This window comes from Malus domestica, chromosome 03, assembly GCF_042453785.1.
Source record: "Malus domestica chromosome 03, GDT2T_hap1".
NCBI classification, from domain to species: Eukaryota; Viridiplantae; Streptophyta; class Magnoliopsida; order Rosales; family Rosaceae; genus Malus; species Malus domestica.
Genome location: NC_091663.1, coordinates 11,020,657 through 11,092,745, shown reverse-complemented (window position 1 = coordinate 11,092,745; position 72,089 = coordinate 11,020,657). Strand labels below are relative to the sequence as shown.

At 37.5% G+C, this 72,089-nt stretch overlaps 4 protein-coding genes and 1 pseudogene across 4 annotated transcripts; 2 read left to right on the top strand and 3 right to left on the bottom strand.

Annotated features, from left to right (window-relative positions):
- Positions 1 to 7,013: 7,013 nt before the first annotated feature.
- Positions 7,014 to 9,289, bottom strand: LOC139194650 (glycine-rich cell wall structural protein 1.0-like). The gene is made up of 3 exons (XM_070819545.1): positions 9,206 to 9,289; positions 8,867 to 9,162; positions 7,014 to 7,056 (listed from the first exon to the last, which is right to left on the bottom strand). Exons 1-3 carry the CDS (start codon positions 9,287 to 9,289, stop codon positions 7,014 to 7,016), a joined length of 423 nt encoding a protein of 140 aa, XP_070675646.1.
- A 2,980-nt stretch (positions 9,290 to 12,269) lies between these two features.
- LOC103423157 (alpha carbonic anhydrase 7-like) lies at positions 12,270 to 15,526 on the top strand. Its single transcript, XM_008361230.4, has 6 exons — positions 12,270 to 12,428; positions 13,187 to 13,404; positions 13,601 to 13,810; positions 13,995 to 14,162; positions 15,009 to 15,062; positions 15,180 to 15,526. Exons 1-6 carry the CDS (start codon positions 12,338 to 12,340, stop codon positions 15,264 to 15,266), a joined length of 828 nt encoding a protein of 275 aa, XP_008359452.3. The 5' UTR covers positions 12,270 to 12,337; the 3' UTR covers positions 15,267 to 15,526.
- Positions 15,527 to 16,475: 949 nt separating this feature from the next.
- On the bottom strand, positions 16,476 to 17,335 carry LOC139194649 (chitin elicitor receptor kinase 1-like). The gene is made up of 2 exons (XM_070819544.1): positions 16,750 to 17,335; positions 16,476 to 16,528 (listed from the first exon to the last, which is right to left on the bottom strand). The coding sequence occupies exons 1-2, from the start codon at positions 17,333 to 17,335 to the stop codon at positions 16,476 to 16,478; spliced, it is 639 nt and encodes a 212-aa protein (XP_070675645.1).
- Positions 17,336 to 35,395: 18,060 nt separating this feature from the next.
- Positions 35,396 to 60,568, top strand: LOC103423147 (helicase protein MOM1-like). Its single transcript, XM_029099823.2, has 20 exons — positions 35,396 to 35,620; positions 37,567 to 38,103; positions 38,240 to 38,834; positions 44,501 to 44,585; positions 46,488 to 46,639; positions 47,358 to 47,551; positions 47,687 to 47,817; positions 48,101 to 48,379; positions 48,970 to 49,119; positions 49,734 to 49,982; positions 50,118 to 50,258; positions 50,365 to 50,715; positions 51,385 to 51,558; positions 52,886 to 53,792; positions 53,930 to 54,159; positions 54,308 to 54,412; positions 55,686 to 57,581; positions 57,934 to 58,485; positions 58,568 to 58,793; positions 59,552 to 60,568. The coding sequence occupies exons 2-20, from the start codon at positions 37,575 to 37,577 to the stop codon at positions 60,220 to 60,222; spliced, it is 7,617 nt and encodes a 2,538-aa protein (XP_028955656.2). The 5' UTR covers positions 35,396 to 35,620; positions 37,567 to 37,574; the 3' UTR covers positions 60,223 to 60,568.
- Positions 60,569 to 61,115: 547 nt separating this feature from the next.
- Positions 61,116 to 71,523, bottom strand: LOC103423137 (phenylalanine ammonia-lyase 1-like; annotated as a pseudogene).
- Between the last annotated feature and the right edge of the window lie 566 nt (positions 71,524 to 72,089).

Sequence of the window (72,089 nt, the reverse complement as noted above, 5' to 3'; positions counted from 1 at the left end):
TCATTATCCTCCTTAAGCAGACAAACAACCTCTCTTCAATCTCAACCCCACCATCTTCTTTTCCAACCTTGTTCCTCCATTCTCAACCCCGACGTTGTTCTCCAACCTTGTTCGCCATTCTCAACCCCGATCCGATCTCAACTTTGTCGTCTGTTGTAGTCAATGTTCTAAAAAGCCCCGTCCTAGCCCAGGCACTAGACAGTTCGCCACTACCACGACTAATCCTAGGTGTTTTAAAAATAAGAAAGGTTTCCTATACCTACTTACGCACCAACCTAGGCTGCGACTTTCACAGAGATAGAGAAAGACAACTTCCATTTTACATTTTATTTTTTCAATAAATTTTTAGAGACTTGTTGGATAATTGGATAAACACTAATTATATGTTTGTTCCCAATGTTTTCAATATGTTCTAATACTTTATAATTTATATGTCATTCTACTTTGCAATTTATATAGCCCAATATCATTATGTAATTTTTAAGTATAAGTAGACATTTATTTATGTTATATAATAAATTCAATTAATTTAAAAAAAAATACCGTCTAGGCTCAATCTAGATGCCTAGGCCCAAATTCTCTGACCGTATCCTGACTAACACCTAACCCCGTTTAGAACATTGGCTTCAGTGCTGCTCACCTCATCAGATCCACTTCAGTCAAACTCGTTGCCACTCCAATCATAATGGTAGTCGATCTTTTCAATCTCTTCAAGTTTTTTGCGTTTTTTTCTCTCTCAATTTATGGTCTTTCTCTTCAATTGCTTTGTTTGTCTTGTTTTCGAACCTTAGAAATTGGGCATTCGACAAACTTTAATATATACACAAGTTGATCGAGGAATTTAGCCCAGAATTTGGCTTGTGAATGGCTTCTGTGGTTTATAAAATTGGGTAGTGTGTGATTTATAAAATTGGGAATTTTTATGCAATTAGGATTTTTATACTGTTAATGATTTATAAAATTGCCTAATAACTTTTTGCTTTCTTCTGTGAATGATGTTGATGCACAAAACCGGAGGTCTTGGAACAACGTAAATCCGACTGTGAATCTGCAGGAAAGTAAATAACACAAGATGTATCGTGGTTCACCCCAATGTTTGAGGTACGTCCACACTTATATTGTATTTCTCTGAGAGGCTTGTGAGGGAGAGAACCTCTGTAATGTGAGAGGGGATGTGAGAGGGTGAGAGGGCTTCAGGCCTAAGAGTTGGCCTCCCTTAATGAGGAGAGTGAGGGGTCCTTTTATAGAATAAGGGCTCCTCACTTATTACATATTTGCCCCTTCCTTTATTGCATAATTACATTTAAGTCCCCCGAGTATTTATACGAGATCTAAATATGGAGGCCCTAAGTATGGTATAAACAATAGTCCCCCAAGTCTTCAGTCAAGAGAGTCTTTTGGCTGGAAACTTGAAATTCAGTCCATATGTGGGCTGAAGTAACTAGATGTCGTCTAGAACTAATACTCTATATGAGGCCGTGCCCAATATGAAATGATGCTCAACTATAAGTAGCTCATGTTGCGAGGCTGCTCTGCTTGTGGCTTATCTTGCCTTGGTTGGCTCGGCTTATGGCGTTGAAGGTGAGGGAGTCCCTTTTATAGAATAAGGGCTCGCTCCTCATTACAAAAAATGATGGGCTAGAGTTGATGCTCGCGGCGAGGCGGTTGCTCGGCAGGCGGCGATGCTTTCTAATGATGGTGAGGGGGTCCCTTTTATAGAACAAGGGTTCGTTCCTCAATACATGAATAATGGGTGCTCTCTAATGAAAGTGAAGGAGTCCCTTTAATAAAATAAGGGCTCGCTCATCAATACATGAATAATGGGCTAAGTCCCCTAAGTATTTTTCATGAGGCCCAGTTGAGGCCCAATATATGGTACATAATGTAGTCCCCCAAGTCTTCGGTCAATAGAGTCTGTTAGCTGGAGACTTCAAATTGAATCCATGTATGGGCCGAAATGGCGGTTATTCGGAGGCGGTATTTGTATACCCTACATTGAAGCTTTGTAGGTGAAGCTTTGCAAGTTGAAGCTTTAAAGCTGAAGCTCTGTAAATGAAGCTTTTGAAGCTAGAGCTTTTGTAAATGAAGCTTTTGAAGCTGGAGCTCTGTAAATGAAGCTTTTGAAGCTAGAGCTCTGTAAATGAAGCTTTTGAAGCTGATTGACATGAGTGATGCTCATGAATGTTTATGTTGATTGACATGAGTGATGCTCATGGATGTTGACATGAGTGATGCTCATGAATGTTGACATGAGTGATGCTCATGAATGTTTATGTATGATTGATATGAATAATGCTCATGAATGTTTATGTATGATTGACATGAGTAATGCTCATGTATAATTTGAAGTACTGGGCGTACTTTTGATCACCTGGTTGGTGATAATAGCAGCAGGCTGCCAAATAATTTGGAGTACTGGGCATACTTTTGATGACCTGGTTGGCGATAATAGCGGTAGGGTGCCGAATAATTTTCTGTAGTTGAGTGTACTTTTGGTCACCTGGTTGGCGATAATAGCGTCGAGGTACCGAATAATTTTTTATAGTACTGGGCGTACTTTTGGTCACCTGGTTGGTGCTATTTTGGGCTCATAGGCCTTCACCCTCCACACAACATTCCAGCCCATTTATTCTGGGCTTTGCCTTTTTTTTTTTTTAAGTACCCTCTGATAGGGTTATATAGATGTCTCTGAAAGATAAGAAAAATAAATTACATCATTCTGGTGGGGTGTTTATTCCTTGCTTTTGCAGTGTCCCCATGTGCCTCCCTTTTGCTTTCTCTTTATTTTTCTTTCTTTTGGCAGATGTCAGACAAGGGAATAATAATGGAATTATTGTAAGACAGCTTATCTTCTGCCTAATTTTCCACTAGTGCTCGTGGTATTCGCAGGAGATGATATCTGGGTCGACGACTGCCCCGACCGTGAGAACCTTCGTATCAGTGGTGATGAGTATATTCACTGTTTTTTTACCATACTTCCTCCATCATCAAGTATCTCTGCTTTCTTATTCTCTCTCTCATCTTCTTTCCTTTTTCTTTTTCTGAAATATTCTCTCAACAACTAGTACAGCTCACGTTTAGCCCATCCTTTGGTGAAAAGCACGCCTTTATTTGCAAGACCCACGTTGAGCCCATCCTCCAGCCAAAAGTGAAGACGATGTGCAGAGAGCATTTTCGACAGAATTCGAGCAAGTAGCATATGTCATGGTGAAGTCGTCGGTCCTAAGACGAAGTCGTTGGGGACTCTTCGGGCCTGTCGGAAAAATTATGGCTCTGCACATTTTGTTGCGGCGGAGACAACAAACCTGGGCTGTCAGATGTTTTCTCATTGAAGGCTCCACCGTAGCCAACCACCTTGCTGGGGTTCATCAGAACCATATACAGGTTTAGAAAATGTGTCATGGGCATCACGAGGAGGAAGGGACCACCAGAGATCTTCCCTTATGTCCTAGATGGAGGAAATGTCTGAAGGCTTGAATCTTGGAATTTGACGATGAGGTGGCCTGGATCTGGAACCGCAGCAGGAACAGATCCCGATACGTTCTGGTTGTCATCTGCCATCTCCAACTCCACCTCCTCCAGTTGAATTGAAAGCGGAAACCGGCCTGAGAGACGAATCCAATATCTGGGGAGTTACAAAAACAGCAGGTCTAGCCCCAATTCCATCCAAGTAGAAAAATTTCTTGGCCTTACTGATCACGAAACTGTCGTCTCTGCTGACTCTGGCTGAAGAACTTTTAGCAACACCTTCTCGGTAAGTGTTGAACATATACACAGCAGGAGCACCAGAACCCAAAGAAGACGAATGAAAGGGCCAGTGAGAAAGGACTTCAAAAATGAAATTCGAACTCGAACTCAAATTCGACGTCGCAGAAGAGGAAGAAGTGGAATCGAGAGAGGAGACGCAAGTGGAAGCTCTCTGAATCAAATCGTTGAACAGATTATGGATGTTCTTGAGATCGAGCAACTTACGGGCCTCTCGTACCTCCTCTTGCTGTTGACGTAGACCAAATTCCTCTGCATCTCCTGCAGCACCGTGAACAGCTCTTCCAAAACTTGCAAGCTCTTGGTCTGCATGGCAATGGCGTCGAGCTTGGCCTGTTCCACCATTTCCACATTTCGAAATAACGTCGTCGCCGCTTCCGCCTCGTCGACGGCCGGCCTCGGTGGCAAAGATTTGTGAATTCTCATGATCTCTTACACCACTTGGTCCACTGTTTCAAACGCCGTCGTTTCCATTTTCCTTCGCTTCAGAGAAAAAAAAATCAAAATTTGATTTTTGGGTGTGGATAGCAGAGAGGTGTGGGTGGTTATGAAATTTGGAGGCAAGAAATCAAGACACCCTGCCGTCGTCGTCTCACAAATCTAACCATTTCCATTCTCTCTCTCTCTCTCTTCCAAAGTGAAGTTCAGTCCTCCGCTGGCCAATTGAGTGAACAAATTAGGCAAGAAAACTGGAAGGAGAAGCAGCAGAAGAGGACCAAGTGCTCATCATCTGGGAGAAAACTGAAGCTCGACCACCACTGTTCCAAAGCTTGGATCCGAAAACTAAAAATCTGGGTTTTGCTCTGCAACGGAAATTACAAAGACCCAGAAATAAGAAAGGGGGTGAATAACGCAGCTATAAATGCAGCGGCTTACAGAGAGAATCTTAGGATTTTTAGAGAGAGAGTGGTGTTCTTGGTTTTTTTTTTTTTTTTTTTTTTTTTTTTTTTTTTTTTTTTTTTTGTAAAAGGATAGCAGGGTGAGAGATGGAGTATTTGGTTTCCTGGGATTTTGCAGATTTTACAGATTTTGCAGATTCACGGTGGAGGTGAAAAAATGAAAAAGAACCGACATAGTTTTTTGTGTCGATTCCCACAGACGGCACCAAATGTTGATGCACCAAACCAAAGGTCTTGGAACAAAGTAAATCCGACCGTGAACTGCAAGAAAGTAAACAATACAAGATGTATCGTGGTTCACCCCAATGTTTGGGTTACGTCCACACTGATATTGTATTTCTCTGAGAGGGTTGTGAGGGAGAGAACCTCTGTAATGTGAGAAGGGATGTGAGAGGGTGAGGGGGTTTCAGGCCTAAGAGTTGGCATCCCTTAATGAGGAGACTGAGGGGTCTTTTATAGAATAAGAGCTCATCACTTATTACATATTTGCCCCTTCCTTTATTGCATAATTACATTTAAGTTCCCCGAGTATTTATACGAGATCTAAATACGGAGGCCCTAAGTATGGTATAAACAAATGATTTTGTAATGGCTGATTGGATTAGGATTTTATGCAATTTGGGCAGTTTGTGAGTGGTTTTATAAAATTGAGCAGTACGTGATTCAATAAGAATTGTGGTTTCAATTTGGAGACTACATGGGCAGTGAGTATTTTCAGTATGCAGATTATTTGCTTGTGTGGCACTGGTTGCCAACTTGTCGTCTACTGTGTGTGGTGGATTTGGTTGCAATGGAAAAAGAACAAAAATTCACGGTTACTTGAACTTTGCTTTTTCATTTGGGTTTTTACTAATGCGGATCCCATAAGACATTTCATTTGACAATGCTTGGCCCTATTTTAATCATTAGCAAAATGGGATTTGGGTTCAATCAAAACCTGTTTAACCCAAAATCGAAAAGGACCTATTTTTATCGCACAAAAAAACATATAAAGGGGGATTATAACTGAAGCCCAAAACTGAAATAGTACCCTTTAATACCGAACAAAACTAACCCATAAGGGACCTTATAAATTGGGATGTGATATCCACACACCCCATTTTACTTCTCACACACCCTTCTAATTTTCGACCGTCGGATCGGATGAATTGAAGAAGATCAACGGACATAAATTAACAAGGGGTGTGTGGGAAGTAATTTGAGGTGTGTGGATAGCACATCCCTATAAATTTTGTACACCCCATGATACCGAATTGAACCGTACCGAATTTTGTTTTGATTTCGATTTTGATTCCAGTTTCATAAAGTACCAAACCAAACTGTATCGAAGGCTAGCTAAAAATGGTTCTTATCTCTCAGCCTTCGTTAGCACTAAATCTCGGAAAGCGCTTTCTAGTCGAATTCCATGCTCTCCAGAGCTACGCGAAGTAGCAAATCCAGATCTTCCGCTGGAATAAGCAAAAGGGGGTCCTCCCGCTTGAAAAAAAAAGGGTTTTGAATAGAGAAATCACCATTTTTCGGGTGGATATGGAGAATTCTAGTCGCATATACGACTGGGAAGTGGAATCCTGCTTAGTATGTGGACTATAGCAGCATGGCATTGATACATTTGGGATCTTGGTACGAAAGATTCAAATAAAAATTATGATGGTACTAGCAGAATAAGGGTGCACTTACTCAAGCTCGTCAATATGTCAAACAAATTGAAGCTTTGGATATTGACATCACAGACCAATTTCTTGTTCACATGACTCTTTATTTCCTCTCTAGTGACTATGAGCATGTGAAAGCCAAATATAAATGTAGACATCGAAATTTCGAAGAAATAAATGTTGACCAATAATTAAAATTTCAACATTCATGTGTCACATAAATTTTACACGTAGCATGTGACTCAACGAAAAATCAAAATAAATCGGAAAAGTCATCAAATAGGACACGTGTCAACACCTGGCATAAATGATTTATTTCATCTGATTATATAAATCCAAAAAATCAAGTTTTGGAATTCTATAAATAGGAAGTCAAGGCATTCATTTTGAGAGGTGACTAATTCACATCACACCAAAACCTTGAAACTTTGAAACTCTAAAGCTCCCAAGCAAATCCCGAATGATCAAGAAATCTCTCTTCGTTCTTCATCAAATCCTCCTTCAAGATCAAGCCCCAACGGCCCTTGAAGAACTTCCTCCTTCAAGATCAACCCCAACGGCCCTTGAAGAACTTCCACCAAATCCTCCTTCAAGATCAAGCCCCAACGGCCCTTGAAAAACTTCCACCAATTCAATATCAAGCCCTGACGGCCGCTTGAAGAAAGTTTTCATCGTTCATCACTCGTTCATCCTAAGATCAAGCCTCGAAGACCCTTGGATCAACAGCAGAATCCACAAATCTACACATTATGAAGATCGAATCAGAGGCTAAATTTGTAGAAGAGATTGTAACCCCCAAATTATTAATACAAAATATTATTTTGTACACGTGTTCTTGTTTCATTTGCTTCAAGAATTTTCATGTTTACAATAACACACAAAATGAGACATGAAACGTGTGTGAACTCATTGCCATTTGCTGTCAAAACTCAAAAGGAGGAGAGGATGAAGAACACCGAAATTGAAACTACAAAAGTTCCAACTGCAAGGGCTCTAAGTCAAAAACCCAATAGACAAACAATAGACAAAATTGAAAACGTAGCTATTGTTGGGGTACCAAAATTGAAAACGCATCGCTTTTGTGGGTCAATGGTCAGCCGGCTATGACGTTTGTAAACCAACTAAGTTGTGTTGAAGGAATTGGATCCTTTCCTGAGTAGGAGATCAGGATCCTCCTGACTCACTAACACACGCCGTTGGATTTTGATCAAACGGCTACAATTATTATAAATTTTAGAGGGACCCCGTGTTTATAACCATCGGATCAAAATCCAACAGCCCGTGTTATTGGGTCAGGAGGATCCTGATCTCTTGCTCAGGAGAGGATCCAATTCCTATGTTGAAACCGTCTGATTAATTAGAGCACAATTTCAGTAAAGGGAAAACAAATTTATTTTTTACCAATGGAATGTTGGGGCATTTCAAACTTTGGACTTCTTGTTAACATGAGGAAGAAAAGTATTACCAATATCTATTTGCTAGTAAGGAAAATTATACGAAATAAATATGACAAGCTTATTAATTTCAGAGTCCTAAAAAACATGAAATTATTTCAAGCGTGTTAAAGGGTTAAAACACAAGCTTGCATATATCTTCCCACAACTCAAAGTATCGCACCTAGCTCGTGCAGTTCAAGCGGTGAGATAATGAATTGAGATTAAGTAGATGTAAGTGTTCAAGGTAGCACAAAAAAAATTAGTTACATGTGATGAGTCCATTTTATATTGTATATTTTACCTTATTTTTAACATATTTTGGTGAGATTTTGATATTTTGATTTATATTTTCAATGTAGGATTTGTGGCTTCCTCTTGAGCAAAAAGTGATCAAATAGATGAATTTTAGAATGATTCCAATTGAAGGGTGTTTGCGAGTCTTTCAACTTGTTTGTGTCAAAGTTTTAGATTTTTATGACAAGCTGTTGATTTATGGAAAATAAATAAGGGACCAGCGTGGTGCTGGTAGATTGAGGCCTTGTGTGGTATTGCTTCACTTTGAGATTAAGTAGATGTAAGTGTCTGATTTCCTATCAAGGTAGCACAAAAAAAAATTAGTTACATGTGATGAGTCCATTTTATATTGTATATTTTACCCTATTTTTAGCATATTTTGGTGAGATTTTGATACTTTGATTTATATTTCCAATGTAGGATTTGTGGCTTCCTCTTGAGCAAAAAGTGATCAAACGGATGAATTTTAGAATGATTCCAATTTGAGGGTGTTTGCAAGTCTTTCAACTTGTGCTGGTAGATTGAGGCCATGTGTGGTATTGCTTCACTTTAAAGTTAAGCAATAAAAAAATGTTTGGTAAAAGTAAAATCTCCTGCTTATTTTAAAAGCAATGGGCTCTAGACAGCAGCTTTTAAAAACAGCTTGTAGGTTGCTTTTAAAAGTTGCTTTAATAAAACGTAGAGTTGGGTCTTTAATAAATATTTTCAATTATTATAATACCTTCATTAATTTTTTTTAAATGACATTATTTAACCTTCCACATATTTTATCCCTTAGAGAATAAGGTAAACGCTACAACCTATCACTACCAATACTAACCTTACACCATCACCGCCAACACAACCACCATATTTGCTACCACCACCATCGTAACCACAACCTCCACCACTGTCACCACTACCACTTTTGTCACCATCATCATTACTGCCACCACCACCACCACCACTACCACCATTGTTACCTCCATCAATGCCGCCACCACCACCACCATTACCGCAACCACCACCACCACCACCACCATCACCACAACCACAACTACCACTGCCACCATCATTGCTGCCACCGCCACCATTGTCATCGCAACCACAACTGCCACTGTCGATGCTACCACTCCTCTACCACCATTATTACCTCTCCACCCCAATCAACACATCTCACTATTAGCACCACCACCACACCTCCACCACCATTAGCACCACTAATCTCATCGCCCTCACTCCTACTACTATGTCCATTTGTCATTGTATACAAATATGTCACTTTTATATTAAATTTTACCAAACGATTCTACGCTGCTTTTCATACTCACAGCACTTTTAAAATTCAATTAACCAAATGCTCGCCAGCTTTATATTACAGCTGATTATTCTAAAAGCACAGTCAAAGCAGTTTTAAAAAAAAACACATCAATCCCAAACTGGCCCTAAGTTGCATGGCTTAGTTGCAGTTTTTTTTGGGCTAGAATATGATGGTTTTGGAGTTGGGATCTTCTACAAACTTGGTGATGACATCTTAAGCTTTAATTCAAGTCATTTTGGGCCTGATTTGGAGGCCTAAAGGTCCATAAACGTGTTTAATTGTTAGCTGGGCAGATTTCCCAATTAGATTTGGATTGTAATTTTAAATTATCCTTTTGTTATTTTGTTTCCTAGTTTTTATAAGATTTTTTTTTTCGGAAGAATTTTATTTATTAGTAGTATAAATAATGTTTTGCCTGCTCATAATATTTTTTTTTTCCTAAATGAAACATTAGCCTTCTCTGGCATTAAGTTCCTCTTAATCATCTTTGATATTCCTTTCTGGAATTTAGTTTCAACATACACTACACATGTAGTGGCGGAACAAGACTTTTATTAACATACTTAATATACATCATGAGTTTAATTTTTTTATCCCCAAATTTGACATTTTCTTTCCCTTTCAAATGTCTTGGACAGTAGTACTATTATCTCAACCATTCCATTAAGGATTTTTTTTTCAATGCAACAGAAAACATTGGCGAGTTGGAGTTGAAGTTCTCTTTGACCTTTTGGGGCGGGAGTACATTTTTGCTCACCACCATTTAATGTGGTGTATGTTCACCACCTTATTTATCACCGTTAGATGAATTTTAATTTTGAGATTTGTTCATGTCCACTACACGAATCTTGAAATTGAAACTCATCTAATGGTGATAAATATGATGGTAAGTATACACCACACTAAATAGTGGTGAGCAAAAAAGCTCCCTTTGGGCGGCCTGCGTATATAGTTCAAAACTGACGCTATGATTCAACTAGGTAATTTAGAAACCAGTCCACATGGCTATTAATTTAAAAGTCTTAATCAAAATTGTTAGTTTAACACGAACACAGTTTATAGGCACAAGATCATATATACACAAAATATACTTCACAAACAACCACACAAATTACGTATAGATCTACAATAATGATTTTACGTTCGTTAGACATATTTTTTCGTAGGATAAATCAACAGAAAATGTAGTTTTTTATTAATAGGAGTCGGGGAACAAAAATTCCGACCTCTTTGAGCATTAGAAAGAGAAATATGTGGTTGAGAAGTTCTTTTTTTCTTCTTTGAAGCAACAACGACATTCATTAAAAAAATCAACAATACGTAAAAACGAGTGAAATACACAAATCTTACATAAACAACTCATAAGAACTAAATTTAATGGATGAAATCTGCACAATCAGCTAAAAAAACTCATAACACCAAAATCTAGCATTACCTGTATTTGAGCCCTCATAGGCCAAAATCACCAAAACCCTAAAATGAACCATAACTCTAAATTATAATTACTACCACAAATTGAAGTTTCGCTGCCATAGAACCGTTCACTTATGGCCAAGAAGAGACTAACAATGGATTTGGAGAAGAATCAGTTTCCATTGATCTATATACGTATAATGACGTATAATAGTCACATATTAGCGATTAAAAGTTGTCATCTGAAAAAGAAGGCTAAAAGAAAATGAGAAAATCACAACAAAATTCTTCAAATCGGGGGTTCAATTAAATTTAGAGAAAGTGTTTGAAGGAAGAATTGGAATGAGGAATGCCAGGCGAAACAAGCGAATGGGTACGAATCCGGATCCTCTTTGTGAGGATCTCAGGGATCCGTGAATCGTGTCCGTTCATCGTACATTGTACGGTTAGAAATTATTTTAAATATTTTTATTCAAAATTAAACACAAACAGTACCTGATAAAAATTGACCGTACGATGTACGATGAACGGACGCGATTCACGAATCCTCATAATCCTCACTAAAAGGATCTGGAGAGGATCTTGTTGGATTGGGTACTACCACAAAAGACTTGCAATCAAGACTTGTTATTCGCTAATATGAAAATTAAAAATGATGAGAGAGAAAGAAAAAACTTTATGCGGGTTGCGACTATGATTTTTATTTAAATTATCGTTTAATTCTTCTTGATACATATTTTTTTTCTCAAGGAAAATGCTAAACACTAACTTTTTTAGTCTCTCATGCACCCGTGTCTAATCTTGTCCATTGTTTTTGCTTGATTTATTTAATTTAATGACCACAAATAAAAAAAGGAGAAGTGAAAAATGGTGTGTGAAAATCAACTCATTTTTTTAAAGGAAAATTTTATTATTATTATTATGAGAAGGGAGAAGAGTTCAAAACTATTACATAATATAAAAGAGAAGTTTCGAACACAGAACGTATAAATGGAAACTCAAAACTCTACTAAAATATTAGACCACATGTAAAATCAACCTTTCCCCAACCGCAAGTTTTGCAAAAGTGATTTAGGCCCTTTCGGGAGACCCAAAAACAAAAATAAAACAAAATTTGATAGAACCTCCAAAATAGCCTTCAAAACCACCAACTACCACACAAATATTAAACGAACTCATCATTATTAACCCAACATCCAGGAAACGTTAAGTGTTCAACTTCATGAATCGTCACCAACGACGTAAATCAAATAGCCTACTTTGTAGAAAATTTTGGAAATGAAGCATTAAAAACAGCACCATTATTTACGGTCTTCTTCTAAATTATATTTTAATGTAGTGAATCAGGGATTCTCTATTGACTGGCAAACCCCATTGCGTTCTGGATGCTTCCTTTCAAACTGCAACATATATAACTACCTGAGAAACTTTTTCCCCAGAAGGAATTTTATTTGAAAATCTTGATAGCGGAAGACTTGTTTTTCTGTATTCATACTACAGGCTGCTGCCTATAAATATGGAAGCAACTGGACCTATTCACCATGCTCCCAGACTCCCAGTGCAGCTCGAAGCTAAAAAATGGAGAAGTTTCCCACCCTAATCTTATTTTGCAGTTTCCTCATTGTCCTGGTATTGCTGAATTCATGCCAAGCATCATCTGATGAAGTTGGTATAAATTATTTGTAATAACTTTACTATGCTCAATATTTTCACTATTAGAATCAAAATAGAGAATATTGCTCTCATTAGAGTTTCATTAAACTCTCTTTAAATTGGGTGGTTAAAGTAATGCATATTCTAAATCAAAATATTTGCTTTCAGCCATTTTTATAAAGTAGTTTATGTATATCAACATGCATGCTAGGCATGGTTAAGGATGACAATGGTTCCAATTGAATTTTTGGTTTCCTTGTAAATTTGCTGTATATGGTAGTCCATGCTCATCAATGTTATGCACTCTTATTCTTTTTAGATGGACTTTTTAGTCAAAATAGTTCATGAGATTAACATAACTCCTTATTTTGGTTCTTAAGATTTAAAATTGATAAAAGTAGTCCCTCATATTGTTCATTGTCAATCATTTTGATCATTCCGTGAAAAATCTCCGTTAAATTGAGAATATTTTTAGTCAAATCAATCCCTCCACTTGAACTAGTGGCTTTTTTTTATTTAACGGAATTTTTTACAGAATGATCAAAATGATTGACGATGAACAATCTCAGGACCACTTCTATTGATTTTAAATCTCAGAGATCAAAATAAAGAGTTATGACAATCTCAGATACCATTTTGGTTAAAAGGCCTTTTAGATAATATCATACGTCCCTCCCGCAATTTTAGTCTAGTTTCCGGCCATGGGTAGTGCCGTTATGGGATTTTGTTAGTAGTGCTTACTTATCATTTTTGCTAATATTCTTGATGGCGCAGAAGATGAGAGGGAGTTTAATTACGAGGAAGACAGTGAGAAGGGGCCGGCTCGATGGGGCGAGATACGCCAAGAATGGAGCATGTGCAGCAAGGGATCGATGCAGTCACCGATCGATCTGTTAGATGACAGGGTTGAAGTAGTGTCAAATTTTGGGATACTTCAGGGTAGCTACAGGCCTTGCAATGCCACTCTTAAGAATAGGGGCCATGATATGATGGTAAGATAAAGAAGGAAAAAACTAGAGATCAAATTTGAAAAATTCTCCCAACACAATTAGTGTTACTTACACTTTAAAATACCAAGAAGGGTGCATGTAAAGTTGGGGTTGTTGAGGTTTAATTTTCCATTAACCCTAGGAGGAAAAAGTATTTTTACGAAATATTAATAGCTTGTTTGGTTATTTGTCAATGCAGTTGAAGTGGGAAGCTGACGCAGGATTTATACAATTAAACGGAACTTTGTATAAACTGAAACAATGCCACTGGCACTCGTCTTCTGAACACACCATCAATGGCAAGAGGTTTGATTTAGAGGCGCATTTGGTTCATGAGAGCTCAACTGGAAAGATCGCTGTAACGGGAATCCTTTATAAGATTGGAGCTCCTGATCCATTTTTGTCATCAGTAAAATACTTAAAACCGTAACTTGGAGCAACACTACATTTACTGACTACTTTTCCGACCGCATCTCTCACATAAATAAAACTCAGTTGCATATAAGTAAGGTCTCAAGCGGATCCACCTATGTGAGGGATATGGTCGGTAAAAATATAGTCGAAATTATGCTGACTATGTCTTTTGTGCTTAGATGATGGATTCTTTGGCAGAAGTTTCTGGTACCAGTGAAGAGGAAGAGGCGGTTGGTACGGTTGATCCAAAGAAAATAAAAACAAGGAGCACAAAGTATTACAGATATATTGGCTCACTTACAATTCCTCCATGCACACAAAATGTTACCTGGACCATTGTTCAAGAGGTTATTTTTCTCTTATTTCATAAACCCTAAAATTTGATAATATGTTCTGGTGTCTACATAGTTTTCTGTTCTTTTTACAGAAAATTCTATTTTAATCCTTGTCTAAGATTACTTTTTGAATAAAACCCTGTCTAAGATTAAAAACTAATTCTAATCCTTGGCATTTAATTGTAATTTTTTAATATTAAATAGGTTGTGATAATTATTGAGTTTTTTTTTTTTTTTGTAGGTTATACATTGATTTCCCATAAATAATAAAAATGTTATTTATCATATATTTTTCATTGTGCTTAAATTTCTCCATATTTATGTATATGCATATTATGTACATATGTATTTTTAGATACTATAGTTACGCATCGATACATTTGTACCGTCACATTCATACCAAAAGTTATGTACTAATACATTTGTACCGAAACTTACATACCAATATTTCTATACCTATGAGTAAAATAAGATGCCTAAAATTATTTACTGATACATTCGTACTGAAACTTATATACTGATACCTATGAATAAAATAAGGTATCGAAAGTTATGTATAAATTGTTTTTGTTTTGTTGTTGAATTTTTTTAATAATAAGAGTTTGAATTTTTATTAAATTTGTATCTATTAATATGATTGGAGCACAAAAAAATACATTTATTATGGAAGGGTAAAGAATTTCAAATGGTAACATAAATAATAGATGTGCTATAATTACTTATATGGTAAATTTTAAAATAGGGACTTATATTAAATTTTGAAAATCTTTCAAGTTAGAATTTAAAAACAATTTTATTGAAACCCTAAAATCTAAAAGCCCCTTCTGTTTATATCTCACTTAATTTCTAACTCGTCAGGTGAGGACTGTCTCAGAAGAACAAGTGGAATTCCTCCGCGTAGCTGTTCATGATGTAAGTTCAATCACGAAACTATTTCGAAATAAATTATTTCTTGTAAAACATTTATGCATAAACATCGAAAAAATTAATATTGTTTTGATAAGACGACTTGTGTTGAAAATCTTGCAGGACTCAAAAACTAATGCAAGACCAGTACAACCGAGAAACGGGCGGGTAGTGCAAGTTTATAGACCCAAAGAAGAGGAAGAGGACTGAACCTAGCTAGAATATTATGGCTCTAAAGTATCACCATCTATCACTTAGTGCAGGTCTTGAAGCCCGGAAAAGGTCTGCAGGGTCTGGTCTAAATAAAGGAAGGGTCCATAAAGGAATTGTGATCGCTAGGATTCCTATCTTATTATATGTGTTTATTTTGTACACCATTTTCCCATTGGTTTATTATATTAGCATTTCATAAATTGTTAAATAAACCCTACGTACTTAATACATCCCACATTTACTTTTTCAATTAAAAATTATCTTAATACACCCACTTTCTTTCCTATAATACTCTCACACCCCCACATTCTTAATATACATCTTACATTTTCTATACACACCCCACATTTTTTATACATCCCACATTTCTCAAATCTTATGACACTCATTTGAACATTTTTCAATAACAATAATAATGATTTCAAAGCTTTCGAAACACCGATTTCGTGTTTCATTTGTCAAAAATAATTTTTCTTAATCAACATGTTTATAATTTCATTGTTTAGGATTTTATTCAACAATGGAGAATGAGATGAACTTTGATAGTTGAAATAAATAAATAATACGTTAAAAGAGATTTGTAGTGTATTTATAAATTTTTTATTATTTTTTAAACCTAATAAGATCAAAATTATCATTACATAGTAGAGTAAATAAGTCATTAATATTAAATTTTAATATGGGATACATTCAACATTTTGTGGGGTGCTAATATAAAAAGCCTTTCCCATTTCCTCTCTAAATAAAGGGTTTCCCCGCATTTGTCTAGTTGGGGGCTCGGACCATGTTAGATTAATGTTTTTTACATAAAGATTTCATATTAATTTTAGAGCATAATTACGTAAAGTACTATATTTTATTTCTTTCATGGAACGAAAGAAATTACATATACATACTTAGTATCAACATCTTTAATTTGTAATCAAACCTACAATAGCCTTCATGAAAACAAATTGAGTAATGTGAAAACAAGTGTCAACTTTAGCTTATTAACACATCCGCAACTGATGTTGAGTAATGTGAAAATAAGTATCAAAATTTTATATAGTCTTACATAAGACTTTAGTTCCTCATTCATATACTGTCTCACATATATATAAACTATTCATTTTTAAAACAATATCCCCTAAACAGAAAGAACATGTGAAGCTGAAAAGCTTCTAGTAGTCCAGTTGGTCCAGGAAACATTTAGAATTAAGTAGAGTATCAAACAAGTGAAAGCAACAAATTATTAGCGTCACCAGAAACTGATAATGCATCTAAAATATATTAAATAATAAGTTTCTTCAGACAATAAGTAAATATGTGATGTGAGCTGAGACCAAATGGAATCGAACCGGTCATGTCCTCCAATTACATAGCCTTCTATACTTGTTAATTAATTTGTCTCCTTTCTAGAACTGATGGAATAAACTAAAACATGAACAGAAAATGATGCAGAAAATTAACTTCCATAAACTCGATGAAGTTCCAATCATACCGACTTTCATGATGTCATCGATGGATGGCCGATGGAGAGGATCGTGCTCCACGCAAGCTTTCTCTAAAACAGCTAAGCATAAGGCCTCTGCAAGAGGATAATCCTCCAACTGTGGATCTATGAAGCTCCTAAGTTGATCGAGGAAACCACCTTCGCTAGCACCCCCTCCCAAAAACTTGATAGACTCTTTAAACAACTTTCCATCAATGTCCTCTCTTGCCGAGATGAGCTCAAGCAAAACAACTCCAAATGCAAAAATATCCACCTTCTCAGAAGCTGATCCGTGCAGAAGGTACTCTGGTGTAACCCATCCTTTGTCATTTCCTTCTGAAGATCCCAAATCAGAGATGCTTCCAATGTTCAAAAGCGTTGCCCTCCAATTTGCTGTCACAAAAATGTTTCTAGTGTTTATGTCTAGGTGAGCACAAGAAGGGAAAGTACAACGGTGTATGAGGTGAAGTCCTGTTGCAATATCGAAAGTTATTTGCGTTCGTTGATACCACTTGAGAGGACTAGATGGACTAGACAAGCAGCCCCTCAAGCAGCCATTGCTCGGAAATTTGAAAACTAGATAAGACCATGACATGTGATTTTCGCCTTAAGAAACTGCCTCTAAGTTCACGATGTTGATGTGGTTGATCATCGAATGCACGTCGATAACATGGCTCGTGCCCTCGAATCTCATCTGCTTGATCATCACTTCAACATTATTTATCATTCCCCTATACACTGGAGAGCCAATCTTGTTTTCTTCATTGAAATCCCTTTTTGCTCTCCGCAGCTCTTCTATGCTATAATTGAACAACGAGTACTTCAATCCTGCAAGAATACCCGGTGATAAACATGATGAAATTGGAGAGCTTCTGCCCGTCTGACCAGATTTATTCGGGCTTCTGACAGTTGAACATGAAATTGGAGAGCTTAAAGCAGTAAAGCCCATGATCTTCTCTCTCTTCCATTTCCTCAAAGCCCTTCTATACAAAATTACAAATGCAGTTAAAGCTGCCAGTAGCAAAGAAAACCCAACGATAGAGCCGGCTATATACAATTTCTTGATCAGTTTCACGTTTCTATTTGTTGCGAGTTATATATTAGTTAAAGTGTAAATAGTAGTCTATTATCTTACATTGGTGAAGTACATATGTAATACCAATTATAACTCATATATATACTCCATTTTGGAGATTAATGAATATATAAGAAATTCCCAAATATTGTCACATATATTTTTTGTATTTACCATGTTTAGTTTAATATTGGTATTTACCATGTTTAGTTTGATATGGCATCAGAGCAGTTCGTTCTTAGTGACATGTGTGCTTTAATTTTGTGCCTGCATTTTTTGTGATTTTCTTTGTGAGGAAAAAAAGAAGAAGTGAATAGTGTCGCGCTACAGTACATCGCTTTGCTACAATGCCGTAAACAGTGATTGCTACAATGTTCTGGTAAATTGTTTTCGTTCCGCTGTGTCTTTTTTATGTCTTTATTGTTCGTGATTTTGTTCAATGACTCAATATAATCATAGTGTTGTTATGCATCTTAGTGGAACAAATAAATGGATAATTGATACTGAGGCCACTGATCATGTGACTAGTGACCCTAGAGTGTTTGATGAGTTATGTGACTATGTTCGTGATCTGTATATTACTAGTGCAAATGGAACACTTTCCCCTGTGAAGGGTGAAGGCACTATCTCTCTGACTCCAACCTTATCACTGGTCCGTGCTTTACTTGTTCCTGATGTTAAGTGCAATATTTTGTCGGTAGGAAAACTTCTTGATACCTTATATTGTTCTGCTCACTTCTACCCTACGTATTGTTATTTTCAAGACATTCAAACTCAGAAGATAATTGGTCATGGTAAAAGAATAGGGGTTTGTATATCTTGACTATGGAGGATACTGTTGTTTCCGGTTCAAATAATCATTAAGTTTTAAGTGCTAAAATGAATGACAGACATCAAATTTGGTTGTGGCATCGATGATTGGGATATTCATCATTCAGTTATATGAAGCATCTATTTCCTTCTTTGTTTCGCACTTGTAGTGATTCAGAGTTCAAGTGTGAAACATGTGTCATGGCTAAGAGTCATCGTGCTTCCTTTCCCGTAAGTGATTCTAAAGCTATTTTGCCATTTGATTTGATGTATGTGCATGTCTACTCTTATCAGCGAAGTAAACTTGATGCATGTGCTCTCCGGTGTGTTTTTATTGGGTATGCTAACAATAAAAAAGGCTATAAGTGTTATCATCCTCCGACTCAAAAAACTTATATTACCATGGATGTCACATTCTATGAGGAAGTTTCGTATTTTGTGAACCCCTCTTCCGACTCTCCACTTCAGGGGGAGAGGGGGAGTGAAGTGCAGATTTAAAGAGATGATATGGATGATGTGTTATAAGCAGAATTGGGAATATAACCTATTATGTTGCATGATACTAATCAGTCGGCTACAGATAATGATTGGTCACCTGTCATTTCCGAAACTATTTCTACTAACGACAGATCAGATGTGCCCAGCGAATTGTCTGTTAGTATGTCTGACGAATTACCTTCTATTGATCGGTTGCCTGCTGCTGATATGTCTAATGAGTTGCCTGATGATGGTTCGTTCAGTGATGATTCTTCTAACCGTTTGGTACAAGATGGTGGCATACATGAGGTAAATTCTGACGATTCTTCTACTTATCACTTTCCTCCACGAGCTAATCATGGAAAACCTAAAGTACAATATGAGCCTGATATGCATGCCAAAGCCAAATATCCTATCAACAATTATGTGTCTACTTATCGTTTGTCCAAACCATATGCATCTTACATATGTCAGCTATCTAGTGTATCAATTCCAACAAAATTGCAAGATGCTTTGTCTGACCCTAAGTGGGTTAATGCCATGAAAGTTGAGATGGAAGCTTTGGAAAAGAATTCTACTTGGGATTTGGTTCCTTTACCAAACGGGAAGAAAACCGTTGGATGTAGATGGGTATTTACTATTAAGCACAAAGCAGATGGTTCCATTAACCGGTATAAAGCCAGATTAGTTGCTAATGGTTATACTCAAACCTATGGGGTAGACTATCAGGAGACATTTGCTCATGTTGCCAAACTTAATAATGTGCGTGTTCTTCCGTCCTTAGCAGCAAACCAGGATTGGCCTCTATTGCAGTTTGATGTTAAAAATGTTTTCCTTCATGGTGATCTTAAAGAGGAAGTGTCTATGGATCTCCCACCTGGTATTGGAACACCTCCTGAAAAAGGTGTTGTATGCAGGTTACGAAAGGCCTTGTATGGTTTGAAACAATCTCCTAAAGCATGGTTTGAGAGGTTTACAAGTTCAATGAAGAAGTTTGGGTATATCCAGAGTCATTCAGATCATACTTTGTTTCTAAAGCGACAAAATGGTAAGCTAACTGCATTGATTATTTATGTTGATGACATGATAGTGACTGGTGATGATTAGAAGGAGATACAACGCCTTCAAAAGTACTTAGCTACTAAGTTTGAGATGAAAGAATTGGGTGAATTGAAGTATTTTCTTAGATCGGGGTTGTAAGATCCAAGCATGGTATTTTTTTTGTCTTAACGGAAGTATGTTCTTGATTTGTTAGCTGAAACAAGTATGTTAGATTGCAAACCTATTGATACTCTGATTGAGTAGAGTCATCGTCTAGGCTTATTTCCAAATCAAGGTCCTACTCATAAGGAACGGTATCAGAAGCTTGTGGGGAGATTAATTTATTTGTCTCACACTCGCCTTGACATTGCTTATGCGGTTAGTGTGGTAAGTCAGTTTATGCACTCACCTAGTGAATCTCATATGGATGCAGTAACCCGTATATTGAGGTACTTGAAGATGGCTCATGGCAGAGGCCTGGTTTTCTCCAAGAATGGTCATTTGAATGTTGAAGGGTATATAAATGCAGATTGGGCACGCTTGATCACTGATCGGCGATCTACATATGGATACTTTACGTTTGTGGGTGGTAATTTAGTTACTTGGAGAAGCAAGAAACAAAAAGTGGTGGCTAGGTCAAGTGCAGAAGCTGAGTTTCGTGGTAGGTCTCACGGTGTATGTGAGTTGTTATGGTTGAAAAAATTGTTGAGAGATCTTGGGTTTAAACCCAAAGATACTATGGAACTTCATTGTGATAACAAGGCTGCTATTGAGATTGCTTATAATCCAGTGTAACATGATCGAACAAAACATGTGGAGATTGATTGACATTTCATTAAGGAAAAATTAGATGCTGGAATTATTATGTTTCCGTTTGTGGGATCTGAAGATCAACTTGTTAATGCTCTTACTAAAGCTATGTCTAATAGTGTGTTTTCCAACTTGCTTGATAAGTTGGGCATGCGTGACATCTTTACACCAACTTGAGGGGGGAGTGTTGCGAGTTATATATTAGTTAAAGTGTAAATAGTAGTTTATTGTCCCACATTGGTGAAGTACATATGTAATACCAATTGTAACTCCTATATATACTCCACTTTGGAGATTAATGAATATATAAGAAATTCCCAAATATTGTCATATATATTTTTGGTATTTACCATGTTTAGTTTAATATTGGTATTTACCATGTTTAGTTTGATACTATTCGAATTTTCCACAGAAATTGTGGGAAGAAAAGCAGGAGCTAGAGGTGGAGAATATTGAAAGTTCAAGTTCAAGTGCGGTTCTGCTCTAAAAGGAACTAAAACAATTGTATTTGGAAACACAGTTTCGCTCGGCGCTAAGCGATTCACTGACAATAAATCTTCAATAGAGATACTAAACTTCTGGCTCAAGGTAACTGGCCCATCGCCTTCTATGAAAGGGTAAGTTACAAGGTACTTCACACCACTAATGTTAGCTAACTTCTCTGGAGAAGCACATCTTAGAGGCACATGAAGCTCGGTGCCAACCATAAGCTTGTTTTCTTGGGACATATTCTCCTCCTTAAGTGTAAAGGACTTAAGCAAGCCTTCAAAAACCCCACAAGCTACCTCGGAGTATGACGTGTTTTGCAAAACTGTGTAGCTGAAATTTGCCTGAAAATATTGATCTGAGCAAGAACAAGTTATGGGAATAACAACTTCCCTACCTGGTTTGAGTTCCTCATACGTAGATGTTAGTTTGTTGAGTCCAAGCAGTTGATCAGTGTCCATTCGGAACAAGTCTGAGACATTCGCAACAGTTCAAAAATTCAGGTTGGCTCTGTAGACCAAGAATGTTTGGCCAGAATTTTGGAACATATTGCAAGTGTATCTTGAGCCTAAATAGCTAGCATCAGCAGCACATTTAGACTGGTCATAGTACTGTTGACCATAGCTTGAACTTAGGCATAGCAAGATTAGAAGGCAAAGGTAAATCATGGTTTTCTGATATCAGAAATTGTACATTTAATTCTGTTAGGTGGTTTAGGAAAAGGAGAGGAAGAATTGATTTAGTTCAGATGAGATTAGTAAATTAATTAGTTGATTATTACTGATGAGAGAAAGCAGTAATGAAAGATGGGTGTTGCAAAATGCCACAAATGGCATACTATAACAGTAATAGCCAAATAGGAACAGATTATGATATAATATAGTCACACTTTTGACTTGTTTCTATGTGTTTTTGGCAATCAAAGATTCGCTAAAGACTTGTCGTTGCATTTTGCAATTCAGTTTTCTTCATTTTTAATTTAGAAGTAGTGTGTGAGTTTTTATTTATTTTTATTTTGTTGAATTTGACCAATTTAAGTCAAGATACAGGCAAGGAAAGAAAAGGCATTCTCAGTCGTCATAGGCTCGTAGCTGATAAAACAATCCTAAGGGTGTTGTAGAACAGTGGATGTCCACTCAAAGAATTAAATAATGGATCCTTCCACTGTATGCTGAAGCTTCCTTCATACGACACATATTTTCTATATAAATATAAACCCCACACAAATCCAAATGAGTGAGAAGTTCACGGAAGAGGAAGAGAGAAAAAAGAGGAAGGCGAGAGGAGATAATAGAGAGAGTTATCTTTGTACTCTTATTATTTCAGATTATAATGAAAGCACCACTGCTGCCCCAAGGACGTACTCCAGTCATACTGACCGTTGAGGAACCTCGTAAATTTTGTGTCTTGTTTCTTTTATTCCACTGCATAAACTGTCGATTTTACAACATGTTATTAGCATGAAAAGCTCTCGTGTCAGTGAAAAACACTTGTTCTTTCAAGTCTCACCCATCTCTCTCTCTCCATGATTTCCGAGTCGGGCTTGGGTGCTTCACAGAACCTACGGTGAAGTCCAGGTGTACAGGCGACAAGGCTATCAAATTGGAGGAGCAGCCAACACAGCCATTGCAAGGAACCTAAGCAGCATTGCTGCTAGTGTCAATAGTCTTGGAAGCCCAAACCACCACAGTTCTGCCACTGCTCACGATGACGTATACAGTGTCATCATTGACCTGCAATTTGACAGCCGATGGTTCCCACCAACCATGTTAAAGTTGACAACGTGGCTCTCATTGTAAATGATCTCCAACTTCCCATGTTGTTGTTCGTAGCAGTGCAGCAGCCAGCTTTATGGGTGGAAAGCTTTTTCTGCCAAGGGGAAGGGGCACAAAAAGATTCACAGCAAGGAGGATGAAGTTGCAGATACATGAAGACGATATCATAGAGCTGTTATAGCAGAACGACCAAGTTATGAGGTAGAGCCAAAACCAGAGGCCTTCAATCAATAATAAAATATGGGTGTTTTGAATAAGGTTGAGACAAAAGTATGATGTTGACATGCACTAAAAGTTTATGAAATATGCATGGCACCATAACGACAATAATAATAAAATAAAATAAAATAAAGGAGATGGTGCATCTACACCATTCTGAAAAGGAAAACGAAAAAAAAAAAAAAGGTAAAAAGCAAAGGAATTGTTCAACATGTGAGAAAAGGTTTTGAAGCTTGGTGCCAACAGAAAAAAAAATTAATTAACAAATAAAAATGGACAAAAAGGAAGTGGCAAAAAATAAAAAGTTATGATACTTTTTATGTGAATGGTATTGGCTTAAAACACTTTCACAAGTTCTATTTACTTTAAAGCAATTTATTTACCATAGACGGCTTTCCCGCCTACTGCTTTAAGTTTTGATTTATGTGAATGGTGTTGGCTTAAAATGATTTCACAAGTTCTATTTATTTAAAGCAATTTATTTACAGTGGGTAGAATTATTACCCTTTGCTTTAAAGCTTTGATATTTATGTGAATGGTGTTGAATCAAAGCCCTTGTCACAAGCTTTATTTACTTTAAAGCAATTTATTTACCATTGATGGTTTTACTGCCTATTGCTTTAAGTTTTGATTTATGTGAATAGTGTTGAATTAAAGTCCTTGTCACAAGCTTTATTTACTTAAATGCAATTTATTCATTATGGCCGGAATTACCGCCTATTGCTTTAATTTATTTATTGTACTTATCTTGTGTTACAATGAGTATATATAGGACCTGAAGTTCATTGATCAGATCAGAACCTGCAGTTTCTTGATCCTTATCATATAAAATGATTGGACCCGAAGTTCCATCACGCAAAAAGATCAAGTATGAAGTCCCTTGATCCTGAAGATTAGGACATGAAATTCATTGATGAGTATCGTAAGTTTGAAATGCTGCAGTGCCTCAACTTACTTGTAATAAAAGTCATAAGAGTCTCAGTCTACAAACTATTAAATAAAGACCAGAAGTTCCTTATGTCCATACTCAAAATAGTTTAGCAGAAACATTTATTAAGCAGATGAAATTGATTACCCGTGCTCTACTTATGAAAACGAATTTGCAAGTTTTCTACATGTGGACATGCCATTTTACATAATTCATTATTAAGTTTGGTTGAGACCAGTTGCCAACCATCAATATTTCTTAGTACAACTCGTGTTTGGGCATCAGCCAAACATTAACATTTACGAATTTTTGGTTGTGTTATCTATGTGCCTGTAAGACTGCCACAACGTACTAAAATAAGGCATCAATACAAACTGGGAATTTATGTTGAATTTGATCCACCATCTATCATTCAACATTTGGAACCCTTGACTGGGGATATATTTACCGCATGATTTGCGGACTATGATTTTGATAAGACAGTTTTCCTGCCATTAGGGGGAGAAAATAACATTGTTCCAGAAGAACGATAAGAAAATATAATTCTAGAAGAATGATAAGAAAAGACCGTTCCATAAGAACGAAGAGAATTTGTCTTATTTTGATTCACGAAGCAATCAATGAGAAAATGAAGTAAGAATAATTTAATGATGCAATGAAAGTGATAAAATCACATATACTTGCTGCAAATGTGCCTACAAGAATTGATGTCCATGTTGGACAAAATTATGATGTAGTAAATGATTTATTTGTTACACGCCTGAAGCGTGGCAGACCCTTAGACTCAAAAGGTTCATTCACTCGAAAAAAAAGAAGAATATGGCACTACTGAACTATTGCATTCTCGAATCATAACTGTTGCATGCCAGAAGCATGACAGTCGCCGCACGGATATACGTACCAAAAAGGACAATCTGCATAAATGGGCATTTTGATGTCTCATGCATGAAGCATGATAGACGTATAAGTTCCAATGACTCAAATCCCAAAAATGGAGATTAAAATCCAAGCTCTATAACGCTCAAGAGGAGGTTATGATCCACATTCTCTAAATTATGACTATCTTGGAAGAGATAGTGTCATGCCCTTGAAGAGACAATGGATATCCAAAGAAATGAAAAGCTTTTATGCATGCACATGCACATGAGAATATGGGATTACAGATTGATGATAACCAATGGTAATTTTGGTTTTTACAAGTAGTACTAAATTCATCAATGAGCTGTGTTAATATTGAGTTACGTTCTTTTGTTCGTCGACAAAAGGAAAATTATTGGCCAAAAATGGAGAAAGGCAATTCCATTACAATTTTGTAAGAACGTGGAAAAATAGACCTATATATTTGAATATAATACAAATAGCCAAAGGATGTTGAACCAAGGAGGTTATATTGGGCATTTGTAATACAGTGAAATACACTCACATGATATGACACAAGGTTGTAAACAAGTTAATATGAATGGAGAATTATATAAGAAGGGTTGTGAGTCGCCCACATCATATTTCCACAAGTAAATCCCTCAAGTATACATGGGAGCAAATTGCTTTGTATAAATTCCAAAGGAAAATGTGTCATTAAGTGTAGAAAATCCCTGAAGGATTCAAATGGCTTGAAGTAAACCCGGAAGGGTAAAGCATAAAATATGTGCTCAAGACCAATGGATGGTATAAATTGCCTTAGTGAGTACTATCATTATGATATTGTTGCAACATACTAAAATCTCTTGCAAGAGTCAATGACATTAAATTAGAATTCCTGAAGAGTTGATGATATTAAATCAAGACTCCTGAAGAGTCAAGAAAGATTATAAAGTGTTGAGAGAAATATTATCTCGAGCTGCAGATCGAACAATATGCCAACACGAATCTCATCCATAATGTTTATGATATTAAAGAATCATATGGATTGAAGATTATGAGTTAAATACTCAAATGATGAATGATCATTTATCTTCGTGAGAGTAAAGATAAATTAATATTTGGTCCAGAAGTACCACATCTTAGTGAAGTATATGCTTTATTGTATTTAGCACAATACACTAAATGAAATAAAGCTTATCTATTAACATCTCTGAGAAATTACAGATATGTGCATACACATGAGTTAAAACAAACAAACATGATGGAGCCATCACAAAGGTTACTCATGTGAAGCCTCAGTACTCGGTAGTACCCTAGAAGGGAGAGGCATTGGAGATTGATCATGTGGCACCCCAGTACTTAGCAAAACACCAGAACGGGAAGGCTTCAGTTGCTTTAGCAACGAACCTTTGGTGATCATTTTAAGTCCGACTTTCGGATTCCTGCAGCTGGTCGAGCTTTCTTTTCATGCTCGTAGAGTAATTATTTGCAAGCACGTGTAACACTTTATTCTCGTGCTTGAGCCGTCTGATCTCTTGTTTAAGATTTCCACCTCAGCCATCAATGATTCAACTTAGTGAGTTTGAGCAAGTAGGCGTTGCACCATATTGGAAATAGAGCCAGCACACTGAACACTGAGAGCCAAGGAGTCTTGAACGACCAACTCGTCAGACCGTTTTGAAAGGATTATGTTATCCTTTGGAGTGAAAAGATTCCTAGCTACCACAATAGTGGTTATGTTATTCTTCATCACATAGTCCCCAACTGTAAGATGACCATTAGAAGATAAGAAGGACGGGCGCAATATATTATCCTAAAGCTGCTCGTCCGTATCACTCATAAGACTCAAATCTAAGCAAATGTTAGATGGGCAAGCTATTCTCAGAAATGATGAAGAAAAAATGAGGTCAAATAAAATCTCAGAAGTGCAAGTAGGAGAAATTTCTACATGCATCAACTTTTTGAGCATACTCTTGAACACAATTGATGTCTCTATAAAAGAAGAGGCAACATAGCCACTTGCTCAAAGATCGAAGAGGCACCGCTATCCGAATTTCAAAAGCCAAATTTTCCTAAAGAAAGTTCGTTGGCATTTTTCAAACGCAATCTCAGCTTTTTCGGATATTGCGTGTAACTTTGTCAAAGATCTTTGACGAAGTTGAAAACGCGTAAATCTTACTGTTCTAATTACATCACAATTGCTGACAAGAGTAAAGACACAGCACCACCGTTTACTATTGGGAAATCTCTATATATGTCGACCTCTGTTTTCCATAACAAGGCAGACCTGTAAGAATGCCTAACTCTTCCTTATCTCCGAGAATACATCTTCAACAAAGCATCTCGAAATACTCAGTTTTCTTCCTCTCCGAGAATACCTCTTCAAAACAAGTCACACCAGAGCAAAAGTATCTCATATCTTCAGGGACCAGAGCAAGAGTATCTCATATCATGCAATCTCCCTGTCATTTCCTTTGTCCTTGTTCTTACCTGCAAAGACAAGGATAAAGAAAGCAATATGTCGGAACCTCCACTCAAACTCTTGGTAAGGAACCGACTGCCTGGAACCTTTCCTGATTGCTTACCTAGTATTGTTGTCGAGTAGTCATCTTCAACAGTTGTTGGAGCTGGGTCTCCAGTCACCAAGAAATGATGAACCATCCAAATGCAAGGGTTGCATTCCACTCCTGCATCAGATGACAAATACTGTAGGAGAATATGCCACACATGTATGAGGGAAAACCAGAGAAAATACTACTTAAGTAAAAGGAGCAAGTAAGGCAAGTGAAATTGATACATTGAAGCATGTGGAGACCAGCGCAACAAACACGTGTTGATTCATCCCCGACAAAACCAAAGATCACTTGCCACGTGAAGCTCTTCATGGTCCAATTTCATTCAAGATCAAGCCTCGAAGGTCCTTGAAGAAATCACAAGTCCGATTCAAGATCAAGTGTCCACCACTCTTGAATCAAATTCCGCTCTAGATAAAAGGAGTAAATCAGACTTTTGATACAAGTCTAGCAGAAAGCCCCCAGCCCAGTTCAAGAAATAGCCTGTGGAAAGTTAACAACAAGTAAATCACCACTTTCGGCAACTCTTCTTACTAAGAGACTGAAGCAGAATGATCAACGATCAACCCAAATGATTTGAAATCAGATGGAGATACTCATCAGGGAGAGCATTCAAAACAGATCAAGATTTTAAAGAGTCAATTGAAGACCTGTGATCATCCAAGGAGGAGTGTTGTAGAACAGTGGATGTCCACTCAAAGAATTAAATAATGGATCATTCCACTGTATGCTGAAGCTTCCTTCATACGACACATATTTTCTATATAAATACAAACCCCACACAAATCCAAAGGAATGAGAAGTTCACGGAAGAGGAAGAGAGAAAAGAGAGGAAGGCGATAGGAGATAATAGAGAGAGTTATCTTTGTACTCTTATTATTTCAGATTATAATGAAAGCACCACTGCTGCCCCGATGACGTACTCTAGTCACACTAACTGTAGAGGAATCTCGTAAATTTTGTGTCTTGTTTCTTTTATTACACTGCATAAACTGTCGATTTTACAACAAAGGGGACTATAATTTGAGATGACATGAGAATAATTTGCAAAAAGGGTAAAGTAATGTTGAAAAATTGGGAACATGAAGATTAACTTTTTAGGCGAAGCATGGTCCACCACCATATCATCGATATTGTTTCAATTTAATCACTTATAGCTAGGTGTGGATTTTATCACAAAAGATTTCGTGATGTAAGGTATGTAATTCCCACTTATAAAATGTATAGTACTTTGTTATATTTTTTATGTGCAACTCTATTCTCCAACATGTCTCTTCATGAGTGGCCCCACACGGGTCACACAGGAAACCAATTCCTACATCAGGAACTGGTCAATTCATTATGTCGAAGCTAACACATCTTTTCGAGAGCCTGATCATCATTCATTCACTAGAGCCAATGCAATTTGTTGAAGACTCAATCATTTATTCAACACCCTTAGTTGGAGTTAGCCCAACTTTTCGAAAGCCAACTTAAGGAAGCAAATTCAAACATAGTAAATTGGGCCCAGAACATGTTGAAAAAAATAATCTACTATGTATATTATTTTGTTATATTTATGAAGTGGGACTCTATTCTCCAACTTGTTGTATAATATAAAATTAAACCCTCAATAATCATGTGGTATAATTTGTCCACATGTGTATAAATTGGTGAATGTTTATTGATATTATAACCTAAAATTGGGAAACACAATGATGTTGTTTACGAAAGAACAATTTTATTCAAACCCATGTTTTGTATCTTTGCAATCAATTTGAAATATTAATATGAATTGGTCTATCCTACTATACAATTACCATTGAGTAGACACAATTAAAATTAAAAATTTTAAAATTCAACAAACCCTACTTCAGTAATGCATCTCAAAACGTTCTCAGATCTTCAAAGTCTTAAGCAGCTCCAAAATAACAAATCAGCATTCCAACCCGATATTTCTACCGAGTGACTTCATATTTATACTACTTATTAACAAAATTCTCATTGTCAACCAAAGAGAGTAAAAATACAATTCAGTCCTTTATTTATAATTCAATAAGAGAATCAGAGACTAAAATCGGGGACACTAAAGTAGTTTCGCATATATAAGTTTTTTTTTTCTTCCCTCACTTACATATCAACCAAAGCATCCCACCTCAAATCTCTTTTTAAATCCCACATTTTTTTTCTCTCTTCTCTCCCACATTACTCTCCTCATTTGCTCCCATAACTTTCAAAAAAATTCACACAATGTATGTGGGCATTTTCTATATAATTGACGCATGCAATATCGAGTGGACCATAACTTGATCAAATGAGTACAATCGAGAAACACTTGTTAATTTGTGCTCTTACTTTGCAGATTACAAATGGATTATGTTGGCCTTAATGACACGTCCCGACCTGGAATGTTCACTTAGACTCCAAATTGAACTGTGATGGCCGACACCAGAAAGGTAACGAAGCCATATAATGTAGTAATATGAAAAATATGAATAAATTTAAACCTAAAAGTGCCTAAATGTAAAAGTACTCATGTTGGCGGGATTGAACCCAATTCACAAGTGATGTCAAAGCATAAGTAAAGTACAGTAAAAGTAGAATAAGAATTATACCATCAAAGGTACTCTCCTATACCAACATTTACCAATAATCCTTGTCGACACAGAAGCTTTGCCACTAAAACTTAGAGGGGTGAAAAACAAGGGTGAGTAGGTTTGAAAATAAAATTTTTTAAAAACCTTTTCGAAAACGTAATAACCCTTCGTTGTAAAACAAGTATAGTTTTCAAACATAATATACTACATATAGTAAGAAAACACTTACCATAAACGGTAATATCTTGAAAATGCAACATTTCCCAACATTTCCACATATATAACATGTAGCATTCGGTAATCACAATATCTCACATAACGAACATATCATATCGAGTGCTCATCGACATATACTGACACATGAGTTCATGTAGAGATATTCTGACATGAACAAGACTGGGTATAATAATGATTTATGCTCTAGTACACATTCACGTGAAGATTGGTGCTATGTGCATCACATATGAGTCCTAATTGTCTATAGCAATCTAGGACATGACTGACACCTATAATGGATCCAAAGTGAGTGTACGGTGCGATGTGAACATACATGTGAAGACTGGCCTTGGCTTGGGCGAGTACAAACACCAGTGTAGCACATGATGAGCAAATAACGTAAATATGGTCATGCCATAGAAATTCAATAATTCTAGTCAACATAATACTATTCATAGTCGTAAGTCTATCCCTTTATAGTATGCTTACCTGTGCATCCCGTAAGATTATTTCATGATTTCCCAACATTACAACATTTCTTATAAACGTTAATTTAATTATGGCCTCACATAGAAAATGCATTATTAATATGTATGGAAACTAAATAAATATATATACTATATAAAATAAAAGACTCACTCACATATACTTGCGAAGTCGTAGTCGTTTGAACTAGTAAATACTAATCGCCGATGCTAATCGTACCTAAGCATAATAGAGACCCATTAGTAAAACTCAATTTAAACGTTTCAATTTGGAAAAATGGAAGGCGGATTCGGATTCAGCGCTTCGAAATACCCTAAGAAGGGTCCTAGGCCAATTTCCGTAAAAAGTCAATGGTCAACCAAAAAGTCAACCGAGCCGCCGAGGCGGTCAACTACGTTAAAACATTAAAATTTCACTAAATGGACGCTAAAAATGGCTTGGGGCATCAACATTAGCCTAGGAGGGTTTCTGAGAAAATTTTGAAAAAGTCAACTAACAATCTACAATTAACTTTAACGGAATATTCTATCCTCAAATGAAATATTCTGTTAAAGTTAACTAGAAGTTAACAGAATATTACTGCCAGATTCCTAAATGGGTTTGGGTCGGCCGGTTCAGATCCAGGTTTTTTTTGGGTATTGGGTCGGGTCGACCCATTTGGATTCGTGGGATGCATCGGCTGGGCCAACAAAGAAGAAGGCCAGAAATTCACGGAGAAGACCGGAAAACTTCAAAGGTCTATAACAGGTTCAAAACTCAACAATTTTCATGAAAAAAAAGAAGTCAAAATGAAGCTAGAGAGATAGAGATTCAAAATATACTCATTTGGGCTCTAGCTATGGCCGGAGTTAGTTGAAAAAAGCTTGCAAAAATCACGGTTCTCTCCAAAAAACTAGAGAAGTCTCCCCTCGCCCTTTTTGTAATACTTCATCGTCCAAAACACACAAACATACTCATAATGGAATCACGAGGACAAAAGGATAAGGTTTATAGTATTTCCAAGGCTTACCTAGGTCGGCATTAGCAAAAGTTCACTGGAGAAGACAATGAATAGTGGCAATGGCCACTGCGCAGTTTGAATCCATCAACCTAGTGTCCTGAGCATGTTAGGTGAAGTGATGGTGGTGACCAACTTCGAGGCTAGTGGTTGAGACTAGCTGGAGTGGGTGAGGTGATGGTTATTGGGCTTAATCTTGGCATGCATCTGAGATGGAAAAATAGCTAACAGAGGGAGAGAGACGAGAGGGAAAAGAGATGAGGGAGAGTTTGAGAGAGAAGGGATTAAGGTGACGTGGCAGAAAATGAGTGGGAATCCAAAGAAATTGGGACACGAGAGGAATAGGCGTGGGCCCCATTGGCTCACAAAACAACACACAATATCTTTCCAAATGAAATTACCTATTTGCCCTCGATATTCAATGCTTTGTAAAATTTTAACTGTAACTTTGATTTCGCTTTTGCTTGCACCCACGCGTTCGTAGAAACGAGGACTATACAAATATGGTAAAATAGTAGCTCATAAGCATCATGAAATGACTGTCAACAAAAGTCAACAATCTCACCTCTAGTGGCATTTTCATCAATTCACTCTTTTAAAATTAATAAAGCCGTAAAATAAGGGATGAGTTTTTACACTTAAGGCTTAAACTGAAATCTTTTGGCAAAAATTGATTAAGTTATATATCGAACTTGCTAAAATACCATCTCAAAAGTTTAAGTTGAGGGTGGAGCTATATACTGTTGGACACACTGACGTAGTTTGTTTATCGGACAATGACTAACCAGTTACAAAATACGAGTTATGGGATCTAACTAATGTAGTTTCACCATGTGTTCTTGTTGCTATGGGTTATGGAGCGAGGGTGTGACATGGTATTAGCATAGGTAGTTCTAATGTTGACGTAGATGCTAGGAGTTTGTATATGCGTATTATTATCAAATGTCTTTCGATCTAATGAATGTAGGGTAAAATATAAATTATGTAATTTGTACTCTTTTATAATTTTGCCAAAGCTTCGACGCATTAGAATCTTAAGTGTAAAATGGTGTCGAGGCTAACTTAGTGGTGGCTTTCAATGTTAAAGGGTTCTGGTTGGTTTGTCAAATTTCTATTTGGTGACCAATTGAACATCTTGATAGCTAAAACGTAAAGCTCATACGTGGCACAATCCGAGCCATTAAATTTTTGTCAATGCCTGTAAACAAAGCTCTTTGTATAGTCTTGTACTAGAGAAAACATGTTGAGGATTCTCTTCTCTTATTAGAAAGAGGAGAGGAAAGGGAATCGTATCAACTAGTTGATTTATTTTTTTATCACGTGTTAGTAAATATAGAGAAAGAAAGTTAAGAAGTGAAATGATTCATTTACTCATATTTTAGTAAACATGAGAAAGTTAAGCAATGAAATAATTTTCATACCCATATTTTAAGGAACATTAAAACTGAAGAATCAAAATAATTCTAATTTATATTCCTTGTAACTAAATTTGAAACCTTTCAAATTTCCAAGAAGTTTAATATTCACTTGAAAACTACTGCTCGAACACTACAAAGTTCCAGGAAGCTAAGTTTCATGAAAATTTGAAAATCCTAATCCAAACATAACAATTCATGAAACTTTTTTTTTTTCTTTTTAATATCATAAAATTTCAAATTTATTTGTAAGGTCAAAATTTTTTATAAAAACAAATAAAAATTACTTGTACACGAACACTCACAAATGAATTTTAAGATGTGTTTCACACAAAGTTCATACATTGCTTACCATGCATACAAGAATCTTTTCAAACTTCAGCTACTCTAGGAATCAGATAAACTATCAGTTAATCATATGAGTGAGTTAGCTGTTAGATTTGATTTTCACAACCGTCTAAATTTTCTTTTATTAATCTCAATTATTCATTTTTTATAAGGAAAACTAACGAAAAGTTAAATAAAACTTCTCTTTTAACAAAAAGCCCTTTTTAAAGGTATAGTGAATAATGCCAATTAAAGGTTAAAATGTGATTTTTCGTTAAAAATGAACAGTGCTGTGAGTGTTTTATTAAAACTCCATTTTTATATCATTTAATTATACGTAATATTGAAGAAAAATGTGTATAATAATACCAAACTTTTAATTTGTTTTAATTTTCTTTATTTATTTTAAAAAATTGCAACCTTTGTACTAAAACAAATTGAACCCTTGTAATTAAAAGGCTTTTTAGCCAAAATGGTCCTTAAAATTTGCATAACTCCTCACTTCGGTCTATGAGATTTCAAATTAATAGAAGTGATCCCTAAGATTCTCCACCATCCATCATTTTGGTCATTCCGTTAAAAACTCCGTTAAGTGTCCCGGAACTCTTAGCCGGAAATTTGGGCAATTTTCAAAGCTTCGTAACTCAATCGTTTCTTAACCAAATTCGACCCATAATATATCAAAATGAAGATAGGAAAGTGTAGAATAAGATTATACCTATTTGGAAGCCCAATGATTGTCAGAGATGGTTGGAAAATAGCCTCAAAGTTGACTGGTCCAAGGGAAAACTGGAAACTGGAAAACTGGAAAACTAGTCTGAAACTGGGTAAATTTTAAACATTCATAACTTCTTCAATACTCAACGAAATCAAGTGATTCAAAATAAAAAATCATACTTATCAATCAGATGAAGATAATTGTACATTTTTTACTGCTAACGGATCGTGGTTTGGCCGAAAACGGCTCGATAGTGGCTAACTCGAGATCAGGACAGCCAATTTCGAGCCATTTTTCGGCCAAACCAAGGCGATTTAGCCGCTAAAAAAGGCACCATTCTCTTCATATTATCGAGAAGTATTATTTTTGTTTTTGAATCACTTGATTTCGTTGAGTGTTGAAGAAGTTATGAATGTTTAAAGTTTACCCAGTTTTCGGCGAGTTTTCTAGTTTTCCTTCGGACCAGTAAACTTTGAGACTATTTTCCAACCATCTCTGGAAACCATTGGGCTTCCAAATAGGTATAATCTTATTCTACACTTTCCTATCTTCATTTTGATATATTATGGGTCGAATTTGATTAGGAAATTATTGAGTTACGAAGTTTTGAAAATTGCTCAAACTTCCGAGCAAGAGTTCCGAGATATTAACGGAGTTTTTAACGGAAGAACCAAAATGATGGATGATGGACAACCTCAGGGATCACTTCTATTGATTTGAAATCTCAAGGACCAAAGTGAAGAGTTATGATCTGAGGGATCATTTTAGCTAAAAAGCTTAATTAAAAAAGGGATGGCATTTGCCCGTTTGCATATGGGAAGGGCAAACTTGTCATAAAACGAAAAGAAATCAAAATGACGTTTTCGTCCCCCACAAGGAAGCAGGCACTATCACACTGTAGCAAGAGAATCTCAAAAAACGCAACAAAAATTTCACCGGCTCAGCATTTCTCCTGCCCTTTGCGTCCCTAATTTTCCTCGGAAAATTTCTTGCAGCCCCATGATTTCCGTGCGAGGACCGAAGTAAAAGCCCGAGCATTCTCTAATCATCCTGAAAAAAAAAAAATTAAAGGACTAAGACTTGCATGCAGGTTAGTCCAAGTTTCTCGATATTGTTCTAATTTTTGTGGAACTTTTGCTAAATTTATTCATTATTTTTTCAGTGAAATCGGACCTGAAATTGTTATTGTTAGTGTTTGGGGTTTTGGTTTGGATTATATCATTTGGAATGGAAAATCAAGGCGTTAAGGGTGGGGAATTTCTGGGTTGGTGTAATTTTTGGCAGGCGATTAGGGTTTATAGGGTCATGAGCTACGGCATTGTACGATTAGGATCAGAATCAGCTTCTTTTACTTTCTATTATTTATGATTTCAAAAAGCGATAGCAAGTGGAGGATTGATGTGTTTGGTTCACACATAAGATTGGTGTGATTTGGGTGTGAATATAGGTACAGTTTGGTACGCAGACGGGACAGAATAGTCTGGGACGGGACGGAACAGGATGGAACGGATGATGTAAATATTGAAAAAGATAAGGAAAAATTTTGTCATAAAATGTTATAAATTTGTGTTCTACGGATGTGGAACGGGTCGTTCCAGGGGGAAGGGGTGGAACGAAAAATCAATCAAATTTCATCCCATGGGACAACCCGTTCCACAGTTTTTAGGCGCACCAAACGTGGGACGGAATGACTCGTCCCGTTTCGTCCCGTCCTATGACGAGCCGTTCCGTCTCGTCCTGTCCTACGTTTGGTGCGCCTAAAACAGGTGGAACTCGCTGTTCCATGGGACGAGTTTTGGGTGAATTTTCGTTCCGCCTCACCCCTGGAATGACCCGTTCCACATCCGTGGAACACAAAATTATAACCTCTCAGTCTCCTTCTTCTTCCTCTTGTTTCCATCCGAAGGCATCTTTGCTCTCTTTCCGTTCTATCCCGTCCCATTCCGTTCTGTCTGCATACCATACGGTCACATGTCACATGAATGGGTGTTTTTGCATAAGTAGCTGTGATCAGCCTTTGGGAAGTGCTTTCTATTTCGGTTCAAGGCACATTGTCAGCTTTATGTATTGCCTAGCTTAAGGGACTGCCATAGTGCAGGAGTGCGTGCTTTTGCTTAAGTAGTTGTGATCAGCCTTTCTGAAGTGCTTTCAATTTCAGTTCAAGACGCATTGATAGCTTTATGTATTGTGTAGCTTAAGGGACTGGCAACAAGCTGCTACCTTCTCCTCTGGTGTCTGAACTGATTGAAATTGCAGCAGAGATACCGTCATTGCATGTTAGCCTGTTAGGTAATTGCGATAGTAAAATGAATGGTTCGTATAGAAACTGGTAGGAGGCTGGGTTGATGAAATCACAGGTTAGGTAGGGTTTATGAGAGGAGGAGATGGAAGAAGAGATTAAGTGCTCACAATTTTGCAGTTATGGTACAGATTTTATCAGCATTTTAGAAGTCTCCAACATTCGTGTTTATTCAAGTATTCATGGTTGAAGGAATATTTTGTTGGGACAGGCATCAATTCTAAATTTAAAATTGTAATAAATGTAGACCTTTCGGGTAGTCTAAATTATCCAATGAGGTTCAAAGTATCTATTGTTTTTTTTTTTAATTACTATCTGTCATTAAGAGGTCGCACTTGGTGCGATGGCAAGTGCCTTCGCCCATGAGCGGTAGGTCTCGGGTTCGAGACTTGGGAGCAGCCTCTCGATAAATGGGGGTAAGGCTAGCCGACATTCACCTCTCCCAGACCCTGCGTAAAGCGGGAGCCTTGTGCACTGGGTACGACCTTTACTATCTGTTATTAGTCTCTCACATTATTTTTTGTTTTGTTTTGTTTTTTTTTTTTGTTTTTAAATTGTGTTTCTCATACATAAAGATGAATTTTCAGTGGTGTCTTCATGTTCAGTGAGTATTACACTCTAACCTAAATTACTGCTTGATGGTGTAGATGTTAGTTATTCCTGTTTGATGTCAGGTTATTGTGATTTGCAGATGTCCTCACTCTAAAATATCTTGACATTCTTCTATTGATGTACAGTTAAAATTATGGCACATGATACACGATCTAGTCTGAAAATGAAGGATGATGAGGATAGTAATTCAAAAGGGAGGCAAATCAATAGTAAAGGATCAAGCACTTCAGGTTCTGGAGCATTGGATACAACTGGATTAAGGAGGTCTGCTAGAGAAACATTGTTGAAGAAAAACATAACATTGAGCCCTTCTAGTACTAGGAAGTCTGAAAGACTCGAGAAAAAAAGTTCTGAAACTCCTCCATCCAAGAGGAAATCTGAGAGATTTGAGAAGAAGTTGACTCCAAGTCCATTGAGGATTTCTAATAGAGTCAAGAATCACTCATCAGATTCTTCTAGGTCTAAAAAATCTGAGAAAAGCTCAGGTTCATCATTTATGAAACGGAAAGGGGAACAAAAAGAGAAGAGTGTGAAAGAATTGACAGAAGCAACTAGAGAAGTTAGCAAAAGTGTAGGATCTGGCCGTGTGAAAAACAAGATAAGAAATGCTCGAGCTTATAAGGCACTATTCATGAAACAAAGAAAGAAGTTTAAAGCACAAGGTAGTTGTTTTGGCTTTTCTCTCAATAGTCATTAGTTTATTGTTCATGTTTCCTTTTTCGTTCTTGTTTGTGTATTAAACAGTGGTATTGATTATTCAATACGTTTTTGGCTCATTCTTATCTTCTTGAATATTAGGTCACAACGAGGAGCAGAGCAGGCAGAATAAAGTTTCTGAGGGAGGCGGCAACGATTGTGGAGGCACAGTTCATGGGCTCTGTAAAGGCATTGAAGCAGTGGAATCTGATTCCACTGTAAATAAATTTACAAAAGAAACAGTGGAAGATAATCATCAGGGAGGGGACTTGTCCCGCTCAAGCCCAAGGCCTAGCTCCATGAAGGAAGCTTCTGAGTTTGGAAATGGTGATGGCTTAGAAATTTGTGGTCAACAGCCACTGCCATCATCCTATAATGCCATGACGAAAGAGATCAGTGATGCACCTGCAAGGGTACATGTGGATTACCCTGGTGAGGAACAATTGAAGATGCTAGAGTTGACAGGTTCTACAGTCAATGGAAGTGTAGACAATCTCCACATGAGCTTGGAAACTGGTCATTGTGTTACACCTTCAAAGAGAAAAAGGAACATGGAGGATGAGGGTACCTATTCTTCTTCAGTTAATGCAAGTAAAGATGTCTGCACCTTGATTGCTGATGCCATCTCCCCATTGCCATCTGGGTCCACAACGGATGCTTCTGTTGGGACTTGCGGTGTATGTTTGAAACGACGAAGGTATTCCTTTGCACAAAATAATCGTATTGTCTCCTTATCTGTTGGTGGTGGTTCCCAAAAGAAATTATATCTATTGGCCATCAAATTAATTTAGTTTGTGTTAGTCCACTGATTTACTTGGAGGTACTTAGTTTGAATACACCCTTTCACATTTATTATACTTCCCATCATTCCACTTTAGAATCCGTATTGTTGGTGGTGGTTTCCAAAAGAACTTATATTGAATTAATTTAATTTGTGTTAGTCCACTGATTTATTTGGAGGTCCAGAGTTTGAATACACCCTATCACATTTATTATACTTACCATCTTTCCACTTTAGAATCCCTATTGCTGGAATTTACAACCTAGCTGCTTGAAGTTTACATATGGTTGCACATATCCTCCCCTAGAAAGGAGTCAACCAACAGATAAAGTGTAATCATACTACAACAACTTACAGTGTTATAATGTTGTTTGGTTACTGTTGAATTTATAACTTACATAATAAAGTGGAGTTTGAGTAAAACTCCCAATATTTTGACAAAAAGAGCTAACACTTGTGCTCATCAGACTTCACCATTCCTCTCTATCAAAAGGCCTCACATCCTTAATTTCCCACTGTTTGGATTTTGTTCGTCATTTGTTGGAGTCCTTTTTTGTTTAGGATTGTATCAGGAAAGCTAAAAGTGCACAGATTCTTGTCGTACAAGGATTAGGAAAGAATAATTTTCTTGTACAATTAAATTAGGAATCCTAAAAGCAGAAACGGAATAGGAATATGTGTACTTTCCTATCCCAAATAGGTTAGGAGATTTAATCCGAAATAGGAGTGTAAACCGCAGCCTATGCTTATAAATAGGGTGCAGCAAGGAGCAAAGAGCAGAGAGACAGCCGAGAGAAGTTAGAGGGATTAGTTCTAGGGTTTAAAAAAGCACTGTATGCTCTATTATTAATTTAAAGAACCGTGATTTCTCTGGGCAGAGGAATCACAGTTGGATGTAGGCAAAAGTTCAGCCGAACCAATATAAATCTTGTGTGTTTCTAGTTACTCTCTATTTGCTAAGTTTAGTATACTGGGGTAAACATCAAAGAACAAGTTCCATCGGGGAGTCGAAAATCTTATAGACATTGCAGGAATATGTCTATTTTTGGCTACACTGTTTTTTGCTTTCAATATTTGCTACACTGTTTTTTGCTTTCAATATTTGCTACACATTTTATAGAGAGAATTTCTCTTGCTACACTGTTTTTTGCTTTCTATATTTGCTACAAAACTGGTTAAGTTTATGGTTTGTTTCCTCCCTTTGTGAGATTTTGGGTAATCCTGAATCCTCTCGAATTTATTCTATTCATGGTTTGATCAGAGAATCGGGTCTTCTTTTTGCAATCTTTGTTTCTGGGTTTGCTTAATTCATGGATTAGAAGAAAAGGAGACCAAAAGCTCTGACAACTGATGAAAACTGTGTTATTTTGACTTTAGTTTAGTATAGAAGTGGACTCCTTGTCCCCTGTTTGTAAAAAGTTTCTCTTTTTTCAAAATATAAAAGCATGGAAAGCGAGCTCCTCCTATAATCCTATTATTTGTATGTCTCTACATACCTTCCTATAGTTTGTGTGCTTCTGAAATTGGATGGAAGATAAGTTGGATATCAATAATTGGTAAAGAGGAGTAAACCCACAAATGTGGCAATACTAATAGTTGCCGTGATGATAATAATGGCTTTATGGAATTAGTTGATCCTCTTCTGAGAAAGCTAAGAAAAAAGGTACCCAGGAAGAGACTCGGTGAGAGTCAGGACAAGAATATAGGCAGAGATCTAGAGTATATTGGACACTAGTGTGTATGTCAGCATAAGTGTTGCTTGTAAACCTTTGTCCAAAATCTTTAAAGGAACTAAAGTCCTTTTCAATCCAAAACTCAGACTTACACTATAGACTCTTAAGTATTATCATGTTAGACTCGCCAAATTACAGATGGAAACCAACCACAAACAAATTCAGTTTTCTATATAAATTAATTGCAGAAAAGAATTGGCTTGTGAGTACATATCAACTATAAAGCTAATGCAAGGAGTGACAAATCACATTCCCCTTTTGGAATTTCTTTGAACCATTGGTTAAACTTCAGTTGAATGTGACTTCCATTTGAACCATTGGTTATACTTGAGTTGAATGCGACTTCCTTTGGAATGTCTTTTACCTGGTGATACATTTGTTGCGGGCTAGGTGATTCTTGTACTATATGCAGGAGCTATGCAGACATGAAAGAAATTCTTCCACTTATTTTTCCCCCCTTCTTTGTGCCTGAAAGGGGAAGTGAGGTGTTTGGACATGAGAATGAGTGCAATTTCTTAGTTTTATTTGGGTTTATTCTCAGATCAATTATGTAATCAGTATCTTTCTGATGGTCAGCTTACAAAAAGCTTGTGTCCTTTGATTTATTGCTGTCCCCTATATTACTGCTGATTGAAGTTTCGAGGTTATACTTTTCTGCTAAATGTAACTTCATTTTCCTTTATCCCCACTTGATGGTGCTTCGCAAAGTATTGCTGTTGGCAACTAGTATAAGGGGCTACTGAAATGGAATCCCAACTTTTAAACATGGGCTGATCACAAAATCATTTTTACTTGGTGTGTCATATTTTTATTGTTAGGAATTGGCTCGTCAATGTTAGCGTCCAATTTTGTTTTAGATTGTATTAGGAAAACTAAAGGTGCACATATTCTTGTCCTACTAGGATTAGGAAAGCATTAAGTTTTCTGGTACAATTAGATTAGGTGGGTGACTGCCCGGGTTCGGTTGGCATCCATATCACAGAACCTTTCTTCTAGCCAAGAATCCCATTATTCGAATCCGGTCAATTCATTGGCAAATGATAAATCTATCGGTTAACACTCAGAACCTGAAAAGAGGAAGAGTCAGTAAGACAAGAGCTAAGCAAGCAAGAAGGAGAGGCTAGAAAATTAGGAATTCTAAAAGCAGAAACGGAACAGGAATGTAATTGTACCCTTTACTTATAAATAGAATAGGAAACTTAATCCCAAAGCAGGCATGTAAACTGCACCCTATACTTATAAATAGGGTGTGGCAAGGGCAGAAAAAAAGAGAAAAAACAGAGAGCCAAGAGAAGTGAGAGGGATTAGTTCTAGGGTTTACAAAAGCACTATACGCTCTATTTTTAATTCAAAGAAGCCGTGATTTCTCTACCCAAAAAAATCACAACGGGATATATCTTTTGTGTTTTTAGTTATTCTCTATTTGCTAAGTTTAGTCCATTGGCAGAAACATCAAAGAACAAGTTCCATAGGGGAGTCGAAAATCTTACAATAGGTATCAAGAGCTTGGTTCAAGGTCTTATGCGATGTCAAAAGGAAAGGAGTTCGTGAACCTAGGAAGCTAAGGCCTGCGTTAAAACCTTTTAATGGCAAGGATGACTTCACGGACTAGCAAAGGATGATGAAGAACGTATTGATACAACATGAGTTGGATGATGCACTCCTTGGTGAGAAGCCTACAACCATGATAGAAGTGACATGGACCAAGACTCTCAAGAAGGCCAAGAGTTCCATTGAGATTAGTGTCTTAAAAAACTTGCCTCGGGGAGCGCCTAGCGGCCTTGGAGGCTGGGTTTCTCCTTTGGCTTGTGGGGGTCGGTGTCAGGGCGCGCCAGGCGGTTGAGGTGTGCCCAGGCATTCAACTTGGGCCTTGTTTCCCTTTAAAATCCATGTTTGTTTCTAAAATGCAGGGGACTGTTCTAGTTTCAACGAAGAAGAAAGAGAGAGTTTATCTCTTCAGATCCTATGTGACAAAGTCTAACTCTTTTCTATTTTCTTTTTTTTGTTTTTTAATGGTTGCCCATTCAGATTTCGCCACCTAGCATTTTGATTAGCAAAGTTTTATTTCTCTTCAAATTCACTATAACTGCTCCACTTAGCCTTTATTTTCCTTTAAATTGCCTTTAATAATTGGTCCACTGAGCCTTTATTTCAGTTTAGATTCCCTATAATTGCTCCACTCATCCTTCATTTCATTTTAAATTCCCTATAATTGCGCCACTCAACCTTTATTTCTTTTTGAATTGCCTATAATTGCGACATTCAACCTTTATTTTCCTTGAAAATTCCCTATAATTGTGGCCACCTAGCCTTATTTCTCTTGAAGTTCTCTATAATTGCTTACAATAAAATAAATAATTACAACATTTTAAGACTATATGACATAGTTTCCAAGTACAACTAGACTTAGTAATGAAGAAGATGATATTATCTTTGATTTAGTTATAATTATATTTGTTTTCCCAAGTTATAGATTAAAATTTTAGGCACCGTGAGGCTTCGCCTCACGCCTAGGCTGGGCTATCCATAAAAAGGTCGTACCCAGTGCACAAGGCTCCCGCTTTACGCAGGGTCTGGGAGAGGTGAATGTCGGCTAGCCTTACCCCCATTTATGGAGAGGCTGCTCCCAAGTCTCGAACCCGAGACCTACCGCTTATGGGCGAAGGCACTTGCCATGATCTCACAAAATCAGTCAGGTCCCACATCACAGAAATGATGACTGTTAAGCAAGCATGGGACAAATTGGAGAAGGTTTATATGGGAAAAACCATTTCCAATAAATTGTTTCTCAAGGATGAACTATATGGGCTTCAACTGAAAGAAGGATGATATTGAATTGAAGCAACAAGAATTCCATTCATCAGATCAGAGGAAGATGAAGCTTTGGTGGAGCCAATTGAGCAAGGATTCGAATCTGATGATTATGGGAAGAAGAGCATCAACATCATTCACCAGGTAGGAATCAGGCACTCCAAGCACTCCAATCCGCCAGACATCCCAATGGGTTCAAACTCCAACCCACAAATCACCTGTATTCCAGAGATGCATAGCACTGGACAAACCCATTCGAAACAAGAAGAAACCTGACAAGTTTGGGTTTGACCAAGACGAAGTTAATTATTCTCTTCACATCAGCCAACGAGATCCAATTACTTATCAAGAACTATAGTAAGTGATAAGCGAGATAGTTGGATAAGTGCTATGACAGAAGAAATGTAGTCGCTTTACAAAAGCTCTGTTTGGGAGTTGGTTCCTGATCCCAAGACAGAAAGCTAGTTGGATGCAAGTACATGAACAAGATGCCGTAAGATTCAAAGCAAGGCTTGTGGCAAAGGGGTACTCATTGAAGTAAGGTATCATAAAATTCGGGTTTGAGTGGAGTCCAAGGAGATTTGGGTTGAAAAGTTTCACACGGATGAAAATGCCGCATATTTCCTTACCAAGATAGTGCTGGCCAAGGAATTCAAGCATTGCTTGAACTCAATCAATCTAGTTGATTGAGTAAGGCGTAGCACCTCCGCACTTGAGGTAGGCAGAAGTTCAAAGTGCTGGCCAAGAAATTCAAAGAAGCCGTGATTTCTCTACCCAGAGAAATCACAATTGGACGTAGGCAAAAGTTCTGCCAAACCAATGTATATCTTGTGTGTTTTTAGTTATTCTCCATTTGCTAAGTTGAGTTTATTGTCAAATACATCAAACAAGAAGTTCCATAGGGGAGTCGAAAATCTTACATCTATGAGGATATATACTTGGCTATTGTATTAGATTTTGTAAATTTTGGGCAGTCGTGATACTCTTATAACATTCTGATTTTAGAAGTGTTGACTGTATCTCATGTGATATTTTCAGGGTGGAAAATGATCCAACGAAGCTGGAGTGTTGCTCTTGCAGCACAAAATTAAAGCAGGAGTTATGTAGTACATATGGAACTGAGGTTGGCTCAACCTTCTCGCTCTTTACTGCTTTCAAAATCCATTGTTTCAGTTCCATTTTATTTGGTCCATTTTATTTGAGTTTGTTTCTCTCAGATGGAATATATTGCTCTAAATGGCCTGCCATATTTTTTGTTGCTTTGTGGTGCTTATATTATGGTGCTGTGGCTCACTTTAATTTCTCTCTCTTCTTTCTGGTGTTGTGTCTCATTTCATTTCATGGGGAGGTGTTTCCATGATTGGTGTCATTTTGTGGATATGGTTTGTAGAGGATCTCTAATCTCTAGCTGCATACAGAGCTGATGTGATTATAATAGTTAATTAAATGTGGCTACCATGTCAAAAGGAACATCAGATATTAGATATAGCAAATAAGTTTTTTGGTTATACGAACATTGTAATTTAGTAGAGGACAATAATTTATGAAGCCTGTTGGGTTTTTCCAACCCATGATAAGTTGTCCTAAGTCTATAAGGAATTATAGTCTTAGAGGATAAATTGTTTTCCCGTTTGGAGTTGTTTCCCCAATTGGAGAAGGATTCATAACTAGATTCCAATTAGGATTAGTAATCCTTATTGAAGAAGACCTTTATCATGACTATATAATGGGTCGTTGTACTAGTTTTGAATTGGAGCAAAATAATATTTTGTATACCACTCAGGGGATTAGAGTGAGAGAATATTGTAAGGGCAAAGTGTGCGAGAGAAAAGTAAATATATAACAGAGTGTATTTCTTGTTCTTGTTCTTTCAGGTTTATCATCAAGTTCTTAATTCTAGAGACTTGGCAAGATTATTGGTTGTACTCATTATTGATATAGTGAAAGATTGTTGTTGCTGTCCCGTGGACGTAGGCACATATAGCCAAACCATGTTAATTCTTGGTGTTATTTGTCTTGGTTACTTTGTTTTTTTATTTCTCGAGTTTGTTCTGTTTTTCCCATTCTTAAACGCGATATTCACAACAAAGCCGCCTTGGAATTTGTTTTTCAGTGTTACAGAAATTAGTAATCGAGTTAATGAAGGTTTTGACCTGTTGTGATTTGGCTCGTGAAAATACCAAGGCCAAACAGGTGTAGGTTTCCAATTGGGGTTGGGAAAGAAGAAAAGGAATGTCCACAAGTTATTTCCCATAAAAATTGGGAAAGAGGTTTTTCTTTGTAATCCCTTAGGATTAGGAAATAAGTTAGTTATCCCTATTCTAAAAGGATTTAGGAATCCTATACTTGTAAGGAATGTAACCATTGGTTCTATGTACTATAAATAGGCTAGTTGGGGGCTGTTCTAAAGCGATGTTGTGAAGTTTAGCAATTAGCATAAGGGTTTTTATTAAGTTCTTGAAACTGAGTCTCCATAGTGCAGGTGATTTCTCAAGAGAGATCACACAAGGAGTAGGCATAAGTTTGCTGAACCACGCTGAATTCTGTGTTTGTGTGTGGCGTGTTTACTTTATTGTTCATATATTTGCATAGCATCATCTTATTAGTTTGCATAACACTGGAGATTATTGATAAACAAGATAAAAATAGCAATTTTCGACGTTCCTATTCATTACTTGTTTGTATGTCATTATTTTTATTTTTCCCACAGATATTTTCATATGGTTGAAATGGAACATTTTATGGGATCATGTCCATTATTTTGTGGAGATTGTACTTATAAATTTTTGTTCACTGTTACTATTTATGTTATTTTGCTTGGATCATTAGTAATCTTTCGAGGAAGCAAATAATAGTGTCTTTTAGTAGGTTACTTGATTTTGATACCCTACAATACTTTTGCTTGTCAAATTTCTAGGTAGTGCACATTACCTAGCTTAAAACCTTATGGTTTTAGGTTTATTATATGTTTGTTATATCAGTTTGTTGATCTTGATGTGTTTTTTTCTTTTCATTTTTCTGAAAGGTGCATCCTGATAGAGGAGAACTCACAGCTGATAGTACCACAGAAATTCCTGAAAAGCTTAATGGTATGCAGCAAAAGGAGTTTTCTGTAGATCTTCAAACAAATGGCGACCAAAATACATGCCTCATCTGTTCTCTTGGTGGGAAGCTCTTGTGGGTAACCCTTTCTTGTGACATTTGATAGTTGCAAGTGTTTTTATTATTAAATGATATGGAAAATTTATTTTTTGCTTTCATTCAGGAGAAACAAAATTTATTAAATCTGAAAACAGATTACAAAGTATTGAATCTGGGAAGAAGGCATCCACCTTCATCCAGATACAAATAGAGCTAAGAAGGTAGCAACCACAGAATATACACATAAACGGCGCGTTTATTGAAGTTAGTAAGCCAAATAACCCCACGAAAGTTACTGTGCCAATTGGTCTATGACTCTATAACATGCAGCAGAAGGCCTTTCCGTTGGAGCTTTTCGACACACCTTACCTTCGTTTTTCCCACTTCTTCCACCATTTTACTAGTACAACATAAAAAATCTGCCTCTCCTTCACTGAAGCCCGCCTTAAGCGCATGAGATTGTATCAGTCAGCACCCTTTATAATCCTGAGGCCAACATTTTTACAATAATTTTTTATTAAGCTGGAAACTGGACTAACCGGCCTAAAGTCTTTTATGTTTGCTGGACACCTGACTTTCTGGCATAAAGTCCCTCACGTTTGCTGAAGCTGCGCTTTTTAGAAGTAATTTCGCATGAGTGGTTGTACTTGCACATGAATGAACATTTTCACAATATGGAACTTTTTTCTATAAACTTCAATGTTATTTGCTTCTATGATGTGTTTTGGTTCTTAGAATTTGTTTTCAATTTCAGGTGCTGTAATGGAAAAGGATGCTGGACAAGCTTACATCTTTCTTGTCTAGATCCTCCTATGGATGATGTTCCTCTTGGACTTTGGTACTGTCCCATGTGTGTTAGAAAAAAGTTGGAATCTGGTATATATTCGGTGTCAGAGGGAATAGAGTCAATCTGGGATGCTAGAGAAGTAGAGGTATCGAATGTTGATGGTATGCAGAAATTATGAGACTTCAGCTTCATCTTTGTTTTGGATTATTTTCTTATTTTCTGTTGTGATCATTTTATGTATGATGACTTCTTATAACAAATATCTGGTCCTTTTTTTTTTCCTGGTTGACCTGTAGGATTGCAAAAGAGGAAGGAATTTTTTCTTAAATACAAGGGTCTTGCTCATATTCACAACCAATGGGTACCAGAAAGTAGAGTTCTTCTTGAAGCTCCTACTCTTGTGGCAATATTCAACCGAAATAACCAGGTCTGTTTTTTCAACTCTTGTTTTGGTAGACATGTTCTGTTATACTTGTTATGTCTATCAATGGAAAATTTGAAACACCCTAAAAAGGGAATCTGACATTCATTCATGGGATTGAGATGCCTTTGCATGGGTTCAAATTTCTTTCTCTTCACTCTTTAGCTTTGTTCTATCATTTTTTTATACCCTTAAGTCAAAATCTACCTTTGCACACCAGCTGTAGTTGGGGAGTTGTAAGATAAATAATTCTTTCAATATTAAGCAGTTGTTAATAAATGTTCTTCAGGTCACAAGGTGGAGAAAAGAGTGGACAGTTCCACATCGGTTGCTACAAAGGAGATTGTTAATGTCTTCCAAGCAGCGTGAAAACTATCTTGGGGAACATATTGGTGATAACTTATTTTGTCAGTATGAATGGCTTGTGAAATGGCACGGTCTTCATTATGACGATGCTACTTGGGAGTTAGAGAATGCTGCATTCTTTGATTCACCTGAGGGTCAGGGCCTTATAAGAGATTATGAAAGCCGCCGGCAGACGGTCAAGAAGTCCTCTAAAATGGATAAGGTGCCAAAGGCATGAATTATATGATGAAATATATGAAACATCTAGTTCTAGATTTAAATGCATATCTGTTTGGATTAATATGTTGAAGATGTCAGTTTCCTCCACGTTTTACTTGTTGACCAAAGAGATCTAAACAGATCTTATTTGTTTTGAATTAATTTTTAAGTGGAAAGTGACAAGGAACATACTGGTTGTCTAGTCTTAAGCACAGTTGAAACCTATACTGGAATCTCCAAAATTTGACGTGTAAGATATTTCGTTTCCTTCTATGATTGGTGGAGGGCTTCTATATCATTTTTCTACGAGTACAAAGGCTTCTCTGTCATTGATCATAATGGATAACAATCTGTCCTCTCTGTGTGCTCTTTAAGGGATACTATATTTTTTTAATGTTCTAGGGGTGGGCTGTCTGGATATCGTGTGTTTTCTGCTTGTTCACTGTCATTTAAGATTTTGAGTATATATAGATTATTTGTCTTTTATAAAATTGATTAATCCCTGAAGGGAACTTTTTGAGTCTACAGTTTATTCGTATGAGTATGCTTATGACTATATGATTCTTCTGTTGCTAATGCTAACATTACCTGCAGATACTTGAGAGAAAAAAGTGTTCAACTGTTAATTTATCAGAACTGCTAGCTGGAGATTCATCCAGACTTGATAATACATGTCTAGAGAACATTAACAAGCTACGCGAGCTCTGGCACAAGGGTGAGAATGCTATTGTTGTTGATGATAAGGTGAGCTTGGTTTACTTTTCATCTGTTAGACAGCTTGTCAGATAACATTCTGGTTAACTCATTAACATTGTCTTCTTGTGGGGTTTATGATTCGATGTTCAGATATATATTCACATACAGTTGATCGGTTCTACTTGTTTGTGTTCTTGAGAAACAAATTTTATTATTAAGCAAAATAGAGTGCCACAGTGGTGAAAAGATGTACGCTTCATCAATTCGCACATTCACTCTCTCCTTTACACACTTGTATCAGCTACTGTGAACAATTGTTCAAGTAATTACATTAGGAGGTACTCTAACCTTCCAAATTATAGGAAAGGGTTGGGTAAAGAAAGAGGAGGATTTTCACACAATTTTCTGAAATACGATTATGGTAAACAGGTTTACATTTTAATTTTTCTCCTCTGAAATATGTTATTGTATTTTTGACTGAAAAGGGTTTTATTAGGGACTTTAGAATGATTTACTATCTTCTTTATGATCTTATATTAGCAACAAGCTGGTGCTTAATGGGGAACTAAAAAGAAAAAATTCAAGTTTTTAGACTAAATCTAGTAATGTTTCATGTGAAGTTGTGCTTGTGAACTGGTTGTAAAAAAATTCTGTTTTTGCAGGAACGAATTGTGAAGGTGATTGCATGTATTAAATCTTTGCAGTCTGATGCCTATCAACCTTTTCTGATCATCTCAACTCCTTCTACACTTCGTTATTGGGATGATGAGTTCTCCCGTTTGGCACCATCTATGAATGTTGTGGTTTACAGTGGAAATAAAGATTTACGGAGAAGTATTAGGTCAATAGAGTTTGATGAGGCTGGTGCCATTTTTCAAGTACTTGTTACCTCACCAGATGCTATTATTGAGGTATCTTTTTCCCTGATTGTAGGATCCATTAGCATTAGAAATGTAGTTGAATGTAAAAGTGCTTACTTCTCTTTGAAATGAATAGTCGCTTAGACAATAGTGACTTGGTTGTTAAACCGTCTTCTTATTCTGCAGGATAAAAATGTATTCGAACACATAGGATGGGAAACTATCATAATTGATGCGTGCCAGCACCCTACAATCTCTACACAGTTGGTGCAGATTAAGATGCTACGTACCCGTAAGTGGCTTCTCCTGGTCAGTGGAGTACTTAAGGTTTGTATTTTATTGTGCTTTATGTTAGTATTTTTCTTTTTATATTTTGAGTGGTGGTGGAGATTGCTTTCTACTTGGCTGGCTTATGAAAGGCTAAATATTGCAGGAGAGCAGTCCTGAGTACCTCTGTTTGTTGTGTCTCCTTGATTCTGACAGCAATTCACAAACTGGTGATCACTTCCTAAGCAGTTGCACTGACATTATTGTTAAATTAAAGGACAGGCTTTCAAGGTATATTTCTCATGGATGCAAACATGACTCTCCCAGGTTTAGAGAGTATTGGGTTCCTGTACAGATATCAACCGTCCAGCTAGAGCAGTACTGTGAAAATTTACTGTCAAACTCCACATTAATTCTCTCATTGGCAAAGAAAGATCGTGTTGGAGCAGATATAACTTTAGCGGACAAAAATTTATCAAAAAAAGCACTCCATGATGTAACTCTAGCTGCTCGGAAGGTTGGCTGGTTTCGCTTTTCTCTAGTATGGTGGTTAATGATTGCATGACATCTATGTGTCTTTTCGTCATCTACTGTAACTTTTGACTTCCATGGTGTCATAGGTTGTCATACTTTTTATTTGGTTTGATAACACCATTCTGTCATCTCATTTTGATTTTTCTCTCTTTAGTATGTTGGTGTGGATATTGTGTATATATACATACATACATATATAGTTGATTCTGTTTGGGTAATTTAAAAGATGTAGTTTTTGCACCTTTAAAAAGTTACTACTAGTAATATAGTTATCTCGTGGAAATTTAGTAATTTTAGTTTCATTTAATTTAGTGATTTATAATTCAAGTTGTTTGTATATCACATACACGTATTGGAATTAGAAGAGATCTGTAATGACTTGTTTTCATTTATTAGTTTCAACTTTCTCTTCTATTAATTTAATTGGATTTTGTTTTCTCATTTTATTATGTTGTTTTCTATTTTAATTTATGCTTGGCTTAAAACAAAGGAAGATATTATTTGCATATTTGTTTTAAGTTTGAGTTTCCTTGTGTTTTGTGCAATGGGTATTGAAAACAAGTGACATTCCTATGGTTTGCATATTTTATTCTCCCTCCTCCACCACCGTACTTGTTTCTAATTAAGTCACTTGTATGGCATTTGTTGACAGTGCTGTGATCACCCCTACATTGTGCATCCACCATTACAAGCCTTGCTTACTAAAGACCTCCAAGCAGCTGAGTATTTGGATGTAGGAATCAAAGCAAGTGGCAAGCTTCAGCTTCTTGACATGATGCTTAAGGAGATAAAGAATCGAAGTTTAAGAGTACTTATCCTGTTCCAGGTACGCGATTAGTGGTAGTATAATTCTTATTAGAACTGCTGTTCTCAGTATTATTTGTTATAACTTATATTTAATATAGAAGTTTTGATCTTGACTTCTTTGGGAGGCTGTTCCCATCCTTTTAAACATGTGGATTTAGATAATTTGTTGATTGAGGATTAGCTTCCTATTTTTTAGTTTTTGAGTATATGATGCATTTTGGTTGGATCATTTGTTGTTGCACTTTCCAGTGGCTTTTTCTTTGTTGGCTCTGTTAATTGAGGAGGCAGGTTTATGTTGATCCATTTCGATGTCATGTAATGCATTATTATGTGAAAAGCATAAGTTTGTTGGTCGAAAAGAGAGGGGTAGTGCTTGGGGGGTGTGTGTTATGATGGCAATTTTTTTGGGTGGTATGGGGAGAACGGAATAAGAAGACTTTTGAGAATATTGTGGGTGTGGAGGTGGAATTCTTATGGCAAAGGGTGCGCTTTTGGGATTCTTTGTGGGCATCTGTAGCTTTGGAAGTTTGAGAGATCTCTTTTTCTGTTATTTGTTCAAGTTGGAAAGCCTCTGTTTTGTAATTGTGTTTTATGCTTTCTCAAAAAACAAAAAAATAGTGTGTTTTATTGCTTTTTCTTATAAAAATCAGATGATATATATAAACAGACAGACTATCACACTAAATTATATATATATATATATATATATATATATATATATATATATACACATACATACATACATATACAAATAAGAAACAATATTTCTTCCCTTGAAACCACTGCAGCCTGCAGCACTCCAATCAGAAAAGATCGCCTAAAACAAAGCATCCTCAATGTTGACTTACTTATGCCCAAACAGAGGCTCATCGCTAACCCTCCTCTACAGTTCTTACTTCTCTGTGATATTCAATAATTATTTTTACTTCTCTTACCAAACGACCCAAAAAAAAAAACAGCTAACAAGCCACATTTCCCTCCTCACAGAGCTTGAGTTACAAGCCCAAAGCCACCATACGAAGGTAAGTAGTTGATCTCTAGTAGCAACTGGCTTCACGCCATTTTAGGTGTAATCACATATGTGGCTTCCGCCTTTGGATTTGATCACTTGTGTTCTCTCTGCCATGTGCCATAAGATGCAATTTTTTCTTCCAAATAAAGTACTAAAGATGAATGAGGATGTGAACCTGACCAGCTCTATAGTATTCAGGCAGTTCATAAAGTATGAATTTACTGAGCTTCTCTGATTTATCCAACGCCATAAAAAATCAATGATAGACAACAGATATATGGACAAGAAATCATTCTATTGTTCTCATCTTCCTTTTTGTTTTTGTCTTTACCAGTCAATTGGTGGTTCAGGAAAAGCGTTTTCTCTTGGAGATGTTTTGGATGATTTCCTGCGCCTAAGATATGGTGAAAATTCCTATGAACGCGTCGAATGCGGTGTCCTTCGGTCTAAGAAAGATGCTGCTATGAACATTTTCAACAATAAGGAGTCTGGTAGATTTGTGTTCTTACTGGAGGCTCGTGCTTGTCTCCCCAACATCAAACTGTCATCAGTTGATACTGTGATCATATTTGGTAGTGACTGGATTCCACATAATGATATAAAAGCCCTGCAAAAGATATCACTTGATTCCCGGTTTGAACACATAAAAGTATTTCGCTTATATTCAACTTGTACGGTGGAGGAGAAAGTTCTAGTGTGTGCAAAACAGGGGAAGATTCTTGATAACAACATACAGAATATGAGCAGTAGTATGCTTCTGTGGGGGGCACCTTATCAACTAGATAAACTAGACGAGTTCCATGGCTGCAACAGCCCAGCCTCTACTAGAAATATCTTGTCTGAAGAATCACTTCTGAAAGATGTCATCCAGGAGCTCTTCTCCATACTTCCTCAGGATGGCGAGAACAGTGGCTCATGTAATTATTCTACGATTTTAAGAGTTCAACAAACTGGAGGAGCTTACAGTACGGAGGTTCCGTTGCTAAGCGAGATGAAAAATGAATATACTGGTGAAGGGCAGCCTCTTAGTTTTTGGACAAAACTGTTGGAAGGAAAGCATCCTCAGTGGAAATATTGTTCTGGTTTGTCTCAGAGGAATCGGAAACGGGTACAACCTTTTGATGAGTTACCGAAGAAACAAGAAATTGTAAAAAAACGCGGGAAGGTTGTAAATGGTAATGATAATGCACCCCATCTGAAGCCTGGATCAGAGGTGAAATCAGTTCCTGGATCCAAGGAAGGTAAATGACTGATACTGTGAATTGTTTCATTTTTTTCATGGCATTTCTCCGAGAATTGTGTCTTGATGCAATGTCATGGTCCTGTAGATCTGTTGGATTCCCATTTCTAGTTTCTTAAAATATCTCTACTTTTGCAGGAACTTCTGTGGCTGCAGCAGATAATTTGCCTCATTCTTCTCACCAGTCAACTGCTTGTGCAAATAAAGTAACTGATGAAATTCGTGATTCCACTTCAGATAATGTGAATACTCCGGAAATTAACACGCTTGAGTCTGAAGAGAGAAGAAAATTGTGTGATGCCCAGAAGAGTCTCCATCAACTTCTGAAGCCAGATATATTAAAACTATGTGGAATCTTACAAGTCTCTGTATGGATTTGATTTTTATGTGAACAACCTTTTGCTTTCAGTTTTAGTTCATATGTGCTGCTGTTATTAACTGGTATTTCCATTATTATACCTCAGTAAAACATGGTTCTCTCGTTTAATGATATCTTGGTTACTCACTGTAATGCAGGATGCTGTCAAGGTTATGGTCGAACTTTTTCTCGAATATGTAATGGGTAATCACCGTGTTAATAGGGAACCAGCGACAATATTGCAGGCATTTCAGATATCTCTGGTTAGAATTGTCTTGCTCTTTCATGCACTTATATAGCCTAACCTTTTTATTATTTTTTGTTGGCATGTTGAATTGCAAAGTTCTTTAATATTACTTTCCTTCAACAATCATTTATCTTCCTGGTCGGGAAATGATTTTAAAGTATAGACTTGGTATTCATGCTTTTCCTTTTACCCTGATATGTTCATATTGTTGTCACTGAATATGTTATAGCGACTCATTGATTTAGGTTTACAACACCTCTTACAAATGATAGCAAGAAGGTACCTCATGTCTTGCATGTTGACAGAATCAATTTTGTTTTCATTTGCCTAGGCATATGACAACTTATATAAATTCTCGGTTCAGTTTTACAAATGAATGGTGCATTGTATAACGATGATGCACTTTACCTAGCTTGACCTGATCAAGTTGTACCCTAAACATATTTGAGTGATGGTGATTCTTCTGCCTCTGCACTTGATTTGCTTACTTCCATGAAATGTCGCTTTTATTATGGGTTGAAAAGTTATATTTCTTGTAAAAAGTAAAATAACCAAGGATGGATAAACTTCTATGAAGATAATGCAGTTTGAATAGCACTAAATTGTCAAAACTGATTCATGTTTTCGTCTGACTAGGTGATATTCAGAATTTTTTGACTCAAGAAAAATGCTTTCATTACTAACAGCTTAATTTTTAAAAGAAATAATTGTATTTAAAATCCATATATGTGGTGCAAGTGGCCCTTTACCACAGTGGTGGAAAGGAGTTGAGCCCTTGCATGACGGCGTGGGTTCTAACCCTGTTGGTGGCTAATCTAACATCTAATCTAACAAAATCTATCGTTTGACAAAAAAAAAATCCGTATATGTGGTAATTCTTTTTTTTTTTTTATTATTTTTCAACTAAGTTTAATACTCCACAACAATTCTTAAGCTATTTTGGGGAAGTTTGGATATATCAAAAGAGAATGGGGTGGTTGGAGAATAGTGAAGTGTTGAGTTTAGTTACAACTAAACAAATCCACATGGTATTATCTTGTGATTTTCCAATTAAATTCCATACTCCACAATTCTTAAGCATTTCCTTCACTATGTCCATAGCTGTAACTATGACTAAAATTTAAACAGACCACATATTAAGTACTACCTCTGTCTATTTCTCTGTGTGAGGTTGGGGGACATCCTTAGTATTATGTGTGCATATATACATCAGTGCTTAATTGCATGCGCATGTTCCTTAGTGTTACTTTTAACATTTTTTAACCGACTTTCTGATATCTATATTCCAGTGTTGGATGGCAGCTTCATTTCTGAAGCAGAAAGTTGACCACAAAGAATCTCTTTCACTTGCAAAGCAGCATCTTAACTTCAATTGCAAAAAGGAGGAGGCAGAGTATGTTTATTCGATGTTGCGGTGTCTGAAAAGAACATTTTTGCACAGTATAGGCGCTTTTAAGGCTGCAGAATCTCCAAAGCTTTCTAATTTATCAAGTAAAGATGTTTTGAAGAATTCGGATGCGAAGGCTTCACAGTCATTAACTTCTAACTTGCAGCACATCAAATCAGACGTTAAAGACTCGCCACCGAGTCAAGAATATTTTGCACAAGAAGATGTCTCAAAAAGTATTAAAGAAATTCAGAAAAAGCTCCAGAAGAAGATGAAAAAACTTATTGAGAAGCAAAGCAAAGACAAAAATGAAGTTTTGCGAACTTATGAGGAAGAAAAGGGGCGTCTAGAAAGAGAGCTTAAAGCAGAGACAATTGTTATTCGATCTTGCTTTCAGAATAATATCTCAATGAGAACGGATAAGCTTAAGATGTTGGAAAAGAAAATAGAAGAAAATGACAACCAGATGGACCTACGTCTTGAGCATCTTGAGGTATCACAGCTGGAAGCAAGGAGTAAACTGAGGGAGATGGGGAAACGATGGGTAGAGGAAGTGCAATCCTGGGCTCGTGCTGAATTGTTAGATAGATCACCCTCAGGTACACTTGACCCTTGGTTGGAATGCTCAAGAACTAGTGAATGTCAAAGTAGTGAAGATCACGAAGATCTTGCCACTTTAAGAGTCCATGACTTTGATAGTATTGTGCATAGCGTGGCGGGGGGAGTTAAAGCACCATCTCCTACTGCAGAAAGTGTTCCTGCTGAAGCTGTAGCACATAATGTCCCCATTAGAACTGAGGAGACCCCAGCTAGGCCACGTGGTGCATTAGATATTACTTCTGAGGCGGCTTCATGTACTGGTTTCATGGGTAAAAACAAAGCTGAAAGTTCTAGTGATGTTCAAGAGAGTTTTGTATCTTTGAATCCTTGTGCCAAAACGCAAATTACTGATGGAGGTACTGCATGTAGTGGGGTGCTGGATGTATCTGTGAATCCTTGTTCAAGTCATAGCTCACAAAACGTCGTTTCTGTGAGGGCACCTTCACCAGAAGAACAAAACCATGTAGCGAAGCGAACCATGCCAGATAAAGAGATCGAATCAGGAGTGCTTGAGACTGTCAGTTCGAATTATGGACAAGGGAATCTTGTCTCGGTGGATCCACTTGCTGGAGGACAGATGCTTGGAAAAGTGACAGAACATGAGACTGTCAATTCCAGTCATGATTTGCATGACGTTTCGGTGAGCCCACCTTCATCTGAAGGACAAATCCATGAATTGACAGTAACAGTACCAGATAAAGAGGTTCATTTGGGCGTGCTTGAGAATGTCAGTTCCAAAGATAGCTTGGAAAGTCGTGTCTCTTTGAATGCACCTTCATCTGAAGAAGAAATCCCTGAAAAATCAACAGAACATGAGCCTGTCATTTCAAGTCATGGTCTCCACCATGTTCCGCCTATGTCGCCTGCCTCTGAAGAACAAATCCATGAAGTGACAGTAGCCATGCCAGATAAAGAGGTTGATTTGTCAGTGCTGCAGACTGTCAGTTTAGATGATGAGCAAGGGAATCTTGTATCTGTGGATCCACCACCACCTGATAAACAAATCTGTGAAAAAGCTACTGAAAAAGAATCCTGTGAGGTGGATCTTATGGTATCTGATAGTGCACCAGGGGCTTACCAGCAGAATGGAGTTGATATTGTGACCGATGTAAACTCTGATCAGGAAATGCCCCTGGTAAGTTCACCTAGAGTGCAGCCTGTGGCCTTGGTTACTGGTTGTTCAGCGACACTAGATCAGGTATTTGCTTGTTGGAATTTGTCAATCTATATGGTAGTCACCTTGTTTTTATCTTTGTTTATGTTCCATGAAAATGACTTTGTGCTTTGTCTGATGAGCAGGCTGCACTACTTTGTTTTACACTATCTTGAGAATTATGACAAGCTTAGATTTGTAATTTTCTGATGAAGTTTTTATGTTCACATTTCACAACATCTTATAAGTGGTCCACTATTATATGATTTTGTTTTGACTTGGTTCTTTCATGTGAGGAGGTGGTATTCATTTTCCATAGTAAATTTTGTTCTACAATAAAATCAGAAAGAGAAAGTGATTTAGCCATTCACCTACTGACAAATGCTTACCTGGCCAGGCATATCAAAACATAGGTACTCGGATAGAAACATCTGATGCAGAGCAAGAAGATGCAGTATCCAGTGAACAGCAGAATACTTCCCAAATGGTTGAAAATACCACACCCAAATCTGCTCCAACCGTAGCATCCAATCTGCCGCCTAATCATGAATTGCCAGACATTGAAGCTGTAGTTCAACAGCCATCCTTTTATGCACCTGATAATAGTGCTCCTGAGTTATCTTCAGCTGGTGGAGTCGAAATTCGGCCTAGTGAAGACCGTACCTCTAACCAAATTTCCCATGCTCCGGTAGATCTTGTTGAGAATATTTCCGATCTTTCAAATCAAACTGTTTTGCGGCCTGTCACATCCTCTACTAGTGAATTTGGACTGCCATTTTCAGACACTAGGGCTACACCTGTTACTTCTGCATTTAATAGTCGTCCTATAAATGCTGCACCCCAAGGGGGATCTCGAGCGCCTCTGCCTTCGTACACTGACCCGCTTCAATATGAATTGGAAAGATTGAATAAACAGACAGATCATATTCTTAAGTCTCATGAAGATGCGGTGAGTTTTGAAGTTAATATATTGTTGTTTATTTATTTTTCAAAGCAAAAATTTCTGCTGAGGTCATTTTTGTCTTGAACAGAAGCTACGACTGAAGGGTGATTGTGACAAGGAAATAGAGGAGGCTGTAGCTGAAATTCGACGAAAATATGAAGTTAAATCTCAGGAGATTGAGGCTGAATTTCTCCTTAAAAAGGAGGAGTTGGATTCAATACACCACAAAGTTTTGATGAACAAGATTTTGGCTGAGGCTTTCCGGTCAAAATGCATGGATCTTCGGGCATCAGGTGCATCTGGACTGCAGCAAGGTATGAAAACTTCTGAATTGCAACTTTTGAGATATCAGTTTTATTATTCACATGCCAATTATGTAGTTTGGATGGTATTTTCATTTTCTGTGGAAGGTCATGGATCTTCATTGGGCTTTATTTTTTTGCAATTTTCAATTACATAATATATCAGTTTCATCTAACTACAACGGCTACAAGTGAACCTAATGGAAAGTTAGCCACCCCCTTTAGACTTTTAGAGATTGTGAAATTTATTCTTTGAGAAGTAACCTTGAGGTTTGGACCTTCCGAGATTAAGGAGGATAGTAAGATTTTTAGATTTTAACCTTAAAGCTTCAGATTCCATAGGTTGTTGGTGGGAGTGCAAAACTGTAGTAGATGAGGATTTTTGACCCAGGGATAGCTTGGTTCTGAACGTAAGCTAGGTCCATCATTAATACTTAGACCAGGGGAGGGTACAAAAAGAAGAAAAATGGCATGTTAAATGAACAATCGATGAGGAGTAAGGTTAAAGGATTTATAAAAAAGGATCCACTCAGATGAGAGAACAGAGAGTTTCAATATTTGATTGATTGACTGTCAAAGTGTACGTTATGGGTTTCAAAACCTTCTTTAGCATTAACTGTGCCTACTATGACAAACTGAATCTGCCTATTTGGTCTAAATGTACTCTAAATATAATTATTTTGGCGGAAGGGGCTGAGTCCCCGTATTCTTGCAGATTATGTGCTTTTTTGTCATTGCTCTTATGCTCCTTGTTCCAATTTATCTGCCAGATGGGAATTCCAGTTTCACGAATTCCAGTTTCGTTCAGCAGCTGGTTCAGCTATCTGTACATGATACACAAAGAAATTCTCCAGCTGCTAGTTCATCTTTGGCCAGCACTCCTGCAGCTAACCTGCACACTTCAACTGCCCCCCTACCCATCCCACCTCCACCTGCACCTGCAACAATTCCTCTTTCGACTTCTCCTATTCCAAGTATCCCAGCAAGACCACCGCATATCAGTTCCATCTCCTCCACAAGAACCGCCCAAGGTGGAGGTGAGATTCGTGCCCCGGCCCCTCATCTTCAACCGTTTAGACCTTCAACTTCCATGTCTAATCAGCAGTCACATAGCAACTCCCCCGCAACGCCTCCCTCACTTCCTCATATTCCACGTCCTCCAGCTCCAGCAGTGCAATCTGTTCCTAATACTAGTGCCCGTCAGCCTGAAAGTCCAGGGGATCTGTCAGCTCTTCGTAGATTATCTGCTTTGGGGTTGCTTATGAATATGAACTCTCGGTCTGGTGCAAGTCCACCAGGTTGTTCGCCCTCACGCCCAAATTTGGTCTCAAACCGTCCCACATCGAACCTTCCCACTCCTCCCATTACAGGAAGTGCTCGTACGAACCCAGTAAATACAGGTGGAACCGCTGACATAGTTTGTTTATCAGACGATGACTAACCGGTTATAAGATACCAGTTCCTAATTTCTCAGAAAATCATTTTACCACGTCTCTTTCTTCTCTGGGTAATGCGCCGGGGTTGTGACTTTTGACATGCCCTAGGGAGAGGCAGGTGTGTTGTAAAGCTGGCCTTGCTGCTGGGAGTTCGTAGCTGTACATTTTGAGATGCCTTGTGTTCAAATGATGGTAATGTAAATTCAAATTATGTAGTTAGTTCGTACTCTTATGTTTCAGCCGAGCGTAAATCGGTGTCAAGGGCCAGATTAGTTTGTACAACGCTGTCGACGGAAGTAGAACATTTTCTATATCTCACCTCAACTTCATTAGTATGCCTTATTTCGTAAATCCCTTCTTGCTTTCACTTTTTGGGAATATATCAATAATAGCAAAAATTTCACTCTTAATTTCAAAAATGTCATTTTTTATAAAAACTTTCGATTATATTAAAAAAATTCACTTAAACAAACACAAATCCTTTTATAAGCAAAACAATAAGAAAAAAAAAAGTGATATACATATTGAAAATAATTTGATTTAATATTGCCCAGACTATTAATACAATTAATTGACAATTCCCAAACCAAGATAAGAAGAATAAAAATACAGAGAGAAAAATTAGCATTTCAAACAGTAGCAATCACTGATGTTCCAATTGCACCTGGGACCATGCATAATATTGCCCAGATAATAGATAAGTCAAAAAGTGATTATGTTGGAACTTTGAATGAATAAGAAATTACAGAGATAGCAAAGAACCACAAATCACAAAATCACATTTAAATGTTTTCTATTTCTCTCCCAAAATTTAGCGAAACTAAAGAACTAGAAAAAGACACTGACTGAAACATGGAAGAAATTAAAACAAGAAAAAGAAAATGTGGACGAGGAAAAATGCAAAAAATAATCATCTTAACTCATTGTTGTTTAGGGCTACACAAGTCTGCACCTGCAGCCGATGCCTTCACTATGTCTCCACTATGAATCCGGACTGATTGCTTTCGATAATATTTTTCTTACGACTTAATATGTTGCAATGAAAAAATGTCATCTATGCGGTTCTATAGTTGTTGGATTGGGTACATATGTACCATATATTTCAACATTATTGTTTTTGGACAGGGTAGAGTTATTAACATTTTGGAAGGGGACTGCCATCCCATTCATTGAGCTAGTGCAGGAGCGGATCGATTAACGTTCCGCTGCAAATTGTTGTAAACACTTTGTCGCAATCCTCTCCCGGCGACCTGATCTTCTCTGCAGTCAAAAATTCAATTCCTAGCTCTTCCCTCACAAACTTATACAAAGGATAGGACCTGTAGTTCTCGATCCGGTTTCAAGAGCTGGATAGCCAGTCTCAAAAGCAAATCTAGTCTCCTCAACTTCTTTGGGCAAAACTGCCTTCAATTATCGCTCAAATGCACCAATCTTCAGAAAGATTGAAGCACTTGGGTTCGTCATGTCATTGTTGTTTGCCAGTGCATGATTGACCAAGACTAGCTTCAGTTTATGTACAATGACAGAATGTTCACCGCACGGATCGTCGATGTAAGCAAAAACAGGTTCATCGTTGATTACTTTGAGCAAATCTTTCTCACAAAACCTTGACGGATGGAGATCCCCAACGCCTCCGACCATTAGAACCCTTTTCGCAACGTTGCTAACTGCAAGCTTGACGCTGTTCCTCATATTCTCCTCCAAATGTCTCAAGTCTATAGCCTGGCAAAGTGCTACCAAATAGTTTGAGGCCATCAGCTTCAAGACTTCAACTGTTTCAGCTGTTTTCCTTGCCGAAATCAAACCCAACGAGTTCACGTCTTGATTGTGCTGCTCAGCACTTTGGACGTGAGTGGTCTCAGGGTTCGCAAGATACTGAAGCTCCGAGCAGTACGCTGCCATGGCTATCTCCACACCCTTGAGCCCGTAGTCCAAGCTTGGGTCATGTCCGCCAGAGAGATTCGAAGGCAACCCGTTGTTGCAGAAGTTGTTAACCAGCTCAGAAAGTTATGCAAACATGAGTTTTCCAATGGCCGCCAAAGATATTCTTGTGTTGTCCATTGAGACACCAACTGGGGTACCTTGGAAATTGCCACCATGCAAGGCCTTGTTCCTTGAAACATCGATCAAGGGGTTATCGTTCATCGAGTTAATCTCCCGCTCGATGGATTTGGTGGACTGTTGAATAACTTCAATCTGAGGGCCCAACCACTGTGGCGAGGTACGAAAAGCGTAACGATCTTGTTTTGGCTTTTGAAGAAGATAAGTTTCATGCAGCTGCTGTGCTTCCTTGACATAAGAACTCCCATCCAAAATGTGTTCTATTATAGCAGCAACTTCAATCTATCCGGGATGTCCTTTCAGTTTATGCATCAAATGATCTGCAAACTCTGGCTTCCCTTGCATAACTTCGGCAAAAATTGCTGTTAAAACTTCAGCCAAAACAACCAAGATGTGCTCAAAGAGCACTATGGAAGCCAAGCCAGAACCAACTCCTGTGCCATTAACCAATGTAAGTCCCTCATTCGGCTGCAATTCAAAGAAGCCATCGTTTAGTCCAATAAGCTGGAATGCCTGTTCGGCATCAAGGTGCTCGCATGATGGTCCTATGGCTTTTGAATTAGGGCGGCCAATTAAGAGGCCGGCAATGTAGGCGAAAGGGACCAAATCGCCGGACGCAGAGATGGAGCCACGGAGAGGCAGACAGGGAGTAATGTTGCGGTTAAGAAGCGTTGCGAGGGTTTCCAAAATCTCATATCTGATGTCAGAGTAGCCTTGGAAGAGGGTGTTGATCCTTACCAGCATTGTAGCTCTTGTTGCTGAGTGTGGCAGTGTCAGTGTGTGACACTGACAAGCTTCTGTCCCATTGCCAAATATTCCAGCATTCAAGAATCTGTCAAACATATAATCAAAAGGATCAAAGCCAGAGGAAGAATAAAACATTTAAATTTTCATCAGTTATCAAACAATAACAAAAGTGAATTAATGTAAGAAAAATATGCGAGGACATGAAATTATCCAAAAGAACACGAGTAAAGTGGACATTCCGGCCCTCGTTTTAACTGTTTGTCGACTGCAGTTCCAAACGAGACCATTGTCAGTGTCTCTTATTCGACCAAACATCTCTCCATGAACAACATGTATATCTAACATGTATATATATGCATGGGTTAATAAACGTGAAACACTACTGGAAGCAACTTTGTGTCAATCAACCTTGTGTCAACTTTGTGTCAATCAACCTTGTGTCAATCAACTTTGTGTCAATCAACCTTGTGTCAATCACAACTTTGTGTCAATCAACTTTGTGTCAACTCCTTAATTCAAGGAGCTTGTCTTCCCTAAACCATTTGGTCGGTTGTCTTCCCTAAGCCACCTTTGTGGTGTAAATCAAGGAGTCAATCTCCTTATATATTGTTGTACAATTGTAATGATATTATGATGAAAATACAAAACATATTATGATGAAAATACAAAACATACTTTGAAAATCAACATGGTATCAGAGCAGGAAATCTAACATGCCTCTGCTGTACTACTATCCAAGCGTATTCAATCTTCAAAATGACTGAAGACAATTCGTTAGGATCAAAAGCTGAAAGTTCACATGTGATTTCCTCCATGAATGTGCATGAGGTGGATGTCAACCCAAATCAAAGATTAAGCTCAGTCGTGTTGAATGAGTTTAGTTACTTGCCTTGGTCGAAGCAGTGTCCTTGGCTCTAGGTGGAAGGTCCAAGTTAGGGTTCATAAATGGAAGCATCAAAGTGCCTGATGCTTTCTCACCAATCTATGAATCCTGGCTTAGCAAGGATCAGCTAGTTATGTCATGGCTCCTGAATTCCATGGAACGGAAATTAGCTGAAATATTCAATTACTCTAAATCTTCATACCAGCTATGGGAGGTGGTCAAGGAAATGTATGGCAGCCAGAACAATGCTGCAAGGGTTTTCCAATTAAAGAATGACATCTCCGATTTGCAACAACACGGAAAGCCGTTTGTGCAACTCCTAGGAAGCATGAAAAACATGTGGAATGAGTTGGAAATTTATCGCCCTCATACAACTGACGCAGCACTGCTACGAAAGAGAGCAGAAGAAGACAAGATATTTCAACTCTTGTCCAGTCTCGATTCAACGTATGAAGATCTACGATGTCACATACTCATGAACAATGAACTTCCTTCCTTCACCAGTGTATGTGCAACAATCCAACGTGAAGAAGTAAGGAGGAAAGTCATGAACATGGGTATAATGGCCAATGTACCTGAGGCTAGGGCCTATCTAACCAACGAGAGAATGTACAAAGGAAAGCATCCGAACTTGAAGTGTCAACACTGCAACAATATAGGTCATGTTAAAGACACATGCTGGATTTTACACCCAGAATTAAAGCCTGACTTCATGAAGGACAACAAGGGTTTACAAAGGGTGAATCGTACTACACACCGAGCAAATCATGCGTCTGCCTCCAACTCTAATGGGTCTGATCAATTCAAGAACTTCACAGCAAATCTAGTTGAACTCATGAATGAGTTTGTGTCTTACCTTCAAGGCAAGAAAGGAAGGGCTGGAATTGACCGTGCAGACAGCACAGGAGAAGGGAACACGACGGTATTGCTCGGCAAGTTTGCGGGTTTCTTGGCAGACACGAAACTCGTACCCCAAGAGAACATGCAAGGTATCATGAAAGCCTTTAAAACTGCTCTTAAAATAAATATGTTGCATGATTTTTGGGTTGTAGATTCGGGTGCCACAGATCATATGACTAACCATGTATCTAAGTCTCAAAAGTTTGAAAAATTCACTAATCCTTTCCAAGTTTCAATTGCAAATGGTGAGAGTGTAAAGGTTTTAGGAAAGGAAAAAATAAAAATAATGTCAGATGAAATTGAATCAATGGCTTTGTATGTACCTTCCTTCCCATTTCAACTTCTATATGTGGGAAAGATCACAAATACCTTGAATTGCTTAGCTATATATTCTCCTCACAATGTCATCTTTCAGGACTGTGCCACCAAGAAGACGATTGGTGAAGGGTTTTATTTAGAAGGTCTCTATTACATATCAAAAAGCAATCCCAAAGGGTTCCAAGCCAAGTTCAATCCCATTCAAGATAATCAATTGTGGCATCAACATTTAGCTCACCCTTCTCCACCCATTTTGTCAACTTTATTTCCAAACTTAGGGAAGGATGCTATTTCTTGTGAAACATGGCCACTTGTCTAAGGCCACTAGATTATCTTTTAACTCTTCTTTGTCCAGGGCTAGTAAGTGTTTTGAACTAGTTCATTCAAATGTATGGGGACCAACTAGTGAATCTTTTGATGGTTATAAGTATTTTGTGATCTTTGTTGATGATTTCTCTCAAGTCACATGGTTGTATCTTCTAAAGTCTAAGAATGAAGTTATGGAAGTATTTAAGGACTTTCATAACCTTGTTAAAAACCATTTCTCCTCTCAAATTCAAACCTTAAGGTCTGACAATGGCACCGAATATATGTCCCATATCATGAAACAATATTTAAGCACTCATAGCATCATGCATCAAACAAGTTGTGTTGGCACACCTCAACAAAATGGTGTAGCCGAACGCAAAAACTGTGACTTACTTGAAAAAACAAGAGCACTAATGCTACAAATGAATGTACCAAAAAAATTTGGTCCCAAGGGGTTACGGCAGCTGCTTATATCATCAATAGATTACCCAGCCGAGTCTTGGATTTCAAGTCTCCCCTAGAGGTCATGAAAGGAAGTAAAATTGATCTCACACCTTCGAGTTTTTGGCTGCATCTGTTTTGTGCATATTCAATCTCATCACTGAGATAAATTAGATCCTAGAGCTGTTAAATGTATTTTTCTTGGTTATTCATCTACACAAAAGGGATATAAGTGTTATAATCCTTAACTAAGAAGATTGATTGTGTCCAAAGATGTTCGATTCCTTGAAACTAATCCTTTTTTCAGCAAGTCACATGAAATCACAAGTCAAGATGATGACATCTTGGATGGGTTCCCACTACCAAGAATCGAACTTGAGGCTCCTTAACAACAAGATCCCAGTCATGTTAACATTGATGCATCTCTCAATGAAAGTAGCAATGAAGGGTCTCACTCTGATGGTACACGGTATGAAGATGGTGATAATCAAGATGACCCTCACAATACGGTCCAAAATATGAACGAGTGTGAGACAACTCTTCCTGCTCCTCGACGCAATCCAATGCGTGTTAGGAAAACTCCCACAAGACTTCAAGACTTTGTCATCTACAAACCCACATATCCCATCTCCCAATATGTGTCGTACAAGAGAGTGACACCAGCCCATGCTGCATTCATAAGCACCATATCAAGTTACAAGGAACCTCAGAATTTCCATGAGGCCAACAACCAAGAGGTTTGGAAGGAAGCAATGCAAGAAGAACTTAAAGCTCTAGATCAACACAACACCTGGAGTATCACCAAACTTCCCATATGCAAGAAAGCTGTGGGTTGCAAATGGATTTATAAACTCAAATTCAAGTCTGATGGATCAATTGAGAGGCATAAAGCAAGATTGGTAGCTCAGGGATTCACTCAAACATACGAGGTGGATTACAAAGAAACGTTGGCACCTGTTGCCAAAATGAACACCGTGAGAGTGCTATTGTCCGTGGCAGTAAACAAGAGGTGGTCCATGTACCAAATGGATGTGAAGAATGCATTCTTGCACGAAGATCTCAAAGAAGAGGTCTATATGAAATTGCCACCGGGGCATCCTCAAAGCAATGGACCGAATTTGGTGTGCAAATTGCACAAATCCATTTATGGCCTGAAACAGTCTCCACGAGCTTGGTATGCCAAACTAAGCTCAGTTCTCACTAGTGTTGGTTTCATAAGCAGCAATGCCGATTCATCACTATTTGTTCGCACATGAGCTGTGGGCAAATTGGTTGTGCTGATCTATGTTGATGATCTGATAATTACGGGTGATAATGTTGACGAGATCCTCAACCTCAAACAGTCCCTTAGACAAAGGTTTGCAATTAAAGACCTTGGGATATTGAAATACTTCCTTGGTATAGAAGTGGCAACCTCGCACAAGAGGCTATTTCTTAACCAAAGAAAGTATGTCTTGGATTTGCTCAAGGAAGCCAACATGAGCGATGCTAAACCGGCCATTACTCCTCTCGACAGCAAGCATAAACCTAGCTTGAAGGGCACGCCACTCACGGATATCAGCCATTATCAGCGATTGGTGGGTAAGTTAATCTACCTAACAATCACTAGACCCGACATCACATGGAAAAGTAAAAAGCAAACTGTTATAGCCAGGTCAAGTACCGAAGCTGAGTATCGTGCCATGGCTTCAACTGCGTGTAAGTTGATCTGGCTCAAGGGGCTTCTGTGCGATTTAGGTGTTCCTACAACTCTTCCTATGTCCTTATTTTGTGACAATCAGGCAGCCATGCATATAGCATCAAACCCAGTGTTTCACGAGCGGATGAAACACATTTGAAGTTGACTGCCATTACGTTCGGGAACAGGTGCAGTCGCAGGTGATTCAGACACACTATACAAGAAGCTTCGATCAACTGGCCGACATCTTCACAAAGCCTTTGGCTTCTCATCAGTTTCAGCGACTTCTGTCCAAGCTTGGATCCATAAACCTCCTGGATCCAGCCTGAGGGGGCATATTGGAAGCAACTTTGTGTCAATCAACTTTGTGTCAATCAACCTTGTGTCAACTTTGTGTCAATCAACTTTGTGTCAACTCCTTAATTCAAGGAGCTTGTCTTTCCTAAACCATTTGGTCGGTTGTCTTCCCTAAGCCACCTTTGTGGTGTAAATCAAAGAGTCAATCTCCTTATATATTGTTGTACAATTGTAATGATATTATGATGAAAATACAAAACATACTTTGAAAATCAACAAACACAATCAGTGAAGGTTAGACGCATCGTCCCTTCTCCTTATCTTCTCCTACTTTAACTAATTTTCACTCCCTTTCAGAGAATCCAATCCCGACGAATCAAATAAACATCATCGTCGTCGTGTTTTTTGTGACCGTCTTTGATCTGCGATTAAATGTCTTAACACACATCCCTAGCTAAAAGCCGTTTTCTTTCTTCTTTTTATTTATGACCCAGATTCTGTATTAAATTCTCACGAGCTATAAAAACCCAATAAGGTTTTCTGAAGCTCATCAATTAGTTCTGATCATTTCTTCTGTCAGATATTGTAATCATCCTATATCGCAGAAGAAATGGCTTCTGAACTAGGTTCAATTGAGATGAGTTTCATGAAAAACATGAAAGAGTACGATATTTTTTGGGATTTAAGCTTAATTACAAACCAAAGTAAATTACATGGATATGATTTGCATGATGTGCATGTTTTAAAAGTAGAGAGTTGTTATCTTCACCCATCTTATTTTTCTACTCACTTAAGTAAAATATAATTAACAAACCAACTCAAGGTCGATGAGAAAATAAGAAAAGTAAATGACCATAGGAACAAGATTGAAAAGTGCCGGATCGGAAAGAAAAACAAAATTCACTTTATCAAAAAGTAACTCAATAAGCCTAATTAATATGGTTTAAGCGAAACTTCATTAATTAAGATTAGCTGTTTAAGACAAATTATAGGACTTTTCATATAATTTTATTCCTAATAGTTAAACCATGCATGCAAAAGGAGTTCTTTAAAACACAGAATTAGTCACCTAATGAGCTCCTTCGGCAGATTCGCTCCTTGATTCGTCCGCCTGTCCGAGTTCGCACCGAACCCGGTCGTAATCCCATATAAATCCTTGCCGCTGTTCACACCATCCACAACCCAAACGCTGCTTGCCTCCACCGCGGCCCTTGCCGACTCACACAACTCAACAACCACATGACGTACCGAAACCGACGCCACCTGACCAACGGTCAGGCCACGCCCTCCGACCTTAACCGTAGGGTTCCGATACTCATCCACCATACGCTTCACCTCGTCTAAATGGCTTCCCTGAACGGCCTCACCGATTGAGAACCAGTTCAACGGATCTTTTCTAAGAGTCATGCAACTCATTTCAGCTGAAGCTAGTTCAGAAGCCATTTCATCTGCGATATAGGATGATTACAATATCTGACAGAAGAAATGATCAGAACTAATTAATGAACTTCAGAAAAGGAGAATTTAATATAGAATCTGGGTCGTAAATAAAAAGAAGAAAGAAAGCTGCTTTTAGCCCGGGAAAAGTGTGACGACATTTAATTTCAAATTAGAGAGACCCACAATAAGTAGGACTAGGATTTTGTTTGAGTGTTGGGGTTGGATCAATTCTCGAGAGTAAAAATTAACTAAAGCAGAAAAGAGAAAAGGAAAAGGAAGAATGCTTCTGCCATGCACTGACCGCGTTTGACATTTGTTAAAACCCTATTTGATCATTAAGTTGACGTAGAGAGAATGACAACACCTGGACACAACAATGGAGATGATCAGATCGATCTGGGGGAGGTGTTGATGCCCATGGAGATGATAAGATCGATGTGGAGGAGGTGTTGATCCAAGGCATGCATCTCTCGTGCTCGTCTTATCATCTGCATGTAAGGTAAAAAGTGATCAGAGAAATTCGACAGATGGAGGCGACATACAGTAAAGGGGTGTTTGCATGGAGAGATTTTTCAGTGTGACCATCACACGAGATGGTACATCATGTGTTTTCATATAAATTGTGGGATATGTGTGTTAAAGGTTAATAACTTAAAGATTAAAATTTTCCACCATTTATATAGAAACATGTGGTGTACTATCCATGTTTCGTCGTAACTAAAAATTTTTCGTTTGCATGGGCTTTTACTCTTCAGAAGGGCTTTGTTGGTATCTACAGGCTCGCCATTTACACTCTGTCCATCTAATGGAGCACATCATTTATGCCATTTTTGTCATATATTTGTGCCGTTTTATCACTTTATTTGTAATAAATGGCCACCCGTAATAAATTGTCATTTATTCAGGGACAAGAGAATAGGTTAGATCTCACCCTAATTACAGTGTAATTGGTGTGCGTTATAGGACAATTTCTCTTATTGTATACTACCCATAAAAGCTAAAAAATTTATCAGTTGATAAATATCAGCAACTCTTATCTAAACTACATCTCAGAATCTTAATTGTATGTTGCCACCGCGTGTAAAAATTTGTAATAAAAGTTCATTTATTTAAGGATAAGAACACTAAATTTGGGCTAATTTTCTCTTTTTCAAACTATAGGATCATAAAACTACGGGTCCAGGCGGTTCGATGTGGTCTGCTTTCTCGACGATTGTGTGTGTTTGTGTGGGTGCATGCGTGTGCATGTGTAAGCGTGCGAGCGTGTGTGTGAGTAAGTGTGGGCACACAGAAAAACCTAAACACCCTAAACAGAGCTTCGCCGGCCACCTCCACGCATAATTGGTAGAGATGACCAGCGGATAGAAAATCCTAGAAAAACCTCCGCATGAAGCAAAATTCAAACCCATCATAGTCACGCCGGTGAAAAAGTGTCAAATTTGCATATCCAATTAAACCATACCCATACGGATTGCCATAAATTTGGTCCTCAACCGATAGCAAGCACACAATAGGCATCTAAATGCCCAAACCAAGTAGTAACAGAAAAGATCAGGTGGTGTAAACACCATTCTAAAGAGATACCAGACCTTTCTAGAAATGACAACAAATAGTTGTCTTTGATCGAAGAGAAGCACGGAATCAGCTGCGAACAAGTGTTGAGATGAGATCTTTCAAATCTGGAGGGGATGGCTATAACTGGTATTGAGGGGTTGGAGGGTTGATTCGAATTTTTGAAAGATCTTGAGCGCAGAGCCCCCAAATCATAGCCTAAAAGCCGTAAATCAAAATACCTTGAAACATGGGCAAACAGCCCGGAGATAGTGCTCCATCCACACCACCCATAGATGGTGGGTTGCTCTACTGTTCCTTGACGGAAAATGGGGCCACCGCAGGTGCCGGGAACGACGAAAAGCCTGGAGACAGAGCTCCATTCACACCCTCCGTAAAAGGTGGGATCTCCCTTCTCTGATGGAAATCGGGGCCCTCGCAGGTACGGGGAAGGAAGAGGAGGAGAGAAAGGAGGAGGATAACAAAGGTTGAAAGGGTGGCTGCCATCGGCCCCAAACAGGAGCTAAAGACTGGCGACTAGAGAGAGGGTTATGTTGGGATTCTTTTGTGTTATATCTGATCTCATATCAGAGAAATCTGGTGTGAGTATCAGACAATATATATATAAAGAAGACCAGGATATCACAGGGCTAGGGTTTGGTAAGATAAGATTTCAAATCTAAGTTCTCAAGTGCGAGGGTCGAGTATATATAGGAAGAAGGCGGGTTGTGCAATCGACATGTAATAATTGCATGGGTGACGAGTGGAAGGTTACTTTTTTAAATACAATGTACTCAGACCAGTTTTATTTGGTTCAATCTAATTTTAAACACTCTTTTGCCTTTATGGGCACCCAACTTTTAGTTTAGTTCATCCAAAATTTCAAATCTAGCATTTATCAACACTCAAGTAAATGAACATATTTATTAATATTTAAGTAATTTTGTATCATGTATTATTTGGTTTATATATATATATGGCTGAATTTTGCATCATATTTCATTTGGTTTATAAATATATCAAATTTTACGTTTCCTACTTTAAATAGAAACATACATTTGATATATTTATATTTATGGATGAGTTTTGTATCATATGTTTCTATTTTTAATTTGTACTTACTTTTTTATTTTCAACCAACTTTCTTTTTAGTTTTAATTTGTATCTATATATATAATTTTTTTATGTGCCCCTATTTTTAAATTTTAATTTGTACTTATAATTTTTTTAATCTTTTATTTAAAAAC

Coding starts and splice junctions, on each gene's coding strand:
- LOC139194650 (XM_070819545.1), bottom strand. CDS start 9,289: ATGACAAATGGACATAGTAGTAGGAGTGAGGGCGATGAGATTAGTGGT. Junction 9,163..9,205: donor GTGTGGTGGTGGTGCTAATA/GTGAGATGTGTT, acceptor TAATGGTGGTAG/AGGAGTGGTAGCATCGACAG. Junction 7,057..8,866: donor GTTGGCGGTGATGGTGTAAG/GTTAGTATTGGT, acceptor CATAATGTGTAG/ATTTGTGGATTCTGCTGTTG.
- LOC103423157 (XM_008361230.4), top strand. CDS start 12,338: ATGGAGAAGTTTCCCACCCTAATCTTATTTTGCAGTTTCCTCATTGTC. Junction 13,811..13,994: donor CTGATCCATTTTTGTCATCA/GTAAAATACTTA, acceptor TTTTGTGCTTAG/ATGATGGATTCTTTGGCAGA. Junction 14,163..15,008: donor CCTGGACCATTGTTCAAGAG/GTTATTTTTCTC, acceptor CTAACTCGTCAG/GTGAGGACTGTCTCAGAAGA.
- LOC139194649 (XM_070819544.1), bottom strand. CDS start 17,335: ATGTCATGGTCTTATCTAGTTTTCAAATTTCCGAGCAATGGCTGCTTG. Junction 16,529..16,749: donor CGATGACATCATGAAAGTCG/GTATGATTGGAA, acceptor AATATATTTTAG/ATGCATTATCAGTTTCTGGT.
- LOC103423147 (XM_029099823.2), top strand. CDS start 37,575: ATGGCACATGATACACGATCTAGTCTGAAAATGAAGGATGATGAGGAT. Junction 50,259..50,364: donor TGGTCAGTGGAGTACTTAAG/GTTTGTATTTTA, acceptor TAAATATTGCAG/GAGAGCAGTCCTGAGTACCT. Junction 50,716..51,384: donor TAACTCTAGCTGCTCGGAAG/GTTGGCTGGTTT, acceptor ATTTGTTGACAG/TGCTGTGATCACCCCTACAT.